The sequence below is a fragment of the Pristiophorus japonicus genome, unplaced genomic scaffold (assembly GCF_044704955.1).
Source record: "Pristiophorus japonicus isolate sPriJap1 unplaced genomic scaffold, sPriJap1.hap1 HAP1_SCAFFOLD_683, whole genome shotgun sequence".
Taxonomy (NCBI): domain Eukaryota; kingdom Metazoa; phylum Chordata; class Chondrichthyes; family Pristiophoridae; genus Pristiophorus; species Pristiophorus japonicus.
This window is the reverse complement of record NW_027254596.1, coordinates 180,131-251,759: the sequence shown is the minus strand read 5'-3', so window position 1 is coordinate 251,759 and position 71,629 is coordinate 180,131. Positions and strand designations below refer to the sequence as shown.

General features: G+C 50.9%; 1 protein-coding gene across 1 annotated transcript; it reads left to right on the top strand.

The window, feature by feature from the left end:
* Positions 1-21,976: 21,976 nt before the first annotated feature.
* LOC139256040 (alanine aminotransferase 2-like) lies at positions 21,977-51,609 on the top strand. Its single transcript, XM_070874116.1, has 10 exons — positions 21,977-22,078; positions 22,936-23,044; positions 29,734-29,867; positions 38,336-38,579; positions 39,385-39,464; positions 42,694-42,830; positions 43,904-44,078; positions 45,181-45,336; positions 47,387-47,499; positions 51,487-51,609. The coding sequence occupies exons 1-10, from the start codon at positions 22,046-22,048 to the stop codon at positions 51,575-51,577; spliced, it is 1,272 nt and encodes a 423-aa protein (XP_070730217.1). The 5' UTR covers positions 21,977-22,045; the 3' UTR covers positions 51,578-51,609.
* The last annotated feature ends 20,020 nt before the right edge of the window (positions 51,610-71,629 follow it).

Genomic DNA, 71,629 nt, shown 5'->3' with positions numbered 1-71,629 from the left:
AGCGAGCACAGGGGTGATGGGTGAGCGGGACTTGGTGCGGGTTAGGACACAGGTCAGCGAGCACAGGGGGTGATGGGTGAGCGGGACTCGGTGCGAGTTAGGACACAGGTCAGCGAGCACAGGGGGTGATGGGTGAGCGGGACTCGGTGCGAGTTAGGACACAGGTCAGCGAGCACAGGGGGTGATGGGTGAGCGGGACTCGGTGCGAGTTAGGACACGGGGTAGCGAGTACAGGGGTGATGGGTGAATGGGACTTGGTGCGAGTTAGGACATGGGGCAGCCGAGTTTTGGATGGGCTCAAGTTTATGGAGTGTACATTGTGGGAGGCCAGCCAGGAGAGGGGTGGAATGCGTGCGCCCAGGATTGTCAGGCTCTGTATATTAATGTTGGCCATCCTGCAGTCGAGCGGGGGAGGGGGAGGAGTTACTGGACTTGTGGACTGCGCTGCAGAGAGTAACCTCTGAATGACTTTCATTCTTGTGCAGCCTGTCTCTGTCACTCTTGTGCTCTTGTATTTCCTCGCAATCTCTGTCTCACTGTCTCTCTCTGTCTCTCTCATCGTCTCTATCTCTATCTCTCTCTCTGTCTCACTCTCTGTCTCCCTTTGTATCACTGTCTCTCTGTCTCGTTCTCTCTTTCTCCCATTCTTGCTCTTTCCCTCTTTCTCTCTCTCCCCTATTCTCACTCTTTCTCTCTCAATTTCTCTCTCCCTCACTCTCAATCTCCCTTTCACTCTCCCTCATTCTCCCTCTCACTTTCACTCTCTCTCTCTCTCTCACTCACTCTCCCTATCACACACACAGATTCTCTCCATCTCCCTTTCACTCATTCTCTCTCCCTTTCCCTCTCCCTCTCCCTCTCCCTGGCCCTCCACTTTCCCCCTCTCTCCCTCTCCCTCTCACACATTCTCCCTCTCACTCATTCTTTCTTCCTCTCCTTCTCCCTTTCCCTCCCCTCTCCCTCACTCACTCATTCTCCCACTCACTCTTCATTCTCCCTCTCCCTCACTCATTCTCACTCACCTGCTCGCTCTCCCTCCCTTACTCTCCCTCTCTTCCCTCCCTCTCACTCCCTCCCTCTCACTTTCCCTCTCACATCCTCTCCCTCTCCCCCTCACTCTCACCTTCCCTCTTACTTTCCCTCTCTCTCCCTCTCACGTTCTCTCCCTCTCCCCCTCACATTCTCTCCCTCTCCCCCTCACTCTCACTTTCCCACTCCCGTCTTTTCACTTTCCCTCTCCCTCCCCCTTTCCTTCTCTCACTCTCACTTTCCCTCTCTCTCCCTCTCACCTTCCCTCTCTCTCCCTCTCAACCCCACTCTCCCTCGCTCCCATTCTCACTCTCACTTTCCCTCATTCGCTTTCTCACTCCCTACTTTTCCCTCTCTCACTCCCTCTCTCACTCCTTCTCTCTCCCTCCCTCTCTCCCGCACTCTCGCCCTCATTCTCCACCTCACTCTCACTCTCCACCTCACTCACTTTCCCTCTCCCCCTCTCACTCTCTCTCACTCTCGCCCTCTCACTTTCCTTTTTGCCCTCTTACTTTCCCTCTCTCCCGTTCACTTTCCCTCTCACTCTCACTCTCTCCCTCCCACTCTCCCCCTCTCCCCCCCTTTTCCCCTCACTCACTTTCCCTCTCACTTTCCCCCTCTCACTTTCCCTCACACTCTCTCCCTCCCCCCACACTCTCTCCCCCCCATTCTCTCCCCCTCCCCCTCTCACTCTCCCCCTCCCCCTCTCACTCTCCCCCTCCCCCTCTCACTCTCCCCCTCTCACTCACCCCCTCACTCTCACTCTCCCCCTCACTCTCACTCTCCCCCTCACTCTCCCTCGCCCTCCCTCTCGCCTATCCTCTTGCCCTCCCTCTCGCCCTCTCTCCCTTCCACTCTCTCTCTGACCCTCCTGATATGTCCTTATTATGCAGTACAAATACACACGAGGCCCGTGCTTGAGAGGAGGTCACTCTGTGACCAGCAACTTTTATTCCAGCACTGAAGTGATGAAGGTGGGTGGAGCTTCCCCTTTTATACTGAAAGTCCAGGTTAGGAGTGTCTCCCACAAGTTCACCACCTAGTGGTCAATGTTCTCACAGTGTACAACTAGTCAGTTCATACATGGGTTACAATGACAGTTGAATACATGACATCACTTCGCCCCCCCAAAGTCTTATTGGGATTACAGGTTGAGTCTCTCTGGTGGTTTACGCTCCCTTGTAGAGCGCCTGAGTTGGGGCTCCAGTTGTTGGGCGCTGGCCTGAGTGTCTGCTGTTTGTGGTGCCTCAGGCCTGTCCGGACTGCCCACAGTGACTGGGCTCTCCTCCACTTGGTTGCAGTGTTCGGCCACCTGTGGTGGAGTGAACTCTACGTCGTGTTCTTCCTCTGCTTCTTCTATGGGGTTGCTGAATCTCCTTTTTGTTTGATCCACATGTTTGCGGCAGATTTTTCCATTGGTAAGTTTAACTACCAGAATCCTATTCCCCTCTTTGTCAAGCACAGTGCCTGCGAGCCATTTGGGCCCTGCAGCGTAGTTGAGGACTAAGACAGGGTCATTGACATCAATACATCGCGCCCTCGCATTCCCGTCGTGGTAGTCACATCGTGACTGGCGCCTGCTCTCAACAATTTCTTTCATGTTGGGGTGTATAAGGGATAACCTGGTTTTGAGCGTCCTTTTCATTAGCAGCTCTGTGGGTGGAAGCCCTGTGAGCGAGTGTGGTCGGGATCTATTGGCCAACAATTGGTGTGATAAGCGGGTTTGTAGGGAACCCCCTTGGATTCTGAGCATCCCCTGTTTGATTGTCTGCACTGCTCATTCCACCTGGCCATTTGAGGCTGACTTGAACGGTGCCGTTCTGACATGGTTGATACCATTTCCTCCCATGAAGTCCTGGAATTCAATGCTTGTAAAGCACGGGCCATTGTCACTGACCAAGATGTCAGGTAGACCATGGGCGGCGAACATTGCCCGTAGACTTTCTACCGTGGCAGAGGATGTGCTTGAATTGAGAATGTCACACTCGATCCATTTGGAGTAGGCGTCTACTGCAACCAAAAACATTTTTCCCATGAAGGGACCTACGTAGTCCACATGGATGCGTGACCATGGCTTGGCGGGCCAGGACCAGGGGCTAAGGGGGGCTTCCCTGGGCGCATTGCCCAGCTGGGCGCACGTGTTGCACCTGCGAACACAATGTTCCAGGTCTGCATCTATTCCTGGCCACTAAACGTGTGACCTGGCAATTGCTTTCATCATGACAATGCCCAGGTGCTCATTGTGAAGTTCTCTGATGAACATCTCTCTGCCCATCTGGGGCATGACTACGCGGTTTCCCCATAGTAGGCAATCGGCCTGAATCGAGAGTTCATCCTTGCGCCTGTGAAATGGCCCGTACGTTGCTGCCCAGTCCCCATTCAGGACACATTTCTTGACTAGAGACAATAACGGATCTCTATTTGTCCAGACTTTGATCTGACGGGCTGTCACGGGTGAGCCTTCGCTTCCGAAAGCTTCAACAGCCATGACCATCTCAGCAGCATGCTCGGTTGCCCCCTCGGTGTTGGCTAGTGGGAGCCTGCTGAGTGCATCGGCGCAGTTTTCAGTGCCCGGTCTGTGCCGAATTGTATAGTCATAGGCGGCTAACGTGAGTGCCCACCTCTGTATGCGGGCCGATGCATTTGCATTTATGGCCTTGTTGTCATCCAAAAGGGACGTTGGGGGTTTGTGATCTGTCTCCAGCTCAAATTTCCTGACGAACAGGTACTGGTGCATTTTTTTTACAGCATATACACATGCAAGCGCTTCCTTTTCTACCATCCCGTAGCCCCGTTCTGCCTGGGACAGACTTCTGGAGGCATAAGCTACCGGCTGTAACTGACCCTTGGCATTAACATGCTACAACACACACCCGACACCATAGGACGACGCGTCGCACGTTAAAACGAGTTTCTTACATGGGTCATATAGCGTTAACAGATTGTTGGAGCATAACAAATTGCGTGCTCTATCAAAAGCCCTTTCTTGGCTGCCCCCCCCACACCCATTCACGACCTTTGCGTAGGAGCACGTGTAGTGGCTCTAACAGCGTGCTCAATTTGGGAAGAAAGTTACCAAAATAGTTCAGGAGCCCCAGGAACGAACGCAGTTCTGTCGTGTTACGGGGTCTGGATGCTCTCTGGATCACTTCTGTTTTGGACGCAGTAGGTCTGATCCCGTCTGCTGCTACCCTCCTCCCCAGGAATTCTACCTCTGGAGCTAAGAAGACGCACTTCGCCTTTTTCAGTCGCAGACCTACCCGGTCCAGTCTGCGTAGCACCTCTTCCAGGTTGTGGAGGTGTTCTTCAGTATCACAACCCGTGATGAGGATGTCGTCTTGAAAAACCACTGTCCTTGGAATCGACTTGAGGAGGCTTTCCATATTTCATTGGAAGATCGCGGCGGCCGAGCGAATCCCAAACGGACATCTGTTGTACTCAAACAACCCCTTGTGTGTCGTGATGGTCGTCAGCTTCTTCGACTCACTCGCCAGCTCCTGGGTCATGTAAGCTGAGGTCAGGTCCAATTTTGGAAAAAGTTTGTCACCGGATAGCGTCGCAAAGAGGTCCTCCGCTCTCGGTAGCGGGTACTGGTCTTGGGAGTGACACCCGATTGATGGTGGCCTTGTAATCACCACATATCCTGACCGACCCATCCGCCTTGAGCACCGGCATAATCGGGCTCGCCCAGTCATTGAATTCGACTGGCGAGATGATGCCTTCCCTCAGCAGGCGGTCCAATTCGCCTTCTATCTTTTCCCGCATCACGTACGACACCGCTCTGGCTTTGTAGTGTACTGGCTTGGCGTCCGGGTTTATGTGAATCACTACTTTGGTCCCCATGAAAGTGCCAATGCCGGGCTGAAATAGTGAGTCAAATTTGTCCAGGACCTGTGAGCATGATACTCGTTCCATAGAAGAAATTGTACTGACATCGCCCCATTTCCAGTTCATGACAGCAAGCCAACTCCTTCCCAGCAGTGCGGGACCATCCCCCGAGACAATCCAGAGTAGTAACCTGTTCTCCGAATCTTTGTGGGTCACGACTACCGTGGCGCTGCCTAGCACCAGAATGATCTCCTTTGTGTAAGTCCGTAGCTGTGCGTCAATCGGCAATAATTTTGGCCTCCTGGCCTTGGATGCCCACAACTTGTCAAACTGTTTGATACTCATCAGGGACTGGCTGGCCCCTGTGTCTAGCTCCATTGATACTGGGATGCCATTGAGGAGCACTTTCATCATTATCGGTGGCATCCTGATGTATGAACTGTATATGTGCTCCACATGAACTCGCTGAACTTCAGCTTCCAGCGATTTCCCCCAGTGTCCATTTGGCCCCGTAGGACTTGCATCGTCCCCGTCCTCCTCGTACATCAACCTGGCTGCAGGCTTCCTGCACATATGTGCCAAGTGACTGCTGACGTTGCAATTTCTGCAGGTGTATTGCTGATACCTGCAAGCTCTGGCTGTGTTGCTGATACCTGCAAGCTCTGGCTGTGTGTTTGCCTCCACACCTCCAACATGAGCCGATGTTGGAAACAAAAGGCTCTTTACCAGTCGATCGTCTCTGACTGTCTCTGTAACTGTTTTTAAGCGCACCATTAACAGGTGTTGATGGCCCCATTACTGGCCGCATTGTCCCTTGTGATGGTGTGAATATCAGTTCAGCTAGCCATTGTCCCTGTTGAATTCCCCCTTTGGATTCGACTACATGCTCGGGTATGTCCGATTGCCACTGTCTGCCTGGGGAACTGTGTGCCGCGTTAACAATGTTGACTCCCTGTCCATTTGCTGCATTTAAACCAAGATTTTTGTCAAACTTCATTCTGGTCTCTTCCTCCCCTGAGATAAATGTCTGGGCTATCAAAGCCGCCGTTTCCAGGGTCAAGTCTTTGGTCTCAATCAGTTTCCTGAAAACCCCAGCGTGCCCGATGCCCTCAATAAAAAAAGTCTCGCAGCATCTCCGCTCTGCATGCATCTGGGAACTTACATAGGCTCGCCAGTCGCCAGAGATCTGCCACAAAGTCTGGAACACTTTGCCCTTCTCGCCGCCAGGGCGTGTAAAACCGGTGTCTCGCCATGTGCATCCAGCTCGCCGGTTTAAGGTGTTCCCCGATCAACTTACTGAGCTCTTCAAAAGTCTTGTCCGCCGGCTTCTCTGGTGCTAGAAGGTCCTTCATCAGGGAGTACATCCTGGATCCACAAACCGTCAGGAGATGAGCCCTGCGTTTGTCGGCTGAATCCTGTCCCAACCATTCCTTAGTGATGAAACTTTGCTGTAGTCTCTCAATAAAGTCGTCCCAATCATCACCAACACAGTACCTCTCATCTGTGCTGCTCGTGGCCACACGTGGTTTAAATCCCAGTTTCTCGTCGCCAATAATATATCCTTACTATACAGTACAAATGCACAGGAGGCCCATGCTTGAGAGAAGGTCACTCTGTGACCAGCAACTTTTATTCCAGCACTGAAGTGATGAAGGTGGGTGGAGCTTCCCCTTTTATACCTGAAAGTCCAGGTTAGGAGTGTCTCCCACAAGTTCACCACCTAGTGGTTAATGTTCTCACAGTGTATAATTAGTCAGTTTATACATGGGTTACAATGACAGTTAAATACATAATACCTCCCACTCTCCCTCTCTCTCTCCCCCTCTCACTCTCGCCCTCTCACTTTCCTTCTTGCCCTCTTACTTTCCCTCTCTCCCTTTCACTTTCCCTCTCACTCTCACTCTCTCCCTCCCTCTCTATCCCTGTCTCCCCCTCTCTCATTTTTCCTCTCACTTTCTCTCTCTCCCTCTCCCTCTGACAGGACTGGACAGGTTAGATGCGGGAAGAATGTTCCCGATGTTGGGGAAGTCCAGAACCAGGGGACATAGTCAAAGGATAAGGGGTAGGCCATTTAGGACTGAGATGAGGAGAAACTTCTTCACTCAGAATTGTTAACCTGTGAAATTCTCTACCGCAGAGAGTTGTTGATGCCAGTTTGTTGGATATATTCAAGAGGGAGTAATATATGGCTCTTACGGCTAATGGATCAAGGATTATGGAGAGAAAGCAGGAAAGTGGTACTGAGGTGAATGATCAGTCATGATCTTATTGAATGGTAGTGCAGGCTCGAAGGGCCGAATGGCCTACTCCTGCATCTATTTTCTATGTTTCCCCCTCTCCCTCTCACTTTCTCCCTCTCCCTCTCCCTCTCCCTCTCCCTCTCCCTCTCGCTCTCGCTCGCTCTCGCTCTCGCTCTCGCTCTCACACTCTCTCACTCTCACCCCCTCGCCCTCTCTCACCCTCATTCACACTTTCCCTCCCTCTCTCCCTCACTCTCTCCCTCACTCTCTCCCTCTCACGCCCTCTCACTTTCCCTCTCACTCTAACTCTCCCTCACCCTCTCACCCTCTCCCTCTCCCTCCCATCTTCTCCATCTCACCCTCCCCCTCTCACTCCCCCTCTCCTCTCCCTCTCCCTCTCGCCCATCCTCACTTCCTCTTGCCCTCTCAGTTTCCCTCTCTCCCTCCTTCTCTCCCTCTCTTGCCCTCTCACTCTCCCTCTTTCGCCCTCTCACTCTCTCTCCCCCTCTCCCTCTCACTCTCTCTCACTCTCTCTCCCTTGCCCTCCCTCTCACCCTCTCCCTCTCCCTCTCTCTCCCTCTCACTCTCACTCTCTCCTCTCCTCCCTCTCCCCTCTGCCCCCTCTTCCTCCCTCTCCCCCCTCTCTCTCTCTCTCCCTTTCTCTCTCTCGCCCTCCCACTCTCACTCTCTCTCACTCTCACTCTCACTCTCCCCCTCACTCACTTTCCCTCTCCCCCTCTCACACTCTCTCTCACTCTCGCCCTCTCACTTTCCTTTTTGCCCTCTTACTTTTCCTCTCTCCCTTTCACTTTCCCTATCACTCACCCTCTCCCTTCCACTCTCCCCCTCGCTCCCCCTTTCTCACTTTCCCTCTCACCCTTTCCGTCTCTCCCACTCACTTTCCCTCTCACTCTCACTGTCTCTCACTCTCACCCTCTCTCCCTCGCCCTTTCTCACTCTCATTCTCACCCTCACCCTCACTCATTGTCCCTCCCTCTCACTTTCCCTCTCACTTCCCCTCTCACTCTCTCTCTCATTCTAACTCTCCCTCACCCTCTCCCTCTCACCCTCTCCCTCTCACCCCTTCCCTCTCCCTCTCGTCCTCCCTCTCAGCCACCCTCACTTCTTCGCACCCTCTCTCTCTCTCAGTTTCCCTCTCTCCCTCTTACTCTCCCTCGCTTGCCCTCTCACTCTCCTACTCTCACTCTCCCTCCCTCCCTCTCACCCTCCCTCTCACCCTTCCTCTCTCTCTTCCTCTCGATCTCTCTCTCCTGCTCTCGCTCTCACACTCTCTCACTCTCACCCCCTCGCCCTCTCTCACCCTCATTCACACTTTCCCTCCCTCTCTCCCTCACTCTCTCCCTCACTCTCTCCCTCTCACGCCCTCTCACTTTCCCTCTCACTCTAACTCTCCCTCACCCTCTCACCCTCTCCCTCTCCCTCCCATCTTCTCCATCTCACCCTCCCCCTCTCACTCCCCCTCTCCTCTCCCTCTCCCTCTCGCCCATCCTCACTTCCTCTTGCCCTCTCAGTTTCCCTCTCTCCCTCCTTCTCTCCCTCTCTTGCCCTCTCACTCTCCCTCTTTCGCCCTCTCACTCTCTCTCCCCCTCTCCCTCTCACTCTCTCTCACTCTCTCTCCCTTGCCCTCCCTCTCACCCTCTCCCTCTCCCTCTCTCGCCCTCTCACTCACATTCTCACTCTCTGCCTCTCCTCTCCCTCTCTCACTCTCTCCCTCTCACTCTTTCTCTCTCTCACTCTCCCTCTCTCACGCACTCTCACTCTCCCTCTCTCGCACTCTCACTTTCCCTCCCTCTCACTCTATCGCCCTCTCACTTTCGCGTACTCGCCATCTCACTCTCCCTCTCACTTTCCCTCTCCCTCTCTCGCCCTCACTTTCATGTTCTCGCCCTCTCACTTTCCCTCTGTTGCCCTCTCACTTTCCCTCTCCCTCTCTGGCCCTCACACTTTCCCTCTCTCTCTCTCTGGCCCTCACACTTTCTCTCTCTCTTCCTCTCACTTTCCCTCTCTCGCCCTCTCAGTCTCTCAGTCTCTAATGCCTCTGAGACAACACGGACAGGGACAGACACACAGGGACAGACAGACACAGGGACAGACACAGGGACAGACAGACAGGGACAGACACACTGGGACAGACACACACGGACTGAGGCTGAGAGAAAGTGTGTGTTTCTCCATCTCCCAGGGACCTGGTGTGATGCCTGGCTGTACTCTGTGCTGGGCCACTGAAACATGTGGGCGTTCTGTCAGTGAGCAATTCACCAACAAACGGCTCTCCTTTCCCCACTTTCAGTTTCCCTGCATTTCCTGGCTCTGAGATTCCGGGATATATCTGGGATGTACATGGTGTGGGTGTGCAGGGACTAACTCAGCACTGCTTGCTCTCTCACTTTCCTCCCACGCTATATTGTTGGGCCCAAACTATTCTTTCACCAATTCAATCAAGAAATATTTATTATAAATGTGTGTTTACTTTGTCTCCCAGTCTCCCAGTCTTCCCCCGGTTCTTCTGTCTATAAAATGATAGCATGATACAGCACAGGAGGAGGCCATTTGGCCCATTGTGGTAGATCGATCCAATTGGTCCCACTCCCCTGTTCTTTCGCCGTAAACCTGCTCATATTGCCTCCCTCGGTGTCGCCCTTTGTCTGATTATAAATGCAGCTTGTTGTTGCTTCGCTCAGTGCGGAGGGAGCCTGATTCTAACCTCTCCTGGGAGCGGTTCACAAGCTGCCAATTGGTGAATGAGTGGGCTGGGTTCCTGTAATGACAGGGCTTCAACCAGGAAACTGCTGTTGCTGAATGCTGCATGTCTGAGTCAATGTAACATCAGTCCGTCAGGGGGGAGCTGCTGATGTGTCTTGCTGAAGGTCTCCCCCTCTCTGTTCGTCTCTCTGTCTGTCTGTCTCTCTCTCTCTCTCTCTCTCTCTGTCTCTCTCCCTCTTGCTCTCTCTCTCTGTTTCTCTCCCTCTGTCTCTCTCTCTTTCTCTCTGTCCCCTCTCTCTGTCTCTCTCTCTCTCTCTGTTTCTCTCTCTCTCTCTGCATCTCTCTCTTTCTCTGTCTCTCTCTCTCTCTGTCTCTCTCTCTCTCTGTCTCTCTCTCTCTGTCTCTCTCTCTTTCTCTCTCTTTCTCTGTCTCTCTCTCTCTCTGTCTCTCACTCTTTCTGTCGCTCTCTCTCTTGCTCTCTCTCCCTCTCTCTTGTTACTTGCTGCATTCTGAAAATTCTCCATTATCTTTAGACTTTGGGAGGTGCTGTCAAAGAAGCCTTGACAAGTTGCTGCACTGATTATTGTAGATAGACACACGACACCACGGTGCGTGAGTGAGGATGGAGTGCATGTTTGAGGTGGTGGATGACCTGCCGACAAAGCTCCTTTTAACTACGTACCTGGGGCATGTATCAGCTTGTATTTTAGCCATGAATCATTCCTCCAGCACAAGCAAGTTCAACTGCCAGTCGGTGCTTCCTACACTGCAGGCCCAGTGAGATAGGACTCCAACACCAAACCCCAATCTCCGACAGTGCAGCGCTCCCTCAGTACTGCCCCTCCGACAGTGCGGCACTCCCTCAGTACTGTCCCTCCGACAGTGCAGCGCTCCCTCAGTACTGCCCCTCCCACAGTGCAGCACTCCCTCAGTACTGCCCCTCCGACAGTGCGGCACTCCCTCAGTACTGCCCCTCCGACAGTGCAGCGCTCCCTCAGTACTGCCCCTCCGACAGTGCGACGCTCCCTCAGTACTGCCCCTCCGACAGTACAACACTCCCTCAGTACTGCCCCTCCGACAGTACAACGCTCCCTCAGTACTGCCCCTCCGACATTGCAGCGCTCCCTCAGTACTGCCCCTCCGACAGTGCAGCGCTCCCTCAGTACTGCCCCTCCGACAGTGCAGAGCTCCCTCAGTACTGCCCCTCCGACAGTGCAGCGCTCCCTCAGTACTGCCCCTCCGACAGTACAACGCTCCCTCAGTACTGCCCCACCGACAGTGCAGCGCTCCCTCAGTACTGCCCCTCCGACAGTGCAGCACTCCCTCAGTACTGACCCTCCAACAGTGCAGCACTCCCTCAGTACTGCTCCTCCGACAGTGCAGCACTCCCTCAGTACTGCTCCTCCGACAGTGCAGCACTCCCTCAGTACTGCTCCTCCGACAGTGCAGCACTCCCTCAGTACTGCCCCTCCGACAGTGCAGCACTCCCTCAGTACTGACCCTCTGACAGTACAGCACTCCCTCAGTACCGACCCTCCGACAGTGCAGCACTCCCTCAGTACTGAGCCTCCGACAGTGCAGCACTCCCTCAGTACCGACCCTCCCACAGTGCAGCACTCCCTCAGTACTGACCCTCTGACAGTGCAGCGCTCCCTCAGTACTGCCCCTCCCACAGAACAGCACTCCCTCAGAATCGCCGCTCCGACAGTGCAGCACTCCCTCAGTACTGCCCCTCCGACAGTGCGACGCTCCCTCAGTACTGCCCCTCCAACAGTACAACGCTCCCTCAGTACTGCCCCTCCGACAGTACAACGCTCCCTCAGTACTGCCCCTCCGACAGTACAACGCTGCCTCAGTACTGCCCCTCCGACAGTTTGACGCTCCCTCAGTACTGCCCCTCCGACAGTACAACGCTCCCTCAGTACTGCCCCTCCGGGGTGTTGGCCTGGATTAAGTCACTGGAGTGTGGGGTGACCTTACGACTTTCTGACTCAAGGTTGGAACTTGGAAAGGGAAGAATCAGGAGATGCACGTGTTGCAGGGTGATCCTCTCGAGGTGTTTAAGATGATTGAAGGATTCTATCGAATGGACAGAGAGAAACTTCTTCTGGTGCGGGGAGTCCAGAATAAGGGGGTATAACCTTAAATTAAAGCCAGGCTGTTCAGGGGTGATGTCAGGAAGCACTTCTTCACACAAAGGCCAATGGGAATCCGGAACTCTCTCCCCCACAAAATGCAGATCAATGTTTGCTTTCAAGACACAGATGGATAGATCGTTGTTGGCTAAGGGTATCGAGGGACATGGAGCAAAGGCACGTCAATGGCTTTACGATGCAGATCTCCGATGGAGTTGAGGTACCCGTCAGCCTTGATCTCATTGAATGGAGGAGCAGGCTCGAGGGGCTGAAGGGCCTTCTCCGTTCTCGAAGTACTTTCGGCCGATCTCGCTGGATTGTCTGACTAAAGGCCTCGTGAAACTGTTGGATTTCAGCTCAAATGTTATTGAACCTTGCATATCTTCTGTGCTATAAATCCATTTTATGTGTCTCAGATAAAGAGATAGGCAGGATCCAACAGACTGAATGAACTGATCATCGCTTGTTGTTCTCTGCTATCTCACTCTGCTGTAAATGATCTGCGTTACACAAAGCTCTCAGTTATTCAGATAAGAGGAGAGGAGACATTGGTGCAAGTATTTCAGTCTGGCGTCTCAGTTCACAATATCAGGGTGATACAATAACAAGGTTAGACACAGAATAAAGCTCCCCCTACACTGCTCCATCAAACACTCCCATAGCAGGTACAGCATGTGGTAGATACAGAGTAAAGCTCCCTCTACTGTCCCATCAAACACTCCCAGGCAGGTATAGCACGGGTTAGATACAGAGTAAAGCTCCCTCTACACTGTCCCATCAAACACTCCCAGATCAGGTACAGCACGGGTTAGATACAGAGTAAAGCTCTCTCTACACTGTCCTATCAAACACTCCCAGGGCAGGTACAGGGGGTTAGATACAGAGTAAAGCTCCCTCTACACTGTCCCATCAAACACTCCCAGGGCAGGTACAGCACGGGTTAGATACAGAGTAAAGCTCTCTCTACACTGTCCCATCAAACACTCCCAGGGCAGGTACAGGGGGTTAGATACAGAGTAAAGCTCCCTCTACTGTCCCATCAAACATTCCCAGATCAGGTACAGCACGGGTTAGATACAGAGTAAAGCTCTCTCTACACTGTCCCATCAAACACTCCCAGGGAGGTACAGCACGGGTTAGATAGAGTAAAGCTCCCTCTACACTGTCCCATCAAACACTCGCAGGGCAGGTACAGGGGGTTAGATACAGAGTAAAGCTCCCTCTAAACTGTCCTATCAAACACTCCCAGGGCAGGTACAGCACGGGTTAGATACAGAGTAAAGCTCCCTCTACACTGCCCCATCAAACACTACCAGGGCAGGTACAGGGGGTTAGATACAGAGTAAAGCTCCCTCTACTGTCCCATCAAACATTCCCAGGGCAGGTACAGCATGGGTTAGATACAGAGTAAAGCTCCCTCTACAATGTCCCATCATACACTCCCAGGGCAGGTACAGCACGGGTTAGATACAGAGTAAAGCTCCCTCTACACTCTCCCATCAAACACTCCCAGGGCAGGTACAGCATAGGTTAGATACAGAGTAAAGCTCCCTCTATACTGGCCCATCAAACACTCCCAGGGCAGGTACAGCACGGGGTTAGATACAGAGTGAAGCTCCCTCTATACTGGCCCATCAAACACTCCCAGGGCAGGTACAGGGGGTTAGATACAGAGTAAAGCTCCCCCTACACTGTCCCATCAAACACTCGCAGGGCAGGTACAGCACGGGGTTAGATACAGAGTAAAGCTCCCTCTACACTGTCCCATCAAACACTCCCAGGGCAGGTACAGAACGGGTTAGATACAGAGTAAAGCTCCCTCTACACTGTCCCATCAAACACTCGCAGGGCAGGTACAGGGGGTTAGATACAGAGTAAAGCTCCCGCTACACTGTCCCATCAAACACTCCCAGGGCAGGTACAGCACGGGTTAGATACAGAGTAAAGCTCCCCCTACACTGTCCCATCAAACACTCGCAGGGCAGGTATAGCACGGGTTAGATACAGAGTAAAGGTCCCTCTACACTGTCCCATCATACAATGCCCCACTCCTTGAATGCTCTTGTGATGTAACACATCTGGCCAACAGCTGTTCCTTCCTTCAGTCGTGAGGAAGTGCACCAATCGCTGAGCGCACAGCCCAGTTGTTGCACCTCCTGACTTGTCAAACACTCCTGCGTTATACCTGCCTCTGAAGACACCTTTCCTGCTTGGGCTGTGTGTTACTGTGGTCCTCAGTGCCCTAGGATGGGAAGGATGCAATCAGCCAATGGGTTCGTGTTGCTGGTCTTGGGTTGAAGTGGCTCCCTGAAGAGAAGTCCTTGGGTGTAAAGACAGGATTACTCTCAGCTGTGAATCCAGCTTGGTTGTGTGAAAGAAATACTTGCCTTTCACCACCTCGGGACATCTCACAGCACTTTACAACCAATGAAGTACTTTGAAGTATGGTCACCGTTGTAATGTGGGAATCGCAGCATCCAAATTGCGCACAGCAAGCTCCCACTAACAGCAATGTGATCAATTATCAGATCAGCTGTTTTTAGTGATGTTGGCTGAGGAATAAATATTGGCCAGGACACCGGGGATAATTTGCCTGCTCTTGCTCACAATAGTGTCATGCGATCTTTTACATCCACCTGAGAGCAAACAACGAAAGCTCCCAGAAACAGCAGTGTGGTAATATCCAGATAATCTGTTTTTGTTATGCTGATTGAGCGATAAATATTGGCCAATACACCAGGGATAGCTCCCCTGCTCTTCTTCGAAATAGTTCCATTGGTTCTTTTACGACACCTGAGAGAGTAGACGGGGCCTCGGTTTAACGTCTCATGTTAAAGACGGCAGCTCCGACAGTGCAATGCTTCCTCAGTACTGTCCTCACAACAGTGCGATGATCGCTCAGTACTGTCCGCACCAACAGTGCAGCATTCCCTCAGTACTGCCCCTCCGACAGTGCGGCACTCCCTCAGTACTGCCCCTCTGACAGTGCAGCACTGCCTCAGTACTGTCCCTCCTACAGTGCAGTGCTCCCTCAGTACTGCCCCTCCGACAGTGCAGTGCTCCCTCAGTACTGCCCCTGCGACAGTGCGGCACTCCCTCAGTACTGCCCCTGCGACAGTGCGGCACTCCCTCAGGACTGTCCCTCCGACAGTGCGGCACTCTCTCAGTACTGCCCCTCCGACAGTGCAGCACTCCCTCAGTAATGTCCCTCCGAAAATACAGCGCTCCCTCAGTACTGCCGCTCCGACAGTGCAGCACTCCCTCTGTACTGTCCCTCTGACAGTGCAGCACTGCCTCAGCACTGTCCCTCCGACAGTGCGGCACTCCCTCAGTACTGCCCCTCCGACAGTGCGGCACTCCCTCAGTTCTGCCCTTCCGACAGCACGGCACTCCCTCAGTACTGCCCCTCCGACAGTGCGGCACTCCCTCAGTTCTGCCCTTCCGACAGCGCGGCACTCCCTCAGTACTGCCCCTCCGACAGTGCGGCACTCCCTCAGTTCTGCCCTTCCGACAGCGCGGCACTCCCTCAGTACTGCCCCTCCGACAGTGCAGCACTCCCTCAGTACTGCTCCTCCGACAGTGCAGCACTCCCTCAGTACTGCCCCTCCGACAGTGCAGCACTCCCTCAGTACTGCTCCTCCGACAGTGCAGCACTCCCTCAGTACTGCCCCTCCGATAGTGCAGCACTCCCTCAGTACTGCCCCTCCGACAGTGCAGCGCTCCCTCAGTACTGCCCTCCCACAGCGCACAGATACCAGCTAACCTCTTCCACCTTGTCCGAGTGGCACTTTTTCGATAGCAGATGTTTGTCGGCACCAGAATGATACCGGAGTTTAACAGGTTAAATTCTGAGGACAGGTTGCACAGACTAGGCTTGTATTCCCTCGAGAATAGAAGATAAAGAGGAGATCTAATCGAGGGGTTTAAGATGATGTGGGAATCCAGAACAAGAGGGTACAGCCTTAAAATCAGAGCCAGGCCATTCAGGGGTGATGTCAGGAATCACTTCTTCACACAAAGGGCAGTGGAAATCTGGAACGCTCTCCCCCAAAAAACTGGTGAGGCTGGGGCTCAATTGGAGTTTCCAGACTGAGGTGGATTGTTTGCTGTTGGTAAGGGTATCGAGGGGCATGGAGCAAAGGCAGGTAAATGGAGTAGATCAGCTGTGATCTGACTGAATGTTGGAACAGGGTCGAGGGGCTGAATGGCCTCCTCCTGATCCAGTTTGATTCTGGGGAGGGGGATGTCACACACAAACTCGGTCCCGGTTCCTCCCCACACCCACACAGGCACTCTGCCCCTTCCCCATTCCCAATCTTCTCCCGCCCCAGGGTCCCAGTACAATTCAACTCTCATCATCCCCACCCCCACTAAATATAAAACATTTTTACATGGGTTCAAGAGAAATACCATCAATGATACACAATCTATTCATCCATTCTCGGGATGTGGGCGTCGCTGGCAAGGCCGGCATTTATTGCCCGTCCCGAGTTGCCCTGAGAAGGGGTGGTGGGCCTTCTTGAACCGTTGCAGTGCAGTTTGATACAAACTGAGGGCCTCGCTGGGCCGCTTCAGGGGGCAATTATAGTCAACCATGTTGGTGTGGGACTGGAGTCGCATGTAGGCCCAGACCGGGTAAGGACGGCAGGTTTCCTTCCCTAAAGGACATTAGTGACCCAGTTGGGTTTTTAATCACAATCCGACAGCTTCACTTTTACCGATCCCGGATATTTTTCCAAAATTCAAATTCTCAAACTGTCCTGGGCTGAATTCAAACGCACGTTCTCAGGATTATTAGTCTAAACCTCCAAAGCAGGGTTGGGCAATGTATTCCAGCCTCGCCAGCGATGGCCACGTCTCGAGAATAGCTGTTTTTAAAAGCGGGTGGTTGGATGGTTTGGGGGTTCAGAAAGCAAAGGGTCGGGTTAAGGAAGCTTTGCCGGATTTTGGTTCTACAGGGTCTGTTGGGATTGTAAATGATCCACATTTTCTGATGACGCTTGATGGGTTGGGCAAATTGTGTGACAAGGGTTGTGAAAGAACAGAGCAGGAAGTAGAAAGCCCAGCAGGATGGGCAGATTGGAGGCAGATACTGTTCAACGTAGAACATTATACACTGTGGAAGGGAGAATAAGGTACACAAAGGCACCATGAATGGTGAGAATTTAAACAAAGTGGAGGAACTGAGTGACCTTGGGTGTGTGGATACAAATGTCTTCAAAGTTACAAGCAGACTAGAATTACTAATTTCAGCAGTGTGTACCATCTACAAAAATACTGCAGCAACTCGCCAAGGCTTCTTCAGCAGCACCTCCCAAACCCATGACCTCTATACCTGGAATGACAAGGGCAGCAGGCTCATAGGAACACCACCACCTCCACGTTCTCCTCCAAGTCGCACACCATCCTGACTTGGAAATATATTGCCGTTCCTTGATCGTTGCTGGGTCACAATTCTGGAACTCCCTCTCTAAAACATAGATAAGGCCATAAAAAGGCAAAGGGGATTGTGGGTTTGTGTGTCGGGGCAAGGTCCATCTCATCAAGTCCTTAATTAGGCCACCGGTGAAATGTTGGGAACAGTTTTGGACACACTTTCAGAGGACAGTCACCACTCTCCCAAAGGTTAGACAAGAGTTCAAATATTGACCCCACGGGAGGTCAGAGCAAACAGAGAGGTCAATACTCTGTCGTATTTTAACTCCCAGGCACGCTCCGTTCTTGCTGGGCTCAGGGGTTAAAATCAAGTCTTATATGTGAGTCCCAGAGAGCGGGAAGGAGGATTGGTCTGTATTATACATGTGCTGTATTATATGCGAGTACGTTGCACAGGGAAAATACAGTCTGAGGTGGTCAAAGTCCACTGGATATAACTGTGGCAGAGGTGGTGTCGTCAGTGGAGTGTGACTGATAGGGCGAGATTAAATGGGTGGGTAGAGTCTGTGATAGGGGAGAGTGTACATGGTGGAAGGAGATTAAATGGGTGGGTAATGTCACTGTTTGTGTACCTATAGGTACTGTGTATACTGTGCGGTAGTGTGACAGTATGGATCCCTGGGTCTATAGGTGGGAGTGTGACAGTATGGATCCCCGGGTCTATAGGTGCTGTGTATACTGTGTGGGAGTGTGACAGTATGGATCCCCGGGTCTATAGGTACTGTGTATACTGTGTGGGAGTGTGACAGTATGGATCCCCGGGTCTATAGGCGCTGTGTATACTGTGTGGGAGTGTGACAGTATGGATCCCTGGGTCGATAGGTGGGAGTGTGACAGTATAGATCCCCTGGTCTATAGTTACTGTGTATACTGTGTGGGAGTGTGACAGTATGGTTCCCTGGTCTATAGGTACTGTGTATACTGTGTGGGAGTGTGACAGTATGGATCCCCTGGTCTATAGGTACTGTGTATACTGTGTGGGAGTGTGACAGTATAGATCCCTGGGTCTATAGGTACTGTGTATACTGTGTGGGAGTGTGACAGTATAGATCCCCAGGTCTATAGGTACTGTGTATACTGTGTGGGAGTGTGACAGTATGGATCCCTGGGTCGATAGGTGGGAGTGTGACAGTATGGATCCCCGGGTCTATAGGTACTGTGTATGCTGTGTGGGAGTGTGACAGTATGGTTCCCGGGTCTATCGGTACTGTATATACTGTGTGGGAGTGTGACAGTATGGTTCCCGGGTCTATAGGTACTGTATATACTGTGTGGGAGTGTGACAGTATGGATCCCTGGTGATTAATGCAATGTGAACCCTTGGACTAAGTGAGTCATGGATCGTGACGCTGTGCGCGTTGGATGTGTTGCACGGGATTGAGACACACTTTAAGATTTGCTGATCCGACAGCTGCTGCCTCCTTCTGCAATTATATAGGTCCCTGGTGAGATCGCACCTGGAGTATTGTACACAGTTTTGGTCTACAGGTACATAAAAAGGAAAAGAGTGGCTAAAGTAAATGTTGATCCCCTAGAGGATGAGATTGGGGAATTAATAATGGAGAGCAGGGAAATGGCAGAGACTTTGAACAAATATTTTGTATCGGTCTTCACAGTAGAAGACACTAAAAACATCCCAATAGTAGATAATCAAGGAGGGAGGAACAATCACTATCACCAATGAAGTAGTACTCGGTAAAATAATGGGACTAAAGGCGGACAAGTTCCCTGAACCTGATGGGTTGCATCCTAGGGTCCTAAAAGAAGTGGCTGCAGAGATAGTGGATGCATTGGGGGTTGTAATCTACCAACATTTCCTGGATTCTGGGAGGTCCCAGCAGATTGGAAAAAGGAGGCAGACAGAAAGCAGGAAACTATAGACCAGTTAACCTAACATCTGTTGTTGCGAAAATGCTGGAGTCCATTATTAAGGAAGCAGTTCCAGGACATTTGGAAAAGCATAATTCAGTCAAGCAGAGTCTGCATGGTTTTATGAAAGGGAAATCATGTTTGACAAATTTGCTGGAGTTCTTTGAGGATGTAACGAGCAGGGTGGATAAGGGGGAACCAGTGGATGTGGTGTATTTGGATTTCAAGAAGGTGCCACGTAAAAGGTTGCTGCACAAGGTAAAAGTTCACAGGGTTAGGGTAATATATTAGCATGGATTGAGGATTGGCTAACTAACAGAAACAGAGAGTCAGAATAAACAGGTCATTTTCTGATTGGCAAACAGTGACTAATGCGGTGCCACAGGGATCGATGCTTGGGCCTCAACTATTTACAGTCTATATTAATGACTTGGATGAAGGGACCGAGTGTAATGTAGCCAAGTTTGCTGATGATACAAAGATGGGTGGGAAAGCAAATTGTGAGGAGGACACAAAAAATCTGCAATGGGATATAGACAGGCTAAGTGAGTGGACAAACATTTGGCAGATGGAGTAAAATGTGGGAAAATGTGAGGTATCCACTTTAGAAAAGCAAATTATTATTTAAATGGAGGAAAATTACAAAGTGCTGCAGTACAGGGGGACCTAGGGGTCCTTGTGCATGAAACACAAATAATTAGTAAGCAATTACAGCAAGTGATCAGGAAGGCAAATGGAATGTTGGCCTTTATTGCAAGGGGGATAGAATATAAAAGCAGAGAAGTCCTGCTACAACTGTACAGGGTATTGGTGAGGCCACACCTAGAGTACTGCGTACAGTTTTGGTCTCCGTATTTAAGGAAGGATATACTTGAATTGGGGGCTGTTCAGAGAACGTTCAGTAGGTTGATTCTGGAGATGAGGATAGGTTCAGTAGATTGGGACTATACTCATTGGAGTTCAGAAACATAGAAGCATAGGTGCAGGAGTAGGCCATTCGGCCCTTCGAGCCTGAACCACCATTCAATAAGATCATGGCTGATCATTCACTTCAGTACCCCTTTCCTGCTTTCTCTCCATACCCCTTGATCCCTTTATTCATAAGGGCCATATCTAACTCCCTCTTGAATATATCCAATGAACTGGCATCAACAACTCTCTGCGGTAGAGAATTCCACAGGTTAACAACTCTCTGAGTGAAGAAGTTTCTCCTCACCTCGGTCCTAAATGGCTTACCCCTTATCCTTAGACTGTGACCGCTGGTTCTGGACTTCCCCAACATCAGGAACATTCTTCCTGCATCTAACCTGTCCAGTCCCGTCAGAATTTTATATGTTTCTATGAGATCACCTCTCATTCTTCTAAACACCATTAAAAAAAAAGAATGAGAGGCGATCTTATCAAAACATATAAGATAACGAGAGGGCTCGACAAGTTGGATGCAAAGAGGATATTTCCACTCATAGGGAAAACTAACACTAGGGGGCATAGTCTCAGAATAAGGGACCGCCGATTTTAAACTGAGATGAGGAGGAATTTCTTCTCAGCGGGTTGTAAATCTGAGAAATTCTCAGCCCCAGAGAGCTGTGGAAGCTGGGTCATTGAATATATTTAAGGCGGAGAGCGACAGATCTTTGAGCGATAAGGGAGTAAAGGGTTATGGGGAGCGGGAAGGGAAGTGGAGCTGAGTCCATGATCAGATCAGCCATCGTCTTATAAATGGCGGAGCAGGCTCGAGGGGCCAGGTGGCCAACTCCTGCTCCTATTTCTTATGTTCTTCTGTTCTAAGGAAGATTATACTTGCCATAGAGGGAATGCAGCAAAGGTTCACCAGACGGATTGTCCTATGAGGAGAGATTGAGTAGACTAGGCCTATATTCTCTAGAGTTTAGAAGAATATTAAACTATGAGCATACAAAATTTTTACAGGGCTTGACAGGGTAGATGCAGGGAGGATGTTTCCCCTGGCTGGGGAGTCTAGAACCAGGGGGTCACAGTCTCAGAATAAGGGGTCAGCCGTTTAGGGCTGAGATGAAAAGAAAGAAAGACCTGTATTTATATAGCGCCTTTCATGACCACTGGACATCTCAAAGCACTTTGCAGCCAATTTGAAGTGTAGTCACTGTTGTAATGTGGGAAACGCGGCAGCCAATTGCGCACAGCAAGCTCCCACAAACAGCAATGTGATAATAACCAGATAATCTGTTTTTGTTATGTTGATTGAGGGATAAATATTGGCCTGGACATCGGGGATAACTTCCCTGCTCTTCTTTGAAATAGTGCCATGGGATCTTTTACGCCCACTTGAGAGGGCAGACGGGGCTCGGTCTAACATCTGATCCGAAAGACGGCACTCCCTCAGCACTACACTGGAGTATCAGCCTAGATTTTTGTGCTCGTTCCCGGAGTGGGACTTGCACCCATGGCATTCTGACTTGGAGGCGAGAGTGCTGCCCACTGAGTCACGGAGAAATAGCTTCACTCAAAGTATTGTGAATCTTTGGAAATCTCTACCCGGAGAGCTGTGGATGCTCAGTCATTGAGTATATTCAAGACAGAGGTCGATAAATATTTGGCAACAACGGGAATTAAGGGATATGGGGATAGTGCAGGAAGGTGGAATTGAGGTCGAAGATCAGCCATGATCTTATTGAATGGCGGAGCAGGCTCGAGGGGCCAAATGGCCTCCTCCAGCTCCTATTTCTTATGATCTTATGTTCTCCGCAGGGTGCGAGCAAACCCTTCTCTGAGGTCATCAAGGCAAATATTGGAGATGCACATGCCATGGGACAGAAGCCCATCACCTTCATCCGCCAGGTAACTTATGCTTTTTGCTTGTTTAAGGGGCAGAGAGTCGAACCTAACCCGGAGAGAATATCGGCGCACGGTCGGTCCCTGACTGGCTCGGTATATTTTCCATCGTGAGTTTATATCACCGTGGAGACCTCTTCATTCAGCGGTATCACTGACGAACCACTAACCTGTTCCATCCCGGTTCTGTCGGGTGCTGTTTGCAGAACCTGTTTGTGTCTGGCGTACACGGGCTACTGCAGCGCCAAGCTAGCAACGACGTGAGCACCATAATATCCAGACTTAACCACACCCAGAGATAGCAGCAGTTTAAGCTAAAATGGATTTACCTGCTAGGAACTTGCCTGTCCCTCCTCCAACACCTCTCCACCGTCCAGCTGGGTGGGACTGCACTCGCCTGGTTCCATTCTTATCTACCTAATCGTAGACAGAGAATCACCTGCAACGGCTTCTCTCCCCGTCCCCGCATCGTTACCTCTGGTGTCCCCCAAGGATCTGTCCGTGGCCCCCTCCTATTTCTCATCTACATGCTGCCCCTTGGCGACATCATCTGGAAACACAGCGTCAGTTTCCACATGTACGCTGAGACACCCAGCTCTACCTCACCCCCACTTCTCTCCACCCCTCCGCGGTCTCTAAATTGTCAGACTGCTTGTCCCACATCCAGTTCTGGATGAGCAGAAATTTCATCCAATTAGTTGCATAGAATATACAGACACTCCTTAAAACCTACTTCTTTGGTCACCTGCCCTAATATCTCCTCGGTTAAACTGTTATCTGACGCTTGCTCCGGTGAAGCACCTTGGGACGATGAAGGTTGTTATTGTCCTGGCTGGTCCACTAACAATTCGTCTGTCTCACAGGTTGTGGCGATCTGTACGTACCCAAACCTTCTCTGTGATCACACAGTCCCTGAGGACGCCAGGCAGAGAGCGGAGAGAATCTTAAACAACTGTGGGGGCAAGAGTATTGGTAAGATCAGTCTCGAAACACGGGTTTAACACAGTGCCCTGCTAACTAAAAGGGAGAAAGAATGGGACGAGAGAAATTTATCTAAAGTACTGCTTTCCCAGAGTCTGTACAATCTACCTCAGATTGGAGTCTAATGTGGGAACGTGTGAGGTCATGCACTTTGTCAGAAAAAAATCAAAGAGCAAGTTATTATTTAAATGGAGAAAGATTGCAAAGTGCCGCAGTACTGCGGGACCTGGGGGTACTTGTGCATGAAACACAAAAGGTTAGTATGCAGGTACAGCAAGTGATCAGGAAGGCCATTGGTATCTTGGCCTTTATTGCCAAGGGGGTGGAGTATAAAAGCAGGGAAGTCTTGCTACAGTTACACAGGGTATCGGTGAGGCCACACCTGGAATACTGCGTGCAGTTTTGGTTTCCATATTTACGAAAGGATACACTTGCTTTGGAGGCAGTTCAGAGAAGGTTCACTCGGTTGATTCCGGGGATGAGGGGGTTGACTTATGAGGAAAGGTTGAGTAGGTTGGGCCTCTACTCATTGGAGTTCAGAAGAATGAGAGGTGATCTTATCGCAAAGTATAAGATTATGAGGGGGCTTAACAAGGTGGATGCAGAGAGGATGTTTCCACTGATGGGGGAGACTAGAACTAGAGGGCATCATCTTAGAATAAGGGGCCTCCCATTTAAAACTGAGATGAGGAGAAATTTCTTCTCTCAGAGGGTTGTAAATCTGTGGAATTCGCTGCCTCAGAGAGCTGTGGAAGCCGGGACATTGAATAAATTTAAGACAGAAATAGACAGTTTCTTAACCGATAAGGGGTTATGGGGAGCGGGCGGGGAAGTGGACCTGAGTCCATGATCAGATCAGCCATGATCGTATTAAATAGTGGAGCACGTTCAAGGGGGCGTATGGCCTACTCCTGCTCCTATTTCTTATGTTCTTATGTACCTCCTCACCGGTTGGATACAGAGGTAAGTGTAATGTATTTGCTTCATGGGTTCTTTGCTTAAGAATTCATAGTAACACCTTGCTATTAAGAACTAGTTTGTTCGTTAGCAAAGGTTCAACAATCACACTGCACAACACAGCAAGAAAGGTGCAAGAAAGTAGCTCTATAGATATCTGAAGGCCAAGGTCCAACATAAAACTCGCGATCTGAAGAACAGATGGTGGGTGGATAAAGCGCAGGAGATCCAGCAACTAGCCGACAACCACGACGTGCATGGATTCTTTAGCGCATTTCTCTTGTTTGGAAGGAGGAGAGCTTGCCAGGGGATTTCAGAGACATCATAATCGTGACCATCTTCAAGAAAGGCGACTAGTCCGATTGTGGTGATTATAGAGGAGTTTCCCTGTTATCAGCCACTGGGAAAGCCATCGCAAGAATCCTCCTCAATCGCCTTCTCCCTGTGGCTGAAGAGCTCCTCCCAGAGTTGCCGTGCGGATTCCGCCCACTAAGGGGCACAATGGACATGATCTTCACCGCGCAACAAATTCAAGAAAAATGCAGGGAGCAGCACCAACCTCTGTATATGGCTTTATTTTACCTCACAAAGGCCTTCGACAATGTCGACCATGAAGGATTATGGAGTGTTCTCAACTTTGGCTGGCCCCCCAAACGTTTGTCACCATCCTCCGCCTGCATCATGATGACAGGCAAGCTGTGATCCTGACCAACAGACCCACCACAGACCCAGTACATGTGCGGACCGGGGTCAAGCAAGGCTGTGTCATTGCACCAATGCTCTTCTTGATCTTCCTTGCTGCAATGCTCCATCTCACCCTCAATAAGCTCACCGGTGGAGCGGAGCTAATCCACAGAACAAATGAGAAATTGTTCAACCTCCGTTGCCTCCAGTCCAGATTCAAGTTCGTCCCATCCTCTGACATTGAATTACAGTGTGCAGACTACACTTGCGTTTGTGCACACTCGTAGGTTGAACTCCAAACCATCATCATCACCTTCACCAAAGCATATGAGAATATGGGCCTTACACTAAACATCCGTAAGCCAAAGGTCCTCTACCAACCTTCTCCCGTCACACAACACTGCTCACCAATTATCAAGATCCATGATGAAGCCTTGGAAAACTTGGACCATTTTCCATGCCTCAGGAGCCTACTGTCAACAAGAGCAGACATCGACGACGAGGTCCAACACCATGTGCCAGTGCAGCCTTCGGTCACCCGAGGAAGACAATGTTTGAAGACCAGGACCTTAAACCCGGCACCAAGCTCATGGTCTACAGAGCAGTAGCGATACTCGCCCTCCTATATGGCTCAGAGATATGGACTATATACAGCAGGCACCTCGAAACACTGGAGAAGTACCACCAATGCTGCCTCCGCAAGATCCTGCCAATCCATTGGCAGGATAGGCACAGTAACATCAATGTTCTTGCTCAGGCCAACATCCCCAGCATCGAGGCATTGACTACACTCGACCAGCTCCGCCGGGCGGGCCACATCGTCCGCGTGCCCGACACGAGACTCCCAAAGCAAGCGCTCTACTCGGAACTCCTACACGGCAAGCGAGCCCCAGGTGGGCAGAGGAAACGTTACAGGGACACCCTCAAAGCCTCCCTGATAAAGTGCAACATCCCCACCGGTACCTGGGAATCCCTGGCCCAAGACCGCCCTAAGTGGAGGAACAGCATCTGGGAGGGCGCTGAGCACCTTGAGTCTTGTCGCCGAGAGCATGCAGAAATCAAGCGCAGGCAGCGGAAGGAGCGTGCGGCAAACCAGACTCCCCACCCACCCTCTCCTTCAACCACTGTCTGTCCTACCTGTGACAGACTGTAATTCCCACATTGGACTGTTCAGTCACCTGAGAACTCACTTTTAGAGTGGAAGCCAGTCTTCCTCGATTTCGAGGGACTGCCTATGATGATGTTGAACTACAAATTTACTGCTTTAAACCGTCATCACCCCCACGCCCCCCCCCCCCCCCCGCCCCCCCCATTCCTGCTGTCTGTTTCTCAAACGTGGGTTCTGAATTCCTGGGCTTCACGCATCAAGACTACACTTCTGCACTGGACTACACTGGACCACACTGGACTATTCTGTAAGACTGATTTAATGTGTCAAAAATCTGCTGCTAAAATAAAAAAATATCTTCGTCACTGGCTGTTTCTCTGCTGAGCTGGGTGACTCATTCGACTGGTTTTCTGCTTTGTTGTCACTGGCTTCTGCGGTTTACATTTTCTCCGCTGCCTCTGATCTACGGTGATCTTCAACTTCGCGGGAACTTCGCCATCATCTTCCTGCACGGAAACCACTTCTCATTACCATGGCAATAACCTGCAATCCTTCAATTTTCCACCCTTCAACGAGCTTCTGGACTTCTCTCGCCTGCTACTCCTGTCTCCAAACTTGCACCACAGTTCGTTGATGCTCCTGCTGATGTCAACTTTTGCCCTCCACGGCACCTCCGACTTTAACTCTGGACTCCTTACTATTCTCCTTACACCTACACCAGACTGATTCCCGGGATGGCAGGACTGACAGATGAAGAAAGACTTGATCGACTAGGCTTATATTCACAGGAATTTAGAAGAATTGAGAGGGGATCTCATAGAAACATATAAAATTCTGACGGGTTAGATGCAGGAAGAATGTTCCCGATGTTGGCGAAGTCCAGAACCAGGGGAAATAGTCTAAGGATAAGACTATGTCCGAGATGAGGAGAAACTTCTTCACCCAGAGAATGGTGAACCTGTGGAATTCTCTACCACAGAAAGTTGTTGAGGCCAGTTCGTTAGGTATATTCAAAAGGGAGTTAGATACGGCCCTTACAGCTAAATGGATCAAGGGGTATGGAGAGAAAGCAGGAGTGGGGTACTGAAGTTGCATGATCAGCCATGATCTTATTGAATGGTGGTGCAGGCTCGAAGGGCCGAATGGCCGGCTCCTGCACCTATTTTCTATGTTTCTATGTCACCAACCTATTCCCTGTTACTACCAGGAAATGTGTATCCCTATAATTGCTACATATCCAGGCCTCTGTAACTTGATCATTTCTCTGTGGCCATTTACATGTGCTTTATGGCTGTCACTTTGGACACGAGCCATTCACTTCTATTTCTACTTCATTCTCTTGCATTTTCTTTTCTCTCTCTTCCTCCCATATTCACAGCCACCCCTTGACCTTGCAATCTCTCATGGCCTTGCTCTTCTAACCGTGTTAATTAAAGATAAAACCATCTCTGACCATTTCTTTGCATCGCTCTCGACCCACGTCCCCCTTCCCCACCCAACCCTACTTCCTTCAACATCCATCCCTGGAATAAACTCTCTCCAAACTCTAGTACAACTGCACTAATGAATTTCCAACTGTCCAGCCTTTGGCCCTCCACTCACCACGACATTTCTACAGCCACCAATCTGCTCAACCACACCCTCACCTCCACCTTTGATGCCCTAGTCCATGTTAAAACCATTTCGCTGGCCGTTTCCCCAGTACGGCCCTGATCTTGGCTCCCTCAAGTCCAAGAGACGCAGATTTGAACGGATGTGGCGGACAACTGGTTTAGCCATTCACCGCCAGATCTGACTGGACCACATGAAAAGCATTATTGGGTCCTGCTCTCGTCTGCCAAAACTGCTCACAATTCCAGGATCATTCTGGAATGCAAAGATAAACCCCGGCTACTATTCTCTACTGCTATCCATCTTCTTAAACCCCTCTCCCCTGTCTCCACCCTCACCTCCGACAATAAGTGTGAGGAGCTCATGGACTTCTTTGTCTCAAAGATTGACACCATCATCCTCTGCCAGTTCAATTCCTTCCCCTAACCCACCGGGCTAAACTTCCTCTGAGGATCCCTCCTGCCCTAGCCCTGACCTCACATCTTTCTCCAGTTTTTCTCTGATCTCCCCTCATGACCACTTCATGCTCATCTTGTCCATGAGACCCATTTCCTGCTCCCTTCACCCTATTCCCACCAAACTGTTGTGCACCCAAGTGTCCTTCCTTGCCCCCATGTTAGCCGACATTGTTAACGGTTCCTTCTCCTCAGGTACTGTTCCCATCTCCTTCAAATCTTCCGTCATCACCCCTCTCCTCAAAAAACCAACCCTTGACCCCACTGTGCTTGCAAGCTACCGCCCCATCCCCAACCTCCTTTTCCTCTCCAAAGTCCTTGAACGTGTTGTCGCCTCCCAAATCCGTGTCCATCTTTCCCAGAACTCCACATTTGAATCCCTTCAATCTGGTTCCCCCCCCCCCCCTGCCACAGCACCGAAACGGCTCTCATCAAAGTCACAAATGACATCCTTTGTTACTGTGACAAAGGTAAACTATCCCTCCTCGTCCTCCTGGACCTGTCTGCAGCCTTTGACCACTCCATCCTCCTCCAACACCTCTCCACCATCGTCCAGCTGGGTGGGACTGCACTCGCCTGGTTCCATTCTTATCGATCTCATCGTAGACAGAGAATCACCTGCAACGGCTTCTCTCCCCGTCCCCGCATCGTTACCTCTGGTGTCCCCCAAGGATCTGTCCGTGGCCCCCTCCTATTTCTCATCTACATGCTGCCCCTCGGTGACATCATCCGGAAACACAGCGTCAGTTTCCACATGTACTCTGAGACACCCAGCTCTACCTCACCCCCACTTCTCTCCACCCCTCCGCGGTCTCTAAATTGTCAGACTGCTTGTCCCACATCCATGGATGAGCAGATATTTTCTCCAATTAAATATTGGGAAGACCGAAGCCATTGGGGCCGAAATTGCCCTCGCCCCAAACAGGGCACACCTTCCCTATTTCTGTCGGGGCGGCTGAGGGGTAGAAGGTGAGTAGTCAGGGGGGGCGATGCTTATAACGTCAGCGTCCCTGCCCTTCAGTTAAAGGGGAGGGCCGCTGCGAGCTCTGCACGATGTTTAGTTGGGCTCACTGGGCCACCAGGGAGTCTTGTTTACAAATCCCTCCATGGCCTCGCCCCTCCCTATCTCTGTAATCTCCTCCAGCCCCACAACCCCCCAAGATGTCTGCACTCCTCTAATTCTGCCCTCCTGAGCATCCCCGATTATAATCACTCAACCATTGGTGGCCGTGCCTTCAGCTGCCTGGGCCCCAAGCCCTGGAACTCCCTCCCTAAACCTCTCCGCCTCTCTACCTCTCTCTCCTCTTATAAGATGCTCCTTAAAACCTCCCTCTTTAACCAAGCTGTTGGTCACCTGCCCTAATTTCTTCTCACGTGGCTCAGTGTCAAATGTATTTGTTTTGTCTTAAAACACTCCTGTGAAGCACCTTGGGATGTTTTACTGCGTTAAAGGCGCTATATAAATACAAGTTGTTGTATCATTCTATGATTCTTATGTTAAAGTGAAAAAGGTTCAAAATAGAGGCAGGGACACTGGTGTTGGGGACAGAGGTACACCTGCAAAAACACAAACAAGGATGCGAGGATAAATGAACATTGAAGTAGTGTATCGGGTTCAGGAGAGAATTCAACATGTTTTTGGAGAGAGAAGGGTTTGAGGGGCATGATGTCAAGGTGCTGGGTGGGAGGAGAGCTAACAAAGAGAGACTGACTTGTTAGAAAGTAGTGTCCTTGTTTCCGACAAGGATCCTGTGCAGGAGTGGAGCAGGTATCCCGTATTCACGGTGTGCTGTAGTCTTGGAGGGCTTTGGGAGTTGAGTCCAGCCTCGTTGAACATTCACAATGGAATCAATGTCTTCATCCAGGTGCTTACACTGCGAGTCAGGGCATTGAGTGCATTCGACAGGATGTGGCCAAATACATAGAGACCCGAGACGGAGGCATCCCTTCCGACCCAAACAATATCTTCCTCTCAACCGGAGCCAGTGATGCCATTGTGGTGAGTAGAGGTTCATTGATAAATACCATTACACAGCATGTACAGCACCGAAACAGGCCATTCGGCCAAAAGGTCCGTGCCGGGGTTTATGCTCCACACCCCATCAACATATCCTTCTATTCCTTTCTCCCCTATGTGTTTATCCAGCTTCCCGTTAACTCCATCGATACTATTCACCTCAACCACTCCCTGTGGCAGCGAGTTCCACATTCTCACCACTCTCTGGGTAAAGAAGTTTATCCTGAATTCCCCTTTGGATTTATTACTGACTATCTGATATCGATGGCCCTAGTTCTGGCCTCGCCCACAAGTGGAAACATCCTCTCTACGTCTACCCCATCAAACCCTTTAATAATTTTAAACACCTTGATCAGGTCACCCTCAGCCTTCTCTTTTCTAGAGAGAAGAGCCCCAGTCTGCTCAAACTTTCCCGATAGTTATCACCCCTCAGTTCTGGCATCATTCTTGTGAACCTTGTTTGCACCTTCTCAAGTGCCTCTCTATCCTTTTTATAATATAGAAACATAGAAATTTACAGCGCAGGAGGAGGCCAGTTCGGCCCATCGAGTCCGCGCCGGCCGACAAAGAGCCGCACGGCCCTCGGTCAGCAGCCCTGAAGTTACATACAAACCTATGAACAATGACGGAAAGGCAAAGAGCACCCAGCCCAACCAGTCCGCCTCACACAACTGCGACACCCCTTATACCGAAATATTCTACATTCCACCCCAACCGGAGCCATGTGATCTCCTGGGAGAGGCAAAAACCAGATAAAAACCCAGGCCAATTTAGGGAGAAAAAAGCACTGCTGGGACCTCCCACCTCCCGCGAAAATTAGCCATAAAAATCATTGACGCCAAGCGGTGCCCCTGACAGCTTTTTTCTGTCGGTGCACCTTGTATGCTCTCTCTCCGCCCTGGCTGAGCGGCGGCATGCCTGGGTTTACCTGCCACCAGGGGGAGCGACTGTCGGCGGTCATTGGGCCACAGACACACACGTGCAGCCCTTGTATATAAAGAAAGCCTGCATGTTTAATCCTCACTTTGAGAGCTAATAAAGTAGAGTCAGGTCACACCTGATTGAGTTCAGGGTACTAAGCCTATTGAGTTATTGCATACGCAACAAAAGACCAGGGCCCAATGCTGCGGCCGCCATTTTATTTGTTTTGTCGGCCGACTTCCATGTCGGCCGGTGTATTGTGCCCCAGCCCCGTACCCCCTCTTGGTGGTCCAGTGTCCGATCGTGACTGGTGGCCGATTCTCTCCCCTTTAACAGAGGTGAGATGCGTGGTGACACAGACACGCAATGATGTCACCACCACTCTGCTGCTGAGTGACAGCGGCAGAGAATCCGTCCCTCCTCCACTTCCGCCCTCTTTATGACCAACATCCTGGCCAATTGGGGAAAAAAGCAAAGAAGCAAATTGCACGAAAGAGGGGACCTTCCGAAACGGCGGTAAAAACTCTATAAAAATGGTAGGAGCTCCAGCTTTCTGGTGGGACTAAATATCGGCCCCCAGAACTGTTCTCAAGATTGGGGATGAACCAAGGTTCCATACAAGGTTGACATAACTTCTATGCTCATTAATTCCAGCTCTCCAGAAATGGACCCCAGTGCTTTGTTTGAATATTTTATGGCCTTTTAACCTGCTTGCTACTTTTAGTGGTTTTTGAAGCTGTACTCCCAGATCCCTTTGCTCTTCTACCTCACTGGGGGACAGCCTGGTCATGTGGGATCATTTACAACTTCAACCAGGATGTGTATCTTCAGAATGTCTCTGCTGTGGCTCAGCACTCTTACCTCTTCTCAGTCAGAAATTGTCGGTTCAAGTCGCACTCCAGAGCTGATCATATAATCCAGGCTGACACTCTAGTGCAGTACTAAGGGAGCGTTGCGTTGTCGGAGTGGCAGTACTGAGGGAGCGCTGCGTTGTCGGAGGGGCAGTACTGAGGGAGCGCTGCGTTGTCGGAGGGGCAGTACTGAGGGAGCGCTGCGTTGTCGGAGGGGCAGTACTGAGGGAGCGCTGCGTTGTCGGAGGGGCAGTACTGAGGGAGCGCTGCGTTGTCGGAGGGGCATTACTGAGGGAGTGCTGCACTGTTGGAGGGGAAGTACTGAGGGAACACTCCACTGACGGAGGGGCAGTACTGAGGGAGCCCCGCACTGTCGGAGGGTCAGTACTGAGGGAGTGCTGCACTGTCGGAGTGGGCAGCACTGAGGGAGTGCTGCACTGTTGGAGAGGCAGTACCAAGGGAGCACTGCACTATCGGAGAGTCAGTACCGAGGAAGTGCTGCACTGTCGGAGGGGCAGTACTGAGGGAGTGCTGCACTGTCGGAGGGGCAGTACTGAGGGAGTGCTGCACTGTCGGAGGGTTAGTACGGAGGGATTGCTGCACTGTCGGAGGGGCAGTACTGAGGGAGTGTCGCACTATTAGAGGGGCAGAACTTTACTTGGAGTGTCGGCCTAGATTTTTGTGCTCAGGTCTCTGGAGTGGGGCTTGAATCAATAACCTTGTGACTCAGAGGCGGGAGAGCGACCCACTGAGCCACAGCTGACATCTAAGCGGAGGAGAGGGAAGACAGTGTCGCGTGAAGTCGTTTTTTGGGTAGGGGTCGAGCTGTATGGAGTTAAAGAACGGTCACTTGCTCCTATGTGTGCCATTACAGAACATTCCAGAATGTAGCGAGTGTTATTTTTTTCCTCCTCTGGTGTACTCTGCACACAATACATTGCAAAAACCATGAAAGGACTGTGCTGAATAGTTGGGAGCGACTGTGTCCAGTTCTACCCTGGCAGGGAACAAACAGTACAATCCAGCCATTGAACACTAACACTGAGGACTGGGCGTTTCGCCAGTCCGGGTCGGCCCTGAAATTGGCAATCTGAAGTCCATTAACGCTTAATGTCAGCCGTTTCGGGACTGTGCAGAATTTGCCTCTGTTCCTTCAGTGACATCGAACCCAGTGCGTCTCACGACAGACAGTGGCACAAAATGAATATTGGGACACTAACAGCAGTAAAAGAGGGAGCAATTTTCTCATAGCAGTGTATCAATTATTCTATATATAAACCCCCCAAACCCCTTGATTAGATTCCAGTCAGTAACTCACTCCCGGGTATCTGTTGTTCTATTTATAAACCCCCGAACTCCTCGATTAGATTCCGGCCTGTAACTCACTCCCCGGAATCCGTTATTCTTTATATAAATCTCCCGAACCCTCAATTAGATTCCAGCATGTAACTCACTCCCGGGTATCCGTTATTCTATATATAAACCCCCGAACCCCTCAATTAGATTCCAGCATGTAACTCACTCCCGGGTACCTGTTATTCTGTATATAAACCCTCGAACCCCTCAATTAGATTCCAGTCTATAAATCACTCTCAGGTATCCGTTATTCTACATATAAACCCCGAACCCCTCAATTAGATTCCAGCATGTAACTCACTCCCGGGTACCTGTTATTCTGTATATAAACCCTCGAACCCCTCAATTAGATTCCAGTCTATAAATCACTCTCAGGTATCCGTTATTCTACATATAAACCCCGAACCCCTCAATTAGATTCCAGCCTGTAACTCACTCCCGGGTATCCATTATTCTATATATAAACCCCTGAACCCCTCAATTAGATTCCAGCATGTAACTCACTCCCGGGTATCCATTATTCTATATATAAACCCCTGAACCCCTCAATTAGATTCCAGCATGTAACTCACTCCCAGGTATCCGTTATTCTACATATAAACCCCTCACCCCTCAATTAGATTCCAGCCTGTAACTCACTCCCGGGTATCCATTATTCTATATATAAACCCCTGAACCCCTCAATTAGATTCCAGCATGTAACTCACTCCCGGGTATCCATTATTCTATATATAAACCCCGAACCCCTCAATTAGATTCCAGCATGTAACTCACTCCCAGCTTTCCGTTATTCTATATATAAACCCCCCGAACCCCTCAATTAGATTCCAGCCTGTCACTCACTCCCTTGGTGAAACATGTGTCTGTCCCACTGTGAGTGTGAGGCTGGAATGAAGAGGTTTAACGAGTTCTGTTGTCTCCGGGCGTGTTGCCATCTCCTTACTGTGACTAGAATGTGGAATGACTCAGGTTATATGCCAGTGTGCAAGTATATTTGCATACACACCCTTATCGCTCATTATATGGCCCCAGGTGAGCCAAGTTCCAGAGCCGTTACAGGATTAACTCTGCCCGTGCCGTGCTGGAGGTGCCTGGGAAACTCAAGTGTCTCTGCTCGGCCTCTGAGGTGGCTCAGGACCCTGTCAAACTTCCATTACTTCCCGAAGGCAGCACAACATAGGGAGAATTGTCTGTGTCTTGGCAGCTCTCAATCAGCTCACAATCAACTCAGATTTGGAAATGTTTCAAACCCTGTAACTATTGTACTTTCCCCCTCTCTCTCTCTCACTCTGTCTCGCTCTCTGCTTCTCTGTGTGTTTCTCTCACTCCGGCTCTCTCTGTCTCTCTCTCTCTCTGCCTCTCTCTCTGTCTATCTCTCTCACTCTCTCCTATGTCTCTCGCTCTCTGTCTCTCTCTCTCTCTCTCCTGTGTGTCTCTCTCTCTCTGTCTTTCTCTCTCTGTCTATCTCTCTCGCTCTCTCCTATGTCTCTTGCTCTCTGTTTCTCTCTCTCTCTCTTTCCTGTGTCTCTCCTATCTCTCCCTCTCTCTCTGTCTCTCTCTCTCTCTCTGTCTTTGTCTCTCAATATGAGCTTTCTTTGGCCAAAGAATCTATTCTGTGATTGGTCGACTTGTCGTTCTGGACCTACTTATTATTGAAACAATGTTTTGGGTTCAGTTCTGCCAATGGCCCTTTCCTTTCATTAAATGGCCTGTCCGCAGAGAGGGAAATCATTCTCACCGCTTCAATCAGAATAACTCCCTCAGGGCAGTGAGGGGCCGATGGTCAATGCCCATCCCCTGGGCGGGGGGGGGGAAGGGAGTGAGGGGCCGATGGTCAGTGTCCATCCCCTGGGCGGGCGGGGGGGGGGGAGTGAGGGGTTAACCTGGAACATCAGGCTTGGTTTTATCGCAAGGTAAAGAATATAAACGCCAAGATGAGCTGATATAAAAGCGTCAGCCCCTCGGGTAAAGAACTGTGCGCAGTGTTCCTGGTATGAGGCAATACCAATACACACAAAGACTTGTATTGTGTCTTTCTTCACTCGAATACAAATTCCCGGGCAGTGTGATACAAATGTTTCAAATGATGAAACATAGGAAAGGCCTGGGCCAAAATTGCCCCTTTTTGCTCCGAGGGGCATTAACGGGGCTCAATGTCCCGGGTGAGGGGGGTGACAGAGCCTCCCGGGACCTCCGGAGCTTTGGGGGCGCTGTCCCGGGAGCGCCGTGCCTCGCAATTCGCGCCCCAGGCGCGTGGGGGTCGAGGGGTCGGCGCGGAGGGGTCGGCGCGGGGGGGTCGAGGGGTTGGCGCGTTGGACCCCTCACCCCCCATGCCGACCCCTCACCTACTCCTCAACTAGTAGAATGGACAAGGGAGAACCGGTGGATGTTGTGTATTTGGACTTTCAAAAGGCTTTTGACAAAGTCCCACACAAGAGATTGGTGTGCAAAATCGAAGCACATGGTATTGAGGGTAATATACTGACGTGGATAGAGAACTGGTTGGCAGACAGGAAGCAGAAAGTCGGGATAAACGGGTCCTTTTCAGAATGACAGGCAGTGACTAGTGGAGTGTCGCAGGGCTCAGTGCTGGGACCCCAGCTATTTACAATATACATCAATGATTTAGATGAAGGGATTGAATGTAATATCTCCAAGTTTGCAGATGACACTAAGCTGGGTGGCGGTGTGAGCTGTGAGGAGGACGCTAAGAGGCTGCAGGGTGACTTGGACAGGTTAGGTGAGTGGGCAAATGCATGGCAGATGCAGGATAATGTGGATAAATGTGAGGTTATCCAATTTGGGGCAAAAACAGGAAGCAGAATATTATCTGAATGGCGGCAGATTAGGAAAAGGGGAGGTGCAATGAGACCTGGGTGTCATGGTACATCAGTCATTGAAAGTTGGCATGCAGGTACAGCAGGCGGTGAAGAAGGCAAACGGTATGTTGGCCTTCAAAGCTAGGGGATTTGAGTATAGGAGCAGGGAGGTCTTACTGCAGTTGTACAGGGCCTTGGTGAGGCCTCACCTGGAATATTGTGTTCAGTTTTGGTCTCCTAATCTGAGGAAGGACGTTCTTGCTATTGAGGGAGTACAGCGAAGGTTCACCAGACTGATTCCCGGGATGGCAGGAATGACAGAAAAAACCCCCACCGCGACCCCTCACCCCCCCCACCCCCCGCGGCAACCCCTCACCTCCCCTCCCCGCGCCAACCCCTCACCCCCCCCCCGTGGGCCACGAGAATGGCGCCAACCGATGTCACTGCCAGCTCCACGTGACATCCAGGCTGTGCCTTAATAAGGAGGCCTCTTGTGCCCCGGGCTGCCATGTTTTGCTGTCGGCCAACTCTTCTGTCAGATGACAATGGCCGCCCTCGCATCGACCGGATCACCATCCTGCAGCCCGGCTCTCCGATATGGGCGCTGGGCCACTGGCCCTGTCCATCGCGTCCCAGGTGGCCCAGTGACAGCCACCAGAGGGTGCGCAGCGGCCCTCCCATATAGCCGCAGGGCAGGGGTCAGCGCCCCGAGGCATGGTGCGGCACTCAGCACGACGGGAGTGATCCTCCACGGACACGGACTGCCGGAGACGGCGCTCCACATCCCAATCCCGCGTCGGGGGCGGGACCTCCGGCCAGGGCGATAAAAGTCCCGGCCTGGAAGTTTACCGCCCCCGATCAGGACGCAGGGACATTTTGGCCGCACTGTGTCCAGTGATTGAGGAGTCAAGGCAACACAGAACCGAGAGCAGGAGAAACTTGCTCACACAGAGAGTCGTGAGGCTGTGCGATTCACTGCCAGCAGTAATGGTTGGAGCAGGTGTCAACATTCAGGGTTAGATTGGAGAGGGCGGGTGGGGGTGAAGGGATATAGGAGCAGGGCAGGGAAACGTGATTGCAGCTATTTTTCTCACATGGAGACCTGAGTCAGAGTCGGTTCAGGTCCCACTCCAAAGATGTGAGCACAAAACCCAGACTGTAAAGGGAATTAGGTAAGCACCTGAAGGAAAGAAAATTTGCAGGCTAACCGGGCCTGGGTGGGCCGAGTGGCCTGTGTCCGTGCTGGGACCGTCGTGTGTTTCTCTTGACCTTCGTTCCCAGCAGGCACTGGGGCTGCAGGCATGGTTTCCAGTTGCAAAAGGACTTGAGATCTGTTCAACAAGAGGGACTTAACAAAGTTCCCAACCATCCTGAAAGCGGACTCTTGTGTCATCCAGACAAAAAAGTTGCTCAAACAAGCACAGTGCGGGTCACCCCAGTGATGTAGCAGAGCTCCCAGAACGACTCAGTGCCAACAGAGGCCTAACGTAGCCATACGGTACGCAGCCCATCAAACTAGACTATTCATCTCAACCACTCCCTGTGGCAGTGAGTTCCACAATCTCACCACCCTCTGGGTAAAGCAGTTTCTCCAGAATTCCCCATTGGATTGATTAGTGATGATCTGATATTGATGGCCCCAAGTTTTGGACTTCCCACAAATGGAAACATCTTCTCTACGACTACACTATCGTAGTAAGACATCCCATGGAACTTCACAGGAGGGATGAGCTACATCAGGGGAAATTAGGGCAGGTGACCAAAAGCTTGGTCAATCAGGTAAGTGTTAAGGAGCATCTCAAAGGGGGAAGGAGAGACGGTAGCATATTACTGGACCAGTAATCCAGAGGCCTGGACTAATAATCCGGACACATGAGTTCAAATCCCACCACGGCAGCTGGGGAATTTAAATTCAGTTAATTCAATAAATCTGTAATCAAAAGCTAGTGTCATTAATGGTGACCATCAAACTACCGGATTGTCATCAAAACCCATCTGGTTCAGCAACGTCCTTTCGGGAAGGAAATCTGCCGTCCTTACAAGGTCTGGGCCTATATGTGACTCCAGACCCACAGCAATGTGGTTGACTCTTAACTAACGTTAAACACTCAGTTGTTCCAAACCGCTATGGCAAAGTCTGCACGGTGGGAGCACCTTCACCACACGGACTGCAGCGGCCCCCCACCACCTTCTCCGGGGCAATTAGGGCTGGGCCTTGAGAGCGACGTCCACATCCCGTGAGCGAAAAAAGGTGGAGAGATTTACGGAGAGAATTCCAAAGCCTGGGGCCCAGGCAGCTGAAGGCTCAAGGGGTGGAGATTACAGAGATAGGGAGGGGCGAGGCCATGGAGGGATTTGAAAACGGATGACAATTTTGAAATGGAGGCATTGCTTAACCAGGAGCCGATGTAGGTCAGTGAGCACAGGGCAATGTGTGAGCAGGACTGGGTGCCGGTTTGGATAATGAGGAATTGATCAGCTCCCACTCCTGTCTCGCCCACAGACCACACTCAAACTGCTGGTGTCCGGTGAGGGTAGCTCGCGGACGGGGGTTATGATCCCCATCCCACAGTATCCGCTCTATTCGGCCGCTATCGCAGAACTTAACGCGGTCCAGGTCAACTACTACCTGGACGAGGACAACTGCTGGGCCTTGAACATCGAGGAGCTCCGGCGGGCACTCAGCGAGGCACGTAGCCACTGCCATCCCAAAGTACTGTGCACCATTAACCCTGGAAACCCCACAGGTAACTGAGCGAAGTCATGGGGCTATGGGCGGAACAATGGGGCTGTGGGTGGAGCCATGTGACTGTGGGCGGCGTATTGGGACTGGGCGGATCCCGGGGCTGTGGGCGGAGCCATGGGGTGGGCCCTGGGGGCTGTGGGTGGAGCCATGTGACTGTGGGCGGCGTATTGGGACTGGGCGGATCCCGGGGCTGTGGGCGGAGCCATGGTGACTGTGGGCAGAGCCATGGGGTGGGCCCTGGGGGCTGTGGGTGGAGCCATGCAGACTGTGGGCAGAGTATTGGAGCTGTGGGCGGGGCTTGGTGGGCTATGGGCGGAGCCATGGGGCTGTGGGCGGAGCAATGCGGCTGTGGGCGGGGTCCAGGGGTTGTGGGTGGAGCCCGGGTTCTGTGGACAGAGCAGGATGAGTGGGTTGCTGGTGTCTGGTTCAGGGACCAATCCTGCTGGGCTGGGTCAGATAGCTCTCCTGCTGGGTCAGGGGCCTATCCTGCTGGTGTCTGGGTCAAACTACGATCCTGCTGGTGTCTGGGTCAGGGACCTATCCTTTGGTGTCTGGGTCAGGAACCTATCCTGCCGGTGTCTGTTCAGGGACCTATCCTGCTGGTGTCTGGGTCAGGAACCTATCCTGCTGGTGTCTGGGTCAGGGACCTATCCTGCTGGTGTCTGGGTCAGGGACCTATCCTGCTGGTGTCTGAGTCAGGGACCTATCCTGCTGGTGTCTGGGTCAGGGGCCTATCCTGCTGGTGTCTGGGTCAGACTGAGGTCCTGCTGGTGCTAACTCACCTGTGCTCTCCTCTCTCCCTATAGGCCAGGTCCAGAGCAGGCAGGTGATAGAAGACGTGATTCGATTCGCTGCTGAGGAGAGTCTTTTCCTGATGGCGGATGAGGTGATGTACTGGAACCAGGCGGTTTTGGGGGGGATGATGATCGTGTCCATGGTGATCGCTCCATCGCTCGGGGAAAGCTGGTCACAACACATGGTCAGGCCTTCTATTGTCGGGGCTGCTGGAGAACGGCCGTTGGCGCCCTGGGCTGCCCCAATCCCTGGTTATAATGGACCCCGGCTCACTAACTGGGACTTCCCCCAGAGCTGTCTGTGGGAATCACAGACCCCCCCCATGCCCCCCCTCCCCGTCTGGGGAGCAGGAACCCCGGCCATCCCCTCCTGTCCATCTCGGCCTCCCCGATCCCAGCCCAGTGGATCTGAGTGTGAACCCCACCCTGGCAGAGACGGGCTAAGCCAGCACCGAGGGTGCAGTGTCAGCGAGAGCTCGGCTGGGCGGTGCGTGCCAACTGGCCGAGCAGAGCGTGGATCGGGGGAACATTGCACACAGCGCAGGGCAGTGAGTCAGAAACTCCCATTCATCTTCTGGACTCCCATCCCGTGCGGCTGTGAGTAATCTCACCAACCTCCAGTGGGTCAGTCGGTCAACGTCTGACTGAATTCTCCCATCACTGTACGTGAAGCACTCGATTCATTTCCCTTCAGATTAATGCTGTACAATCCAACTCCACCTCCTCCCTCGCTCGGTGCTTGTATCCCGGGTGTGGGACTCTGCTATTTAAAGAGAAACTTTTATTTGCAATTTCATCTGTGCAAATCCTAACTTACATAAGAAATAGGATCAGGAGTAGACCATTCGGCCCCTTGGCTGATCTTCGACCTCAACTTCCTGCACTATCCCATATCCCTTGATTCCCTTAATATCCAAAAATCTATCAATCGCTATCTTGAATGTACTCAAGGACTGAGCCTCCATAGCCCCCTGGGGTAGAGAATTCCAAAGATTCACCACCCTCTCAGTGAAGAAGTTTCTTCTCATCTCAGCCCTAAATGGCAGACCTCTTATTCTGAGACTGTGACCCCTGGTTCTAGACTCCCCAGTCAGGTGAAACATCCTGTCTGCATCTGCCCTGTCAAGCCCTGTAAGAATTTCAATGAGATCACCTAAATTCTACAGAATATAGGCCTAGATTACTCAATCTCTCCTCATAGGACAATCCACCCATCCCAGGAATCAGTCTGGTGAACCTTCGTTGCACTCCCTCCATGGCAAGTATATCCTTCCTTAGGTAAGGAGATCAAAACTGTACACAATACTCCAGGTGTGGGCTCACCAGGGCCCTGTATAATTGCAGTAAGGCGTCTTTACACTTATACTCAAATCCTCTAGTAATAAAAGCCAACATACCATTTTCTTTCTTAATTGCTTGCTGTACCTGCCTGTTAACTTTCAGTGATTGGTGTACAAGGACTCAGATCTCTCTGAACACCACTCTGTTGTGTTCACATAATGGGATTAACGAGGACAAAGGATTTTGTGAGATGGTGGGGTTAAGGAGTGAGGCACATCGGAGCAGGAGGAGGCCATTCAGCCTCTCGAGCCTGTTCCATTCAATCAGATCACGGCTGATCTGCGACCTAACTCCATCTACCCGCCTTGGTTAACACCCTTACCTAGTCATCGCAGTTGGGACATTTTCAACAGACCCCCAGTCCCAACAGTTTTTGGGGGAGAGAGTTCCAGATTCCCACCGCCCTTTGTGTGAAGAAGTGCTTCCTGACATCACCCCTGAACGGCCTGGCTCTAATTTTAAGATTACGCCCCCTTGTTCTGAACTCCCCCCCCTCCACCCTCTCTCCCCCCCACCCTCTCTCCCCCCCGCGCCCCCCCCCCCACCCCTCCCGCTTCCAGAGGAAACAGTTTCTCTATCCACCCGATCGAATCCTTCAAACATCTTAAACACCTCGATCAGATCACCCTGTAACCTTCTACACTCGAGGGACTACAGGCCCAGTCTGTGCCACCTGTTCCTATAATTTAACCCCTTTACCCCCGGTACCACTCTGTGAATCTGTGCTGCCCCCCCTCCCAGGCCGATATATCCTCCCCAAGGGGCGGGGCCCAGAGCTGGACATAGTGTCCAGATCAGCCATGATCTTATTGAATGGCGCAGCAGGCTCGAGGGGCCAACTGGCCTACTCCTGCTCCTATTTCTTATGTTCTTATTTCTTATGGTCTGACCGAGGCTCTGTATCACTGAAGCATCACTTCTTCCCCTTTGTGTTCCAAACCCCTCGAGATAATGGCCAACATTCTGTTTTTTGTCCCTGTCCACTAACATTTAGTGATTTCTCTACTTGATTCCGCCACAGTTCCAAGCCTCTCACCATTTGGAAAATACTCCAATCTATCTTTCTAGGGTCCGAAGTGATGACCTCACACGTTGAACTCCATATGCCTCCGCTTTGCCTACTCACTGAATCCAACAATGTCCCTTTGCAACTTTCTGCTCCCATTTACACAACTGTGCCCCTAATGTGGTGTCAGTGCCGAGGGGAGGAAGTAGGTGGTTGTAAGGACGTGGGGAGATGAAGTGTGGGTAGTGGTGAGAGATGTGGGGAGGAGGGGTGGGGGAGGTGAGGGATGTGAGGAGGGGTGGGGGAGGTGAGGGATGTGGGGAGGGGTGGGGGAGGTGAGGGATGTGGGGAGGAGGGGTGGGGGAGGTGAGGGATGTGAGGAGGAGGGATGGGGGAGATGAGGGATGTGGTGAGGAGGGGGGAGGGAGGTGAGGGATGTGAGGAGGAGGGATGGGGGAGATGAGGGATGTGGTGAGGAGGGGGGAGGGAGGTGAGGGATGTGAGGAGGAGGGGTGGGGGAGATAAGTGATGTAAGGTCGGGGAGGGGGAGGTGAGGGATATGGGGTGGGAGAGGGGAGGGGAGGGATATGGGGTGGGAGAGGGGAGAGGAGGGATATGGGGTGGGGGAGGGAAGGGGAGGTGAGGGATGTGGTGAGGAGGGGGAGGGAGGTGAGGGGTGAGGTGAGGGATGTGGTGAAGAGGGGAGGGAGGTGAGGGATGTGGTGAGGAGGGGGGAGGGAGGTGAGTGATGTGGTGAGGAGGGGGGAGGGAGGTGAGGGATGTGGTGAGGAGGGGGGAGGGAGGTGAGGGATGTGGTGAAGAGGGGAGGGAGGTGAGGGATGTGGTGAGCAGGTGGGCCAGAATGAAGAGGCTCTTCGTGTGAAAAGAATTCTTGTGCGCTAATTGTTTGGTTTCAATGTAAAGGGACATAACTAGTCTGACTCCGAATCTGTTACCTTCTGTTGTTGTGCCAGGTCTATCAGGACAATGTCTATGCTGAGGGCTGTGAGTTCCATTCCTTTAAGAAGGTCCTCTTTGAAATGGGTCCACAATACTCCAACACAGTAGAGCTGGCCTCCTACCACTCCGTGTCAAAGGGTTATATGGGAGAGTGAGTACATCAAGCATGAGAGGGAGACTCGGAGGGTTAGGGGAGGGTGAGGTTGGAGTCTGGGGAGGGCAGGGAAGGGGGAGGGTGTGGGCAGCGGAGGGGGCGTCTGCGGAGGGCGAGAGGAGGGGAGGGGGAGTTTGTGGAGGGCGAGGGGAAAGGGAGGGTGTGGGCAGCGGAGGGGCAGTCTGCGGAGGGCAGGAGGAGGGGTGGGGAGTCTGCGGAGGGCGAGAGGAGGTGAGGGAGAGGGAAGGGGAGTCTGCGGAAGGCGAAGGGAGGAGAGGGGAGAGGGAGGGCGTGGGCAGCGGAGGGGGAGTCTGCGGTGGGAGGGGAGATGGAGGGGGAGTCTGAGAAGGACGACAGGAGGGGAGGAGGAGTCTGCAGGGGGCGAGGGGGGCGGGGAGAGCGAGGGGAGGGTGAGGCGAAAAGGAGTGAGTGAGGGGGTGGGTGGTCGAGGGGGAGTGGAGCGAGTGAGGGGAGGGGAGGACGAGCGGGAGGGGAGGGAGTGAGAGGAGGGAAGGGAGTGAGGGAAGGGGAGTGAGCGAGGGCAGGGAATGAGGGGAGGGGAGGGCAAAGGGAGGGAGGGAGGAGGATGGGTGGTCGAGGGCGATGAGAGGGCAGGGGAGGGAAAGGGAGGGGAGGGCAAGGGGGATGAGTGGTTGAGGGAGGGGGAGTGGAGGGCAAGGGGAGGGGAGGGGGAAGGGGTGGTCGAGGGAGGGGAGGGGGAAGGAGTGAGGGGATGGGTGGTCAAGCGGGAGGGGAGGGCGAGGGGTGGTCAAGGGGATGGGGAGGGGAGTGTGCGGGGAGGGGGAATCTGCGGATGGCGAGGCGGGGGTGCGGTTCTGTCTCCCCCTCTCCACCCCCCGTCAGCGGTTGCCGTGTGGACTGATCCTTTTGTCCCAGGATCAGAGGGAAGTTGGAGTCATTCTCCTGGTCATGGTGTAGGTGGACTGAGTGCCTTCCAAGGCTGAATAGCTTGCTGATGCTCACCATGTGAACGCTGTATGAGCCACTGCAGGTTGCTGGCATGAGCTCCTCGATTGCCGCTGGTCTAACCCTGCTGTTTGTATCTGTAGGTGCGGTTACCGAGGAGGCTACATGGAACTAATCAACTTGGACCCTGATGTGAGGGTGCAGTTGATCAAACTGCTCTCTGTACGTCTCTGCCCCCCAGTGTCAGGGCAGGCCGTGCTCGGAGTTATCACCAATCCTCCTCAACCAGGGGAACCCTCGTATGAAAAGTTCATCAAAGTGAGTGCATTCCAGCTCCAGATATATCTAACCCGTGCTGTATTGTACCTGCCCTGGGAGTGTTTGATGGGACAGTGTAGCGGGAGCTTTACTCTGTATCTAACCCGTGCTGTACCTGCCCTGGGAGTGTTTGATGGGACAGTGTAGAGGGAGCTTTACTCTGTATCTAACCCCCTGTACCTACCCTGGGAGTGTTTGATGGGACAGTGTAGAGGGAGCTTTACTCTGTATCTAACCCCCTGTACCTGCCCTGGGAGTGTTTGATGGGGCAGTGTAGAGGGAGCTTTACTCTGTATCCAACCCGTGCTGTACCTGCCCTGGGAGTGTTTGATGGGACAGTGTAGAGGGAGCTTTACTCTGCATCTAACCCCCTGTACCTGCCCTGGGAGTGTTTGATGGGACAGTGTAGAGGGAGCTTTACTCTGTATCTAACCCCCTGTACCTGCCCTGGGAGTGTTTGATGAGACAGTGTAGAGGGAGCTTTACTCTGTATCTAACCCGTGCTGTACCTGCCCTGATGTGTTTGATGGGACAGTGTTGAGGGAGCTTTACTCTGTATCTAACCCGTGCTGTACCTGCCCTGATGTGTTTGATGGGACAGTGTAGCGGGAGCTTTACTCTGTATCTAACCCCCTGTACCTGCCCTGGGAGTGTTTGATGAGACAGTGAAGAGGGAGCTTTACTCTGTATCTAACCCGTGCTATACCTGCCCTGATGTGTTTGATGGGACAGTGTAGAGGGAGCTTTACTCTGTATCTAACCCCCTGTACCTGCCCTGGGAGTGTTTGATGGGACAGTGTAGAGGGAGCTTTACTCTGTATCTAACCCCGTGCTGTACCTGCCCTGGGAGTGTGTGATGGGACAGTGTAGAGGGAGCTTTACTCTGTATCTGACACTGTGGTATTCTTGTCTAACTGGGAAACATTCTGTGCTCTATGTTGGAAAGAAAGTGCTTAATAAACGTGGGCGATTTTCAGCGTCTGCACAAAGCTCCCTTGGTATTGTTAATTACCCGTGTGACTCTGGGGATTTTGGTATCGTTGGGGATGGCACATGACCTAAAGCTGTTAACAGACTTGTCCTCTGCCTGATCTTTCCCCAGGAGAAGAAGCATGTGCTGAACTGTTTGGCGGAAAGGGCGCGCCTGACGGAGCAAGTGTTCAGTGGTATCCCAGGGATCCATTGTAACCCTGTGCAAGGGGCCATGTACTCGTTTCCCAGGATTGAAATCCCACCCAAGGCCATAGAGGCCGCCCAGGTAAAACTCTCCCAAATGTTTCATTACTGCCGCGCGGAACCCTGCCTCCGATCCACCATGACCCCGGATTCTGTGGCTCATCTCACCTCTTAAACACCACGGCGTTCCATTCGAGGGCAGAGGTGCTCTCAAAATACTTAGACCTGAGAAGATTGACTCCCAAATTTCCAGCACACCCGCTGTGGGGGAAAAGTTCTCCCTGATTTCACTCCTAAACGGCCTTGCTCTGATTTTAAGTTTCTTGAATCGCTCTCCTGAGGCAATAGTTTCTCTGTATCGACCCTATCTGCTCCAGCCCCAGCACATTCCTACTCTCGCCATCAGCCCCCGAAACATTGGACCTGGGAACAAGAGAAATACCATAGGAGCAGGAGGCTGTTCAGCCCCTCGAGCCTGTTCCGCCATTCACGGAGACCGTGGCTGTGATCTGACTCCATATATCATCAAGGTTTTGCAGACTATTATCTGAATGGTGACAGATTAGGAAAAGGGGAGGTGCAAAGAGACCTGGGTGTCATGGTACATCAGTCATTGAAGGTTGGCATGCAGGTGCAGCAGGCAGTTAAGAAAGCAAATGGCATGTTGGCCTTCATAGCAAGGGGATTTGAGTACAGGGGCAGGAAGGTGTTGCTACAGTTGTACAGGACATTGGTGAGGCCACACCTGGAGTATTGTGTACAGTTTTGGTCTCCTAACCTGAGGAAGGACATTCTTGCTATTGAGGGAGTGCAGCGAAGGTTCACCAGACTGATTCCCGGGATGGCGGGACTGACCTATCAAGAAAGACTGGATCAACTGGGCTTGTATTCACTGGAGTTCAGAAGAATGAGAGGGGACCTCATAGAAACATTTAAAATTCTGACGGGGTTAGACAGGTTAGATGCAGGAAGAATGTTCCCAATGTTGGGGAAGTCCAGAACCAGAGGTCACAGTCTAAGGATAAGGGGTAAGCCATTTAGGACCGAGATGCGGAGGAACTTCTTCACCCAGAGAGTGGTGAACCTGTGGAATTCTCTACCACAGAAAGTTGTTGAGGCCAATTCACTAAATATATTCAAAAAGGAGTTAGATGAGGTCCTTACTACTAGGGGGATCAAGGGGTATGGCGAGAAAGCAGGAATGGGGTACTGAAGTTGAATGTTCAGCCATGAACTCATTGAATGGCGGTGCAGGCTAGAAGGGCCGAATGGCCTACTCCTCCACCTATTTTCTATGTTTCTATGTTTCTATGAAACTCTTTTCTTTAAATGCATTCTCGGGATGTGGGCATCGCTGGCACGGCTGGCATTTATTGCCCGTCCCGAGTTGCCCAGAGAAGGAGGTGCTGGGCCTTGCAGACCCACAGGTGGTTTGATACGACGGAGGGGCTCGCAGAGGGCAGTTATAGTCAACCACCTTGGTGTGGGACTGGAGTCATATATAGGTTTCCTTCCCCTAGGAGACATTAGGGAACCAGTTGGGTTTTTAACCACAATCCGATAGAGTAACTCCCAGGCTAAAGCGTCTCAGTTACCCATTCGGCTAAAGGAGTTGGGACTCTACAGTTTCGATCGCCTGGATGGTTTGGAGATGAATTTCCCAGATTTTTCCCCCAAATTGACCTGGGTCTTTTATCTGGTTTTTGGTTGCCTGTCCCAGGAGATCCCATGGTTTTTTGGATGGGGTGGAGAGTGTATTTTATTTTATTCGTTTCTGGCATGTGGGCATCGCTGGCCAGGCCGGCATTTATTGCCCGTCCCTACCTGCCCGTGAGAAGGTGGTGGTGAGCCGCCGCCTTGAACCGCTGCAGTCCGTGTGGTGAAGGAGCTCCCACAGTGCTGTTAGGGAGGGAGTTCCAGGATTGTGACCCAGCGACGATGAAGGAACGGCCGATATATTCCCAAGTCAGGATGGTGTTTGACTGGGAGGGGAATGTGGAGGTGGTAGAGGTCGCGAGTTTGGGAGGTGCTGCCGAATAAGCCTTGGTGAGTATTATGTTGTGATACATGCCATTGTGTGGGACAGGCTGGATGGACCAGAGGGTGCTGAGCTGTCTGTCCTTTCCCTACAGACGGTGGGACAGACTCCCGACATGTTTTTCTGCATGAAGCTGCTGGAGGAGACAGGGATCTGTGTGGTTCCAGGGAGTGGTTTCGGACAGAGAGAAGGCACCTATCATTTCAGGTACACGGAGAGAGAATTCACCTTTCTATAGCACCTTTCTCCACCTCAGGGCATCCCTGAACGCTTCACAGCCAATGAAGTATTTCTGAAATGTAGTCACTGTTGTAATGTGGGAAACGCGGCCGTCAATTTGCACACGGCAAGCTCCCTCAAACAGCAATGTGGTAATGAGCAGGTAACCTGATTTAGTGAGGGATAAATATTGGCCCCAGGACACCAAGGACAACTCTTTTGCTCCTCTTCGAAATAGTGCCATGGGATCTTTCAATCCACCTGAGAGAGCAGACGGGGCCTCGGTTTAACATCTCATTTGAAAGACAGCAGCTCTGACAGTGCAGCGCTCCCTCAGTACTGCCCCTCTGACAGTGCAGCACTCCCTCAGTACTGCCCCTCTGACAGTGCAGCGCTCCCTCAGTACTGCTCCTCCGACAGTGCAGCACTCCCTCAGTACTGCCCCTTTGACAGTGCAGCGCTCCCTCAGTACTGCTCCTCCGACAGTGCAGCACTCCCTCAGTACTGCCCCTCCGACAGTGCAGCACTCCCTCAGTACTGCTCCTCTGACAGTGCAGCATTCCCTCAGTACTGCTCCTATGACAGTGCAGCACTCCCTCAGTACTGCACTTCTGACAGTGCAGCACTCCCTCAGTACTGCACTTCTGACAGTGCAGCACTCCCTCAGTACTGCACTTCTGACAGTGCAGCACTCCCTCAGTACTGCCCCTCCGACAGTGCAGCACTCCCTCAGTACTGCCCCTCCGACAGTGCAGCACTCCCTCAGTACTGCCCCTCCGACAGTGCAGCACTCCCTCAGTACTGCTTCACCATTGACAGACAAGCCTTCAGCTGCTCAGGCCCTTAGTTTTGCAATTCCCTCCCGACACCTCTCCACCTCTCTACCTTTCCTCCTTTAAGACGCTCGTTAAAACCTCCTTGATCAAGCTTTTGGTCACCTGACCTAATATCTCCTTATGTGACTCAGTGACAAATTTTGTTTGATCATCATTCCTGTGAAGCCTTGGGACGTTTTACTACGTTAAAGGTGCTATATAAATACAAGGTCTTGTGCCGTGAATTGTACTTTGTTCAAGTTTCCTACTTGACATTAAGCAGGTTTACTGAAGTTTGCTCGATGTCTGAGGTCTTTTCCCTTTCTGACCATGTGAAAAAGACCACAAAATTTCACCGACGAGAATCATAGAATCATAGAATCAATTAAAAAAGGAAGCAGACAAAAAGCAGGAAACTATCGACCAGTTGGCCTAACATCTGTGGTTGGGAAAATGTTGGAGTCCATTATTAAGGAAGCAGTAGCCGGACATTTGGAAAAGCATAATTCAATCAAGCAGAGTCAGCATGGTTTCATGAAAGGGAAATCATGTTTGACAAATTTGCTGGAGTTATTTGAGGATGTAACAAACAGGGTGGATAAAGGGGAACCAGTGGATGTGGTGTATTTGGATTTCCAGAAGGCATTTGACAAGGTGCCACATAAAAGGTTACTGCACAAGATAAAAGTTCACGGGGTTGGGGATAATATATTAGTATGGTTAGAGGATTGGCTAACTAACAGAAAACAGAGAGTCAGGATAAATGGTTCGTTCTCTGGTTGGCAACCAGTAACTAGTGGGGTCCCGCAGGGATCAGTGCTGGGACCTCAACTATTTAAAATCTATATTAATGACTTGGAGGAAGGGACTGAGTGTAACGTAGCCAAGTTTGCTGATGATACAATGATGAGAGGAAAAGCAATGTGTGAGGAGGACACAAAAAATCTGTAAAAGGACATAGACAGGTTAAGTGAGTGGGAAAAAATTTGGCAGATGGAGTATAATGTTGGAAAGTGTGAGGTCATGCACTTTGGCAGAAAAAAATCAAAGAGCAAGTTATTATTTAAATGGAGAAAGATTGTAAAGTGCCGCAGTACAGCGGGACCTGGGGGTACTTGTGCATGAAACACAAAAGGATAGTATGCAGGTACAGCAAGTGATCAGGAAGGCCAATGGTATCTTGGCCTTTATTGCAAAAGGGATGGAGTAGGTGAGGGGGTTGACTTATGAGGAAAGGTTGAGTATGTTGGGCCTCTACTCATTGGAATTCAGAAAAATGAGAGATGATCTTATCGAAACATATAAGATTATGAGAGGGCTCGACAAGGTGGATGCAGAGAGGACGTTTCAACTGATGGGGGAGACTAGAACTAGGGGGCATGATCTTAGTATAAGGGGCCGCCCATTTAAAACTGAGATGAGGAGAAATTTCTTCTCTGAGGGTTGTAAAGCTGTGGAATTTGCTGCCTCAGAGAGCTGTGGAAGCTGGGTCATTGAATAAATTTAAGACAGAAATAGACTTCTTAAACGATAAGGGGTTATGGGGAGTGGGCAGGGAAGTGGAGCTGAGTCCATGATCGGATCAGCCATGATCGTATTAAATGGCGGAGCAGGCTCGAGGGACCGTATGGCCTACTCCTGCTCCTATTTCTTATGTTCTTATAGAATAGTACAGCATACAGCCCCATAGACAATGGAGATGTCTACTCTTCACGTTTGGTCCCAGGCTACAGATAACCAGCAATTCCAAAAAGTTACAACAAGTTTAGAACAAGAGTAATATTGAGGGAAAATGTGTGTGGTATAACAGCGCCTTGTGTACAGTGTCAGCTGTGGTTCAGTATGTAGCACACTCGCCTCTGAGTCAGAAGGTTGTGGGTTCAAGTCCCACCCCAGGGACTTGAGCATGGAAATCTAGGCTGACACTCCAGCGCAGTGCTGAGGGAGCGCTGTGCTGTCGGAGGTGCCGTCTTTCGGATGAGACGTTAAATGGAGGCTGCGTCTGCTCTCGGGTGGACGGGAAAGATCCCACGGCACTATTTTGAAGAAGAGCAGGGGAGTTATCCCCAGTGTCCTGGGACCAATATTTATCCCTCAGTCAACATAACAAAACAGATTGTCTGGTCATTATCACATTGCTGTTTGTGGGAACTTGCTGTGGGCAAATTGGCTGCCGCGTTTTCCACATTACAACAGTGACTACACTCCAACAGCACCTCATTGGCTGTAAAGCACTTTGAGACATCCAGTGGTAATGAAAGGCACTGTATAAATCCAAGTCTTTCTTTCTTTAATGTACTAAAACTTCCCAAAGCACTTCACAGGTGTGTTATCAAACAAAATTTGGTGAGATATTAGAAGAGGTGACCAAAAGCTTGGTCAGAGAGTTGGGTTTTAACGAGCGTCTTAATGGAGGTAGAATGGCGGAGAGATTTAGGGAGAGAATTCCAGAGCTCAGAGCATAGAGAGCTGGTGCAACGATTAAAATCGGGGATGCACAAGTGGCCAGAATTGGAGGAGCGCAGAGATCTCAGAGGGCTGTGGGGCTGCAGAAGATTACAAATGTAATGTATTTGCTTCATGTGTCTTTGCTTAGGAATTCATAGCAACACATTGTTAATTATACCAACTAGTTCTGAATAACAAAGGTTTAACAATCACACTACACATTACCAGTTCATCCACCAGGTTCACAACTGCATACTTCATCGTGGATGACCTGGACCCAACTGGCTGGGGTTTTATTGAGTCTTGTGAACATTACGTGACTGGCTAAGCCACTCTTACTACGAGGGGGATCAAGGGGTATGGCAAGAAACCAGGAATGGGGTACTGAAGTTGCATGTTCAGCCATGAACTCATCGAATGGCGGTGCAGGCTCGAAGCGCCGAATGGCCTACTCCTGCACCTATTTTCTATGTTTCTATATTTCTATGTACTCCCAACTCAACAGCTCCACAAACCTGTGTGCATACTCACAGGTACATGCATTACAATAGAGACAGAGAGGGGTGAGGAGGGCCATGGAGGGATTTGAACACGTGGATGAGAATTTTAAAATTGTGGGGTGGGTGTAACAGTTAGCATTGGGAGGGGATTCAGTAGAATATTCTGCTCTTCAATCGTGACATGAATTGTTCCTTGTATCCCCTCCTCTCAGGATGACCATTCTGCCCAAGACTGAGAAACTGAAGATCCTCCTGAACAGGCTGAAGTCTTTCTACCAGACCTTCACCGAACAGTATTCTTAAACACCACAGTCGATCAACCTCATTCAGCGGGGTGTGGGGTGGGCGGGGTGGGGGGTGAGCGAGGAATACGTGGTGCAGTATCGAGGGGAACATATTCTGTGTTGTTTAAACAGGCGCTCAGACGCAATGGAAAGGAATAAAAACTAAATTGCAGCCAACAACGAAGAGATCAGACCTGGAACCAATCCAACATTGCTAACAGGTCGTGGGGAATAGGATGGGGGGGTTGGGGGGGGGGGGACGGCATGGAGAAAGGACAATTGGGGTACAGAAGGTCAGCCAAGACAGTACTATTTCTATGCAGCGTATCAGTGCAATAGTCTCCGAGAATTAGGATGAAGTATTTGGAACTGGTCGATTAATCCATCGCCTTGTCACGTCTCTCTCTCATTCTCCAGTTTCAGACTGTATTCTGTTCTGGTTTTTGTAGAGTCAATGTCTCGGTGTTTGAACATCTTCTTCAGCTTGGCATTGCCCCATGAATATCCAGGTGGAGAGGTATCCTGGGCCGTTTTTAATCATCTTTGGAAATTGTCAGTGGAATTGTTCAGAGTTAGCCATTCTAAGCAACGGTTCTGGCTGGCTGGACTTTGGCCGAGAGCCTTGACTTCAGCTCCTTGGGATAGAAGCATCGTGTGGAAGGTTAAAAGCCACAAGGTGGGAATTAGCTGCCCCCCCGCCCAGGGCCGGAGTAGCAGTAGGGGCACTACAGTTAGCCTCAGTGCCGCAGCTTCAGGGAGCTGTAGAACCGGCCATGGTTGCTGTCCAGTGGGCCCCCAACAGGGACGTGTGCGTGGGCTGGGGTGAGAAGCTCGCGACGGTCGAATTGTCACAGTGAGTGGATTTCCCAGCCGACTGTCACATCGCACCTGTGCTTCGAACAAAACATATCGTTATTTTTGATTACTAGACGCACAAATAGCAATGTTGATATTCAGTAATATGCATGAACAGGAACGGCGCGGAGCCAAGTCTATAACTCAGCATTATGGCTCCCAGGTGCCCATTGAGTCTTGCGCCGTGTTACGCACACTTGCCTTATGTAGCTCTGCACGTTGATTGGATCCCGTGTGCTAAACACTCTGGTTGAGCACTGGACCCCAAGATAAAAGGTCATGAACTGCCCTTGACCAGAAAGGCAAAAATGGAATGGTAGCCTTCATTCACAGGAGTCACACGAGGTGGGGGGGGGGAAACACCGACTGCTTGTGCCCACCCCCCACGCCCAGCTCAGACTGCAAGCTCCGCAATTGATCTGGAGTCACACCTGGGGCTCACATCCCGATCACTTGCCTTTGGGGAAAGTTAGCCCAGTGCAGAATCCCGCTGAGGCAAAGGAAGGTGGTGATTGGTTGTGAGACGTCACTCCGTCCCTGAATCAACCAGCAATTTAACTCTCTGCGTCTCCTCGTTGAGCATCAAGGGGCCATAATGCTGGGTTGTGTGAACCAATCGCAGTGATTAAACACCTGAGTGCCTTTCCATTAGTATTTAGTCTGCTATTGAATGTCAGTTGTACAGTAAGCATTGAAGTGTTGAAGTGATGAATGTTCAGGGCGGGGCTAATCAATATTGAATACAGAGTTACGTCAGCACGATCGATCGGCCTGAAAATGCCGCAAGGACATTTATTTTGTGTTGAGAACGGTTCCATTACTCGACGAATTACTGAGGACCCGTGGATTCTCACTGTGAGCTACACAGTTTGAGCCTGTGTTGTATTTATGTAGAACAAGTCTTGCAGCCAATGGCAGGGCTCAATTCTGACAACAACAACTTGTATTTATATAGCGCCTTTAACCTAGTGAAACGTCCCAAGGCGCTTTACAGGAGCATTATACAACAACATTTGGCACCGAGCCACGTGAGGCAATATTGGGGCAAAAGATTGGTCAAAGAGGCAGGTTTTAAGGAGGGAATTCCAGAGCTTGGATCCCAGGCAGCTGAAGGCATAGCCACCAGTGGTGGAACATTGGAAATCGGGGGTGCTTAAGAAGCCAGAATCGGCAGAGCGCAGAGATGGTAGGTGCACCCCAATGGGCAAGGACCAGTTTTAAAATGGATGTTACGTCACCATGGCTAAGTTGCTTTTAATTCTGAGGTACCTGTACCTCCCGAATGCCAGGACCACGATTGAACAGGTGGTGTTATTCTCCCGCCTTCGCTTGAGCCGCTCAATGGATGGCCTTCCTTTTGCTAGACCGGGCTCTCTTTTCCTCTGGGCACAAAGTCAGGGCACATCAGTTTACACATGTACACCCAGCTCTACCTCACTACCACTTCTCTCACCCCTCCGCGGTCTCTAAATTGTCAGACTGCTTGTCCGACATCCAGTACTGGATGAGCCGAAATTTTCTCCAATTAAATATTGCGAAGACCGAAGTCACCACGAACTCCGTTCCCTCGCCATTGACTCCATTCCTCTCCCCAACTTCTGTCTGAGGCTGAACCAGACTGTTCGCAACCTAGGTGTCATATTTGACCCTGAAATGAGCTTTTGACCACACATCCGCAACATAACTAAAACCGCCTATTTCCACCTCCGTAACATCGCCCGTCTCCACCCTTGCCTCAGCTTATCCGCTGCTGAAACCCTCCTCCATGCCTTTGTTACCTCTGGACTCGACTACTTCAACGCACTCCTGGCTGGCCTCCCACATTGTACCCTACGTAAACTGGAGGTCATCCAAAACTCGGCAGCCCATGTCCTAAATTGCACCAAGTCCCGCTCACCCATCACCCACTGTGCTCGCTGACCGACATTGGCCCCCGGTTAAGCAACGCCTCGATTTCAAAATTCTCACCTTTGTTTACAAATCCCTCCATGGCCTTCCCCTCCTTATCTCTATAATCTCCTCCAGCCCCACAATGCCACCCCCTCTCCGAGATATCTGCGCTCCTCTAATTCTGCCCTCCTGAGCATCCCTGATTTATAACTACCCAACCATCCCTTCCGTGCCTTCTGTTGCCTGGGCCCCAAGCTCTGGAACTCCCTGCTTAAACCTCTCCGCCTCTCTTTCCTCCTTCAAGACGCTCCTTAAAACCGACCTCTCTGACCGAGCTTTTGGTCACCTGCCCTAATTTCTCCTTTTGTGGCTCAGTGTCAAATTTATTTGATTTGTCTGATAACAGTGCTGTGAAGTGCCTTGGGACTACGTTAAAGGCGCTATATAAATACAAGTTGTTGTTGTCTTGAGAAATGTCTTTTTAACATGGAGGAGGCTGGAAGGATTGAAGGATCGGCTGTAATTCGGGCCCTCCGTGGTGGTTTTAACTGTCGTACCATTCAGGAAATAAACACTTTCAACTCAAAATAAACAATTCACGACTTTCCCCATTTCTGCCATTTTTCACTTTGTTATCTACTCAACTCACTGCCCAGTGTTGGGGCTCCACACCAGAGGGGGGATATCGAGACTCTGGAGAGGGTGTACACAGGTTCACTGGGACACTGCCCAGTGTTGGGGCTCCACAGAGAGAGGATATCGAGGCTCCGGAGAGGGTGTACACAGGTTCACTGGGACACTGCCCGGTGTTGGGGCTCCACACCAGAGGGGGATATCGAGGCTCCGGAGAGGATGTACACAGGTTCACTGGGACACTGCCCAGTGTGAGGAAATATGAATACACAGACCTGACCCATCGGGTTTGTTCATTACATCGAGACCGGTCACAGGGTGATAATGCAGCGTGTTTAGGATGATGAAAGGATGGGACAGGGTAGGTAGCAGCAGACTATGTCCAGTGGTTGAGGGCTCTCGAATGAGGAGGGGGGTCATAGATACACGATCAAATCATCGAATCATCCAGCACAGAGGGAGGCGCTGTTCCCTCTTAACAATGTTTGAGTCTGTGACCATTTAAACGCTTTTTCTCTTACTTACTGCACATCCGCACAGCTTAAAAGCAACTTTAAGAACATACGAATCAGGAACAGTAGCTGGCCATTTGGCCCCTCGAGCCTGCTCCGCCATTCAATAAGATCAAGGCTGATCTCCTACACATCAACTCCACTTTCCTGCCCGATCCCCATATCCCTTGATTCCCCTAGAGTACAAAAATCGATCTCAGCCTTGAAAATACTCAACAACTGAGCGCCCACGGCCCTCCAGGGTAGAGAATTCCAAAGATTCACAACCCTCTTGAGTGAAGAAATTCCTTCTCTTTGCCTTCAGTGGCCGACCCTTTATTCTGAGACCAATGCATCCACTATCTCTGCAGCCACCTCTTTTATAAGCTTTGGATGTAGGTCGTCAGGCCCAGGAGATTTGTCAGCTTTTAGTCCCATTAGTTTCTCTAGTACTTTTTCTCTACTTATATTAATTACGTTAAGTTCCTCATCCTCATTAGACCCTCAGTTCCCCGCCATTTTTGAAAATTGGAAGGAGGCCATTCGGCCCATCGTGTCTGTGCCGGCTTTGTGAGAGTTCTCCAGTCTAATCCCACTTACCAGCTCTAGGTCCGTAACCCTGCAGGTTCAAGTGCCCATCCAAGCACCTTTTAAATGTGGTGAGGGTTTTTGCATCCACCACCCTTCCAGGCAGCGAGTTCCAGATCCCCACAACCCTCTGCGTAAAGAAGCCCCCCCCCCCCTCAAGTCCCCTCTGAACCTTCCACAAACCACCTTAAAACTATGCCCCCTCATAATTGACCCCTCCACCAAGGGAATTAGGCCCTTTCTGTCCACTATATCTAGGGCCCCTCAAAATGTTATAAACCTCAATGAGGTCTCCTCTCAGCCTCCTCTGTTCCACAGGGAACAAACCCAGCTTATTCAATCTGTCCTCATAGCTGAGATTCTCCATTCCAGGCAGCATCCTCATAAATCTCCTCTGCACCCTCTCCAGTGCAATCATGTCCTCCCTAAAATACGGCAACCAGAACTGCACACAGTATTCCAGCTGTGACCTAACCAGTGTATTATACAATTTAAGCATAACCTCCCTGCTCTTGTATTCTATGCCTCGGCCAATAAAGGAAAGCATTCCATATGCCTTCTTAACCACCGTATCCACCTGGCCTGCTACTTTCAAGAATCTGTGGACAAGCACTCCAAGGTCCCTTTGTTCATCTACACTTCTCAGTGGCCTCCCGCTTAATGTGTATACCCTTTCCTTATTAGCCCTCCCAAAGTGCATCACCTCACACTTCTCCAAATTAAATTCCATTTGCCACTGCTCTGCCCACCTGACCAGTAGATTGATATCCTCCTGCAGCCCATGACTTTCCTCTTCATTATCAACCACACAGCCAATGTTAGTGTCATCTGCAAACTTCTTAATCACACCCCCTATATTCAAATCTAGATCATTGATGTATACCACAAAAAGCAAGGGACCCAGTACTGAGCCCTGCGGAAACCCACTGGAAACATCCTTCCAGTCACAAAAACATCCATCAACCATTACTCTTTGCTTCGTACCTCCGAGCCAATTTTGGATCTAACTTGCCACTTTGCCCTGGATTTCATGGGCTTTTACCTTCGTGGTCAGTCTGCCATGTGGGACCTTATCAAAAGCTTTGCTAAAGTTCATATACACTACATCATACGCACTGCCCTCATCGACCCTCCTGGTTACCTCCTCCAAAGTCAAACACGATCTTCCCTTAACAAATCTGTGATGACTGTCCCTAATTAATCCTTGCCTTTTTAAATGTAGATTTATCCTGTCCTTCAGGAATTTTTCCAATAATTTTCTCACCACTGAGGTTAGGCTAACAAACCTATAATTACTCAGCCTATCCCGTTTTCCCTTCTTTAACAAGTGTACCACATTATCAGTCCTCCAGTACCATGCCCAAATCCAAAGAGGACTGGAAAATGCTGGTCAAGGCCTCTGCTATTTCCTCTTTTACTTCACTCCACAGCCTGGGATGCATTTCATCCGGTCCTGGAGACATACCTACTTTCAAAGCTACTAAACCCCTTAATACTTCCTCTCTCACTACATTTATCTCATCCAGAATATCACACTCCTCCTTGATAGCATTATCTACATTGCCCCTTTCCTTTGTGAAAACAGATGCAAAGTATTCATTATAGAAGCATACCCACATCTTCCGCCTCCGCACAAAGATACTCTCATGGTCTCTAATAGGTCCTACCCTTTCTTTAGTTATCCTCTTGCTCTTAATATATTTTTGGAACATCTTTGGGTTTTCCTTAATTTTACGAGCCAATAATTTTTCATGCTCTCTCTTAGCATTCCTAATATCCTTTTTTATTATACCTCTAAACTTTCTATATTCCTCGAGAGATTCTACAGTATTTAGCCATCAGTATATGACATAAGCTTCCCTTTTTTTCTTTATCCTCCCCTGTAAATCCCCAGCCTTTTACTCTAAGAGCACATGTTTGGCCTGAGCCCTCCGGATCTCCTGCTTAAATGTCTCCCACTGTTCCGACACTGATTTACCCACAAGTAGCTGTTTCCAGTCCACTATGGCCAAATCACTTCTCAACTTAGCAAAGTTAGCTTTTCCCCAATTCGGAATTTTTATTCCAGGCCTATCCTTGCAGGAGCGGGAGGATCGAGAGGCTCATAAAAGGGGCCCCGAGAGTCGGAGGAGCCACAGGAGCAGCAGCGGAAGGGTCGAAATGCTCATAAAAAGGGCCAGATTAGGAAAAGGGGAGGTGCAACGAGACCTGGGTGTCATGGTACATCAGGCATTGAAAGTTGGCATGCAGGTACAGCAGGCGGTGAAGAAGACAAATGCCATCTTGGCCATCATCGCGAGAGGATTTAAGTATAGCAGTAGGGAGGTCTTACTGCAATTGTACAGGGCCTTGGTGAGGCCACACCTGGAATATTGTGTACAGTTTTGATCTCCTAATCTGAGGAAGGACGTTCTTGCTATTGAGGGGGTGCAGCGAAGGTTCTCCATACTGATTCCCGGGATAGAAGGACTGACATATGAAGACAGACTGGATTGACTAGGCTTATATTCACTGGAATTTAGAAGAAAGAAAGGGGATCTCATAGAAACATAAAATTCTGACAGGATTGGACAGGTTAGATGCAGGAAGAATGTTCCCGATGTTGGGGAAGTCCAGAACCAGGGGTCACAGTCTAAGGATAAGGGGTAAGCCATTTAGGACCGAGATGAGGAGAAACTTCTTCACTCAGAGAGTTGTTAACCTGTGGAATTCCCTACCGCAGAGAGTGTTGATGTCAGTTCATTGGATATATTCAAAAGGGAGTTAGATATGGCCCTTACAGCTAAAGGGATCAAGGGGTATGGAGAGAAAACAGGAATGGGGTACTGAAGTTGCATGATCAGCCATGATCATATTGAATAGTGGTGCAGGCTCGAAGGGCCGAATGGCCTACTCCTGCACCTATTTTCTATGTTTCTACGTTTCTATGTTATCCATAACTACCTTGAATCTGACTAAATTATGGCCACTGGCACCCAAGTGCTTTCCCACTGTTACCCCTTCCACCTGCCCAGCTTCATTCCCCAAAACTAAATCCAAAACCGCCCCCTCCCGTGTTGGGCTTGTTACATACTGACTAAAAAAGTTCTCTTGAATGCATTTTAGGAATTCCGCACCCTCTATACCCTTCACGGTATATTTGTCCCAATCACTATTAGGATCATTCAAATCCCCTACTATTACTACCCTATGTGGGAAGCGATTCACTTGTTCATCCCAGCTGCTGACACACCAGCGAGCTCACACTGGGGAGAGGCCGTTCACCTGCTCTGAGTGTGGGAAGCGATTCACTTGGTCATCCCAGCGGCTGAGACACCAGCAGGTTCACAAGTGACTGCAGGGGTTAGAATCTGGTGTTATTGCTGCTGTTAATCACATCCCGACACTACCATGATCATTCTGACAGTTGGGGTTTGTTTCTGCTGATGTTAATAACCCTATAACTGGGCTGGACTTTAATAGTCTGGATATATTGCTGATTGTGTTCTCGGGGCTGCAGTGTCCATTTAAGAAATGCTGTGTGTTATCTTTCCCCTTAATTCAGCGATTCTCAACAGAAATTCAGTTTGCATAAAATTATGAACTTTTACGCTAATCCTAAATTGATCTTTGGTACAAAATCTACAAAAGTGTGTGAAAGTTTCCACTGAATAAATACTCCAATTAGAAAGAGCTTGCTGACAATTCTTACTGACTTGCACATTACACACAGTGGCCCCTCCATTATCCACCAGAAAGAAGGGGAATGGGAATTGGTGGGGAATCAGTGTCCCCAAATGTTGTCCCTCCCGTCTGGTGTAGCAATCCCCTCGGCATGGGAATGGAGACAAGTTCAGACCAAAACTGTACGCAGTACTCCAGCTGTGGTCTTACCAATACCCTGAACAGTTGTAGCAGGACTTCCCTACTTTTATACTCCATCCCCCTTGCAATGAACGGCAGCATTCCATTTGCCTTCCTGATTACTTGCTGTAGCTGCATAAGGAGCGGCGTGCGGCCCAGGGAGCAGCGTGGAGGCATGCCACTACAAGGTACAGCGCGAGCTGGTGCAGGAGGGCGACGGCAGCAAAGAGTGACGTCACAAGGTCCCGGCGTGGGCAGATGCAGCAGGAACGGCAAGAGACTATGGAGGGATGGTGTCGGGGCATGGGGGAGGCGTGAGTTCAGGGCCAGGGAACCCAGGGGCAGCACGGGCCAGCCCACACTGCGATATGTGTGTGTGCACTGGGTCCGTGCAGCAGAGCTGGTCTCCAGTTGTCTTGGGTAATCCTTGCCACTGGACCAAGACCTCGCTCTGTCAAGCCCGTGTGCAATGACCACCACACTTTAAAAAAATCCACGCACAGGCATCTTCCACCCTTCAGGACGTAATTCGGGTTCTTCATTCGAAACACCTGTGAACTCATCTTTTTTTTTGGCGTGGAAGCAAGTCATACTCATTTCGAGGGACCGCCTATGATGATGATGATGGTTTTTGGACTTCACAACAATTTGCCTACATATTTGCTCCTCTATCTCCCTCCCACTGTTTGGGGGTCTGTAATACACGACCAGCAGTGTGATCGGCCCTTTTTTATTTTTCAGTTCGACCCATATGACCTCATTTGATGATCCCTCTAACATATCAATCCTCCTCACCTCTATAATGGTTTCTTTAATCAATATCGCGACCCTTCCCACTTTTTTTACCCCCCCCTCTGTCTTGCCTAAAAATCCTGCAACCAGGTATATTGAACTGCCAAAGCTGCCCCTATTACAGCCATGTCCCTGTAATGGCTGTAATATCATATTCCCAAGTGTCTACCTGTGCTCTTAGCTCATCCGCCTTATTTGCTATACTCCTTGCATTGAAGCATATACCATTTACCACAGGAAGACCTCCTTAATTACTACTTACTAACTAACCCTTGTTTCCTCTGTCTTACAGATTCACTTTCTACATTTCTGCTTTACTTCCTTCCCTATTGAATGTGTTCTCAGGTTCCCATCCCTCTGCCAAGCTAGTTTAAACTTTCCCCAACAGCACTAGCAAAACTCCCCACGAGGATATTGGTCCCGGCGCTGTTGAGGTACAACCCGTCCGGTGTGTACAGGTCCCATCTCCCCCAGAAGCGGTCCCAATGCCTCAAGAATTTAAAGCCCTCCCTCCTGCACCAACTTTCCAGCCACGTGTACATCCTCTCGATCCTTCTATTCTCAAACTCATTAGCCCGTGGCACTGGTAGTAACCCAGAGATTACTATCTTTTGAGGTCCTACCCTTTAATTTTATTCCTAGCTCCCTGCCTGTAGAGCCTCACCCCTCTTTCTACCTATGTTGTTGGTCCCGATATGGACCACGACCTCGAGCTGGTTACGCTCTCCCCCCAGACTGCCCTGCGTCCGCTCTGTGACATCCTTGACCCTGGCACCAGGGAGGCCCCATGCCACCCTGGCACCAGGGAGGCCCCATGCCACCCTGGCACCAGGGAGGCCCCCTGCCACCCTGGCACCAGGGAGGCCCCCTGCCACCCTGGCACCAGGGAGGCCCCATGCCACCCTGGCACCAGGGAGGCCCCATGCCACCCTGGCACCAGGGAGGCCCCATGCCACCCTGGCACCAGGGAGGCCCCATGCCATCCTGGAGTCACGTCGACGACCGCAGAAACCCCTCTCTATTCCCCTAACTATTGAATCTCCTGCCACAACAGCTCTTTTATTCGTTGTCCCTCCCTCCTGTGCAGCTGAGCGACCCGTGGTGCCTTGGAATTGGCTCTGGCTGCAGTCCCCAGAGGCACCATCGCCCTCACCGATGCTCAGAAGTGAATATTGGTTGGAGCGCGAGATGGGCTCACGGGAGGACTCCTGCGCTACCTGCCTAGCACACTTACTAAGTCTGGTGGTCACCCACTTCCCCTCTACCTGCACGCCTTTAAACTGCGGGGTGACGAATATGTCCTTACTATACAGTACAAATGCACATGAGGCCCATACTTGAGAGAAGGTCACTCTGTGACCAGTAATCTTTATTAGCCAGCACTGAAGTGAAGAAGGAGGGTGGAGCTACCCCTTTTATACCTGAAAGTCCAGGTTAGGAGTGTCTCAAACAAGTTTATCACCTAGTGGTCAGTGTTCTCAAGGTGTACAACTTAGGTCAGTTTATACATGGATTACAATGACAGTTGAATACATGACATCACCTCCCCCCCAAAGTCTTATTGGGATCACAGGTTAAGTCTCTCTGGTGGTTTACGCTCCCTTGTAGAGCGCCTGAGTTGGGGCTCCGGTTGTTGGGCGCTGGCCTGAGTGTCTGCTGTTTGCGGAGCCTCAGGCCTGTCCCGACTGCCCACAGTGACTGGGCTCTCCTCCACTTGGTTCCGGTGTTCGGTCACCTGTGGTGGAGTGAACTCTATATCGTGTCCTTCCTCTGCTTCTTCTATGGGGTTGCTGAACCTCCTTTTTGTTTGATCCACGTGTTTGCAGCAGATTTTTCCATTGGTAAGTTCAACTACCAGAATCCATTCCCCTCTTTGTCAAGCACAGTGCCAGCGAGCCGTTTGGGCCCTGCAGCGTAGTTGAGGACAAAGACAGGGTCATTGACATCAATACATCGCGCCCTCGCATTCCTGTCATGGTGGTCACATTGTGACTGGCGCCTGCTCGCAACAATTTCTTTCATGGTGGGGTGTATAAGGGATAACCTGGTTTTGAGCGTCCTTTTCATTAGCAGCTCTGCGGGTGGAACCCCTGTGAGCGAATGTGGTCGGGATCTATTGGCCAACAGGAGGCGTGATAAGTGGCTTTGTAGGGAACCCCCTTGAATTCTGAGCATCCCCTGTTTGATTATCTGCACTGCTTGTTCTGCCTGGCCGTTTGAGGCCGGCTTGAACGGTGCCGTTCTGACATGGTTAATTCCATTGCCTGCCATGATGTCCTGGAATTCAGTGCTTGTGAAGCAGGGGCCATTGTCGCTGGCCAAGATGTCCGGTAGACCATGGGCGGCGAACATTGCCCGTAGACTTTCTACCGTGGCAGAGGATGTGCTTGAATTGAAAATGTCACACTCGATCCATTTGGAGTAGGCGTCTACTACAACCAAAAACATTTTCCCATGAAAGGACCTGCGTAGTCCACATGGATGCGTGGGTCAGGACCAGGGGCTAAGGGGGGCTTCCCTGGGTGCGTTGCCCAGCTGAACACACGTGTTGTACCTGCGAACACAAAGTTCCAGGTCTGCATCTATCCCCGGCCACCAAACGTGTGATCTGGCAAGTGCCTTCATCATGACAATGCCCGGGTGCTCATTGTGGAGTTCTCTGATGAACGCCTCTCTGCCCATCTGGGGCATCACTATTCGGTTTCCCCATAGTGGGCAATCGGCCTGAATCGAGAGTTCATCCTTGCGCCTGTGAAATGGTTTAAATTCCTCAGGGCATGCCCCGTACGTTGCTGCCCAGTCCCCATTCAGGACACATTTCTTGACTAGAGACAATAGCGGGTCTCTATTTGTCCAGACTTTGATCTGACGGGCTGTCACGGGTGAGCCTTCACTTTCGAAAGCTTCAACAGCCATGACCATCTCAGCAGCATGCTCAGTAGCCCCCTCAGTGGTGGCTAGTGGGAGCCTGCTGAGTGCATCGGCGCAGTTTTCAGTGCCCAGTCTGTGCCGAATTGTACAGTCATAGGCGGCTAATGTGAGTGCCCACCTCTGTATGCGGGCCGATGCGTTTGCATTTATGGCCTTGTTGTCGGCCAAAAGGGACGTTAGGGGTTTGTGACCTGTCTCCAGCTCAAATTTCCTGCCAAACAGGTACTGGTGCATTTTTTTTTACAGCATATACACATGCAAGCGCTTCCTTTTCTACCATCCTGTAGCCCCTTTCTGCCTGGGACAGACTTCTGGAGACATAAGCTACCGGCTGTAACTGACCCTTGGCATTGACATGCTGCAACACACACCCGACCCCATAGGACGATGCATCGCACGTTAAAACTAGTTTCTTACATGGGTCATACAGCGTTAACAGATTGTTGGAGCATAACAAATTGCATGCTCTATCAAAAGCCCTTTCCTGGCTGTCCCCCCAGACCCATTCGCAACTTTTGCATAGGAAGCTCTAACAGCGTGCTCAATTTGGGAAGAAAGTTACCAAAATAGTTCAGGAGCCCCAGGAACGAACGCAGCTCCGTCATGTTACGGGGTCTGGGTGCTCTCTGGATCGCTTACGTTTTGGACACAGTAGGTCTGATCCCATCTGCTGCTACCCTTCTCCCCAGGAATTCTACCTCTGGAGCTAGGAAGACGCACTTCGCCTTTTTCAGTCGCAGCCCTACCTGGTCCAGTCTGCGTAGCACCTCCTCCAGGTTGTGAAGGTGTTCTTCAGTATCGTAACCCGTGATGGGGATGTCATCTTGAAAAACCACTGTCCCTGGAATTGACTTGAGGAGGCTTTCCATATTTCGCTGAAAGATCGCGGCGGCCGAACGAATCCCGAACGGACATCTGTTGTACTCAAACAACCCCTTGTGTGTCGTGATGGTGGTCAGCTTCTTCGACTCACTCGCCAGCTCCTGGGTCATGTAAGCTGAGGTCAGGTCCAATTTTGAAAAATGTTTTGCCACCGGATAGCATTGCAAAGAAGTCCTCCGCTCTCGGTAGCGGGTACTGGTCTTGGAGTGACACCTGATTGATGGTGGCCTTGTAATCACCACATATCCTGACCGACCCATCCACCTTGAGCACCGGCACAATCAGGCTCACCCAGTCACTGAATTTGACTGGCGAGATGGTGCCTTCCCTCAGCAGGCGGTCCAATTCGCCTTCTATCTTTTCCCGCATCACGTACGGCATCGCTCTGGCCTTGTGGTGTACTGGCCTGGTGTCCGGGTTTATGTGAATCACTACCTTGGCCCCCATGAAAGTGCCAATGCCGGGTTGAAATAGTGAGTCAAATTTGTCCAGGATCTGTGAGCATGATATTCGCTCCACAGGAGGAATTGCATTGACATCGCCCCATTTCCAGTTCATGACAGCAAGCCACCTCCTCCCCAGTAGTGCAGGACCATCCCCCAGGACAATCCAGAGTGGCAACCTGTTCTCCGAATCTTTGTGGGTCACGACTACCGTGGCGCTGCCTAGCACCGGAATGATCTGCTTTGTGTATGTCCGTAGCTGTACGTCAATCGGCAATAATTTTGGCCTCCTGGCCTTGGACGCCCACAACTTGTCGAACTGTTTGATCAGGGACTGGCTGGCCCCTATGTCTAGCTCCATTGATACTGGGATGCTATTGAGGAGCACTTTCATCATTATCGGTGGCGTCCTGGTGTATGAACAGTATATGTGCTCCACATGAACTCGCTGAACTTCAGCTTCCAGCGATTTCCCCGTGTCCATTTGGCCTCGTAGGGCTTACATCGGGCCCGTCCTCCTCATACATCAACCTGGCTGCAGGCTTCCTGCACGTACGTGCCAAGTGACCGCTGACGTTGCAGTTTCTGCAGGTCTATTGCTGATACCTGCAAGCTCTGGCTGTGTGTTTGCCTCCACACCGCCAACATGAACCGTTGTTGGAAACAAAAGGTCCATTACCAGTCGATTGTCTCTGACTGTCTCTGTAACTGTCCTTAAGTGCACCATTGACAGGTGTTGATGGCCCCATTACTGGCCGCATTGTCCCTTGCGATGGCATGAATCGCCGTTCAGCTAGCCATTGTCTCAGTTGAATTCCCCCTTTGGGTTCGACTACATGCTCGGGTATGTCCGATTGCCTCTGTCTGCCTGGAGAACTGTGTGCCGTGTTAACAATGTTGACTCCCTGTCCATTTGCTGCATTTAAACCAAGACTTTTGTCAAACATCATTCTGGTCTCTTCCTCCCCTGAGATAACTGTCTGGGCCATCAAAGCCGCTGTTTCCATGGTCAAGTCTTTGATCTCAATCAGTTTCCTGAAAACTCCAGCGTGCCCGATGCCCTCAATAAAAAAAGTCTCGCAGCATCTCCGCTCTGCATGCATCTGGGAACTTACATAGGCTCGCCAGTCGCCAGAGATCTGCCACGAAGTCTGGAACACTTTGCCCTTCTCGCCGCCGGTGCGTGTAAAACCGGTGTCTCGCCATGTGCATGCTGCTCGCCGGTTTAAGGTGTTCCCCGATTAACTTACTGAGCTCTTCAAAAGTCTTGTCCGCCGGCTTCTCTGGTGCTAGAAGGTCCTTCATCAGGGAGTACGTCCTGGATCCACAAACCGTCAGGAGATGAGCCCTGCGTTTGTCGGCTGAATCCTGTCCCAACCATTCCTTAGTGATGAAACTTTGCTGTAGTCTCTCAATAAAATCGTCCCAATCATCACCAACACAGTACCTCTCACTGTGCTGCTAGTGGCCATGCTCGCATGGTTTAAATCCCAGTTTCTCGTTGCCAATAATATGTCCTTATTATACAGTATAAATGCACACAAGGCCCATACTTGAGAGAAGGTCACTCTGTGACCAGTAACTTTTATTCCAGCACTGAAGTGAAGAAGGTGGGTGGAGCTACCCCTTTTATACCTGAAAGTCCAGGTTAGAAGTGTCTCCCACAAGTTCGCCACCTAGTGGTCAGTGTTCTCATGGTGTACAACTTAGGTCAGTTTATACATGGGTTACAATGACAGTTAAATACATGACATCACCTCCTGAAACATGCTATCCACGTAGCTCTCAGCCTCAGGGATGCACCGTAGTGACTCCAGCCACCGCTCAAGCTCTGAAACGCGGAGTACGAGCAGTTGAAGCTGGAGACACCTCCTGCAAACATGGTTGTCTAGGCCGCGCAAAGTATCCAGTACTTCGCACATGCTGCAGGATGTGCACTCCATGGGACTGAGCTGCACTGCCATCCCTCTAGTTAGCCTTATCCGATTAAAAAGAAAAAGAGAGAGAGATACTTACCAATCAAACAGTCAATCACTTACCAGCCCGGACGAGGGCTGTGAGTTCCTCGCCAGAAGTGAATTATTCACTGACCTTCGGTCTCACGAACTCCCGGACCTCCCGAACTCACAGTCCTCCCGAACTTACGGACCTCCCCAACTCACAGACCTCCCGAACTCTCAAACCTCCCGAACTCTCGGACCTCCCAAATTCTCAAACCTCCCGAACTCTCAAACCTCCCGAACTCTCGGACCTCCCGAACTCTCAAACCTCCCGAACTCTCGGACCTCCCAAATTCTCAAACCTCCCGAACTCTCAAACCTCCCGAACTCACAGACCTCCCAAACTCTCAAACCTCCCGAACTCTTGCACCTCCCCAACTCTCACAGTCCTCCCGAACTTACGGACCTCCCCAACTCACAGACCTCCTAAACTCGAACTCTTAAACCTCCCGAACTCACAGACCTCCCGAACTCACAGACCTCTCTGGCCTCCCAAATCACGTGTTCCTTAAAGCTATTCACAGAAAGTGACACAATAATTGTCAGCCAAAGTTCAGTGGGCAGCACTCGCACCTGAATCAGAAGGTCGTGGACTGAAATCCCACTCTAGGGACTTGAGCACATAATCCAGGCTGACACTCCAGAGCAGTGCTGAGGGAGCATTGCACTGTCGGAGGGGCAGTACTGAGGGAGTGCTGCACTGTCGGAGGGGCAGTACTGAGGGAGCACTGCGCTGTCGGAGGGGCAGTACTGAGGGAGTGCCCCACTGTCGGAGGGGCAGTACTGAGGGAACACTGCGCTGTCAGAGGTCCATTTTTCAGAGGCAACCTTTAATCCTGGCATCGTCTGCCCTCTCAGGTGGGCGTAAATGATCCCAAGGCACTGTTTCAACAAAGAGCAGGTGCGTTCCGAACCGTCCCACTGTAATCCCCGACATGGATTTGAATCTTTTGTGATATCATCATCATAGGCACTCCCTCGGAATCGAGGAGGACTTGCTTCCACTCCCAAAGTGAGTTCTTTGATGGCTGAACAGTCCGATACGAGAGCCACAGACCCTGTTACAGGTGGGACAGACATTTGTCGAGGGAAGGGGTCGGTGGGGCTGGTTTGCCGTGCGCTCCTTCCGCTGCCTCTTCATGCTCCTTGCGTCGAGACTCGAAGAGCTCAACACCCTCCCAGATGTACTTTCTCCACCTCGGGCGGTCTTTGGCCAGGGTTTCCCAGGTGTCAGTGGTGATGTCGCACTTTACCAGGGAGGCTTTGAGGGTGTCCTTGTAACGTTTCCGCTGTCCTCCTTTGGCTCGTTTACCATGAAGGAGCTCCGCATAAAGCATTTGCTTAGTGAGTCTCGTATCTGGCATGCGAACTATGTGGCCTGCCCAGCGAAGTTGATCGAGTGTGGTCAGTGCTTCAATACTGGGGATGTTAGCCTGGTCGAGGACACTGATGTTGGCGCGCCTGTCCTCCCAGGGAATTTGTAGGATCTTGTAGAGGACCTTCCTCGCTGCCATGCTCCACTCACAGTCAACAAACTCCCCGCTGGAGTGGAACTAAACTACAGAACCAGTGGGAAGGTGTTTAACCGGCGCCGTCTCCAGGCCAGATCCAAGACCACCCCAACCTCTGTCGTTGAGCTGCAGTATGCGGATGACGCCTGCGTCTGCGCACATTCTGAGGCTGGACTCCAGGATATAGTGAATGTATTCATTGAGGCATATGAAAGCATGGGCCTTACGCTTAATATCCGTAAGACAAAGGTCCTCCACCAGCCTGTTACAGCCGCTCAGCACTGCTCCCCAGTCAGCAAGATCCACGGCGCGGCCCTGGACAACGTGGACCATTTCCCATACCTCGGGAGCCTCTTATCAACAAAGGCAGACATTGATGCGGAGATTCAACATCGCCTCCAGTGCGCTAGTGCAGCCTTCGGCCGTCTGAGGAAAAGAGTGTTTGAAAATCAGACCCTCAAATCTACCACCAAGCTCATGGTCTACAGGGCTGTAGTAATACCCGCCCTCCTGTATGGATCTGAGGCATGGACGATAGATATATAGAAGGCTTTTGTGATAGTCAACAATGTGACTGGGTCATTTCTGTCAATTCTCCACAACCTGGATTTCTGTGTGTTTGCCGTTTCTGGCCTATGCTCATGCTATGGGACAGTCCGGAGCTGTGGGCAATGTCCCCCGACTCTACCCGGTTGATAACATTGTTTGGCAACGTCAATAAACACATCCTCGAGAATATCTTCAGTTCACAACAAATATTGCCCAATGCAAACTGCACAGCTCATGATAACGGTCAGGGACTAATAAGATGCCAAGGTTGATTGAAATGTCCCTGAATGTAAGGCAGACGGGTTTGTTCTGTGAGCGAGTCTCGTGGTTGACTGCGCGGTGAGTTAATTTACAGAGCTTACCGGCTTCTGGCTGTGCAACATGGTAAAGTCTGTGTGGCACAAAGTAACAGCCAACAGCAACCACACAACAATAATCTGTCTCACCACCCCCCCACCCCCCCCATCCACCCCACTCCCACTGGGGTCCGCAGGGCTCAGTGCTGGGTCCCTTGCTTTTTGTGGTAAACATCAATGATTTAGACTTGAATGTTGGGGGTATGATTAAGAAGTTTGCAGATGACACTAAAATCGGCCGTGTGGTTGATAATGAAGAAGAAAGCTGTGGACTGCAGGAAGATAACAATGTACTGGTCAGGTGGGCAGAACAGTGGCAAATGGAATTCAATCCGAAGTGTGAGGTAATGCATTTGGGGAGGGCTAACAAGGCAAGGGAATACACAGTAAATGGTTGGACACTGAGAAGTGTAGAGGAACAAAGAGACTCGGAAGTACAGATCCACAGATCCCTGAAAGTAGCAGGCCAGGTAGATTAAGAGGTTAAGAAGGCATATGAAATGCTTGCCTTTATTAGCCAAGGCATAGAATACAAGAGCAGGGAGGTTATGCTTGAACTGTATAAAACACTGGTTCGGCCGCAGTTGGAGTACTGCGTGCAGTTCTGGTCACCACATTACAAGAAAGACGTGATTGCACTGGAGAGGGTACAGAGGAGATTTACAAGGATGTTGCCTGGACTGGAGAATTTTAGCTAGCAGAAAAGATGGGAGATGCTGGGTTGTGTATCTGTAAAGCATGCACTCCCATGTTCCGCCACCAGGGAGCGCATCCCCTGAAGTCCCAAGGGATCCCAGCATCCCTTGGGAGCACTGTATATAAGCCGGCCCCTAAGGTCTGTTCCTCACTCTGGAGTGTCTTAATAAGACTGAGTTCACTGTTACTTTAACCTCCCTGTGTGCAGTCTCATCTGTGTTAGGAACACAATAACTGGCGACGAGTACATGAATCCAACACAAAGATGCAGCAAACTGTGGGCATCCTGGAGAAGTTCTCGTCGGGTGAGGACTGGGAAGCCTATGTTGAACGGCTAGACCAGTACTTTGTAGCCAACAAGCTGGACGGAGAAGGAAGCGCTGCAAAAAGGAGAGCGGTCCTCCTCACGGTCTGCGGGGCACCGACCTACAGCCTCATGAAGAATCTTCTGGCTCCGGTGAAACCCACAGATAAGTCGTATGAGGAGCTGTATACACTGGTTAGGGAGCATCTTAACCCGAGGGAGAGCGTGCTGATGGCGAGGTATCAGTTCTACACGTGCCAGTGATCTGAAGGTCAGGAAGTGGCGAGCTACGTCGCCGAGCTAAGGCGATTTGCAAGACAATGTGAGTTTGATGGTTACCTGTAGCAGATGCTCAGAGACTTTTTTGTACTGGGCACTGGCCACGAGACCATCCTACAAAATCTTTTGACTGTAGAGACACCGACCCTCAGTAAGGCCATTGCGATAGCACAGGCATTTATGTCCCCAAGTGATAACACCAAACAAATTTCTCAGCACACATTGCTAGCAATGTTCATAAATTAACTGGAACTGTGTTTGCGAGCAGAAATGTACAGGGCAGAAACCACGCGTCTACAACTGCCAACAGGCCTCAGGTGACCTAGATGACTCATGGTCCAAACAAAGGATGAATGCAAGGCAATTCACACCTTGTTGGCGTTGTGGAGTCTTCCATTCAGGCTATTCATGCCGCTTCAAAGGGTATGTTTGCAAGAGCTGTGAACAATGGGGCACCTCCAATGAGCTTGCAGACGAGCTGCAAGCTCTGCAAAACCTGCTAACCACCACGTGGCAGAGGAAGATCGGTCCATGGTGGATCAAAGCTATTTCGAGCCTCAGAGAGAGGAGGCAGATGCTGAAGTACACGGGGTGCACACATTTTCGATGAAATGTCCACCTATAATGCTAAATGTAAAATTGAATGGCTTACCCGGAGCCATGGAACTGGACACTGGCGCTAGCCAATCCATCATGAGTAAAAAGATATTTGAGAGACTATGGTGCAACAAGGCACTCAGACCAGCCCTGAGCCTCATCCACACGAAACTGAGAATGTACACCAAAGAGCTCATCACTGTCCTGGGCAGCGCCAAGGTCAAGGTCACCTACGAGGGCACGTTGCACGAACTGGCACTCTGCATTGTCCCGGGCGATGGCCCCACACTGCTTGGAAGGAGCTGGCTGGGCAAAATCCGCTGGAACTGGGATGACATCCGAGCACTATCACATGTCGGTAATGCAATAGTTAGGAAGGACATTAGCTTGGATGATGTGGAATCTATATGGGTAGAGCTGCAGAACACCAA

What these genes read in the sequence shown, in the direction of transcription:
- LOC139256040 (XM_070874116.1), top strand. Translation starts at nt 22,046, where the DNA reads ATGGGACAGAAGCCCATCACCTTCATCCGCCAG. An exon ending in CTGTGGGGGCAAGAGTATTG is followed by an intron (nt 23,045 to 29,733) that starts GTAAGATCAGTC and finishes GTCTTCATCCAG; the next exon opens with GTGCTTACACTGCGAGTCAG. An exon ending in TTTTCCTGATGGCGGATGAG is followed by an intron (nt 39,465 to 42,693) that starts GTGATGTACTGG and finishes TTGTTGTGCCAG; the next exon opens with GTCTATCAGGACAATGTCTA.